General features: G+C 37.0%; 4 protein-coding genes and 2 long non-coding RNA genes across 12 annotated transcripts; 1 reads left to right on the top strand and 5 right to left on the bottom strand.

The window, feature by feature from the left end:
- Positions 1-2,215: 2,215 nt before the first annotated feature.
- Positions 2,216-5,025, bottom strand: LOC149241533 (putative boron transporter 2). Of its 2 annotated transcripts, XM_089367540.1 has the most exons (6): positions 4,973-5,025; positions 4,320-4,483; positions 3,727-3,915; positions 3,438-3,533; positions 3,203-3,340; positions 2,216-3,107 (listed from the first exon to the last, which is right to left on the bottom strand). In XM_089367540.1, the coding sequence occupies exons 4-6, from the start codon at positions 3,471-3,473 to the stop codon at positions 2,982-2,984; spliced, it is 300 nt and encodes a 99-aa protein (XP_089223666.1). In that variant the 5' UTR covers positions 3,474-3,533; positions 3,727-3,915; positions 4,320-4,483; positions 4,973-5,025; the 3' UTR covers positions 2,216-2,981. The 2 variants fall into 2 exon arrangements, with proteins under 2 accessions (XP_089223666.1, XP_089223667.1); XM_089367541.1 differs by lacking the exons at positions 3,727-3,915; positions 4,320-4,483 and having other exon boundaries at positions 4,973-5,023.
- Positions 5,026-5,112: 87 nt separating this feature from the next.
- On the bottom strand, positions 5,113-7,225 carry LOC149241532 (protein NDL2-like). Of its 2 annotated transcripts, XM_089367539.1 has the most exons (4): positions 6,843-7,225; positions 6,451-6,550; positions 5,322-5,399; positions 5,113-5,213 (listed from the first exon to the last, which is right to left on the bottom strand). In XM_089367539.1, exons 1-3 carry the CDS (start codon positions 6,861-6,863, stop codon positions 5,326-5,328), a joined length of 195 nt encoding a protein of 64 aa, XP_089223665.1. In that variant the 5' UTR covers positions 6,864-7,225; the 3' UTR covers positions 5,113-5,213; positions 5,322-5,325. The 2 variants fall into 2 exon arrangements, 1 of the variants encoding a protein (XP_089223665.1); XR_016245637.1 differs by lacking the exons at positions 5,113-5,213; positions 5,322-5,399; positions 6,843-7,225 and adding an exon at positions 5,446-5,540 and having other exon boundaries at positions 6,451-6,836.
- A 15,446-nt stretch (positions 7,226-22,671) lies between these two features.
- On the bottom strand, positions 22,672-23,164 carry LOC149241531 (uncharacterized). Its single transcript, XR_016245636.1, has 3 exons — positions 23,072-23,164; positions 22,891-22,967; positions 22,672-22,790 (listed from the first exon to the last, which is right to left on the bottom strand). It is a non-coding gene; the product is annotated as an uncharacterized LOC149241531 (long non-coding RNA).
- Positions 23,165-27,899: 4,735 nt separating this feature from the next.
- On the top strand, positions 27,900-28,553 carry LOC149241530 (uncharacterized). Its single transcript, XM_089370579.1, has 2 exons — positions 27,900-28,235; positions 28,311-28,553. Exons 1-2 carry the CDS (start codon positions 27,900-27,902, stop codon positions 28,551-28,553), a joined length of 579 nt encoding a protein of 192 aa, XP_089226705.1.
- A 1,598-nt stretch (positions 28,554-30,151) lies between these two features.
- On the bottom strand, positions 30,152-30,985 carry LOC149241529 (uncharacterized). Its single transcript, XR_016245635.1, has 3 exons — positions 30,893-30,985; positions 30,712-30,788; positions 30,152-30,612 (listed from the first exon to the last, which is right to left on the bottom strand). It is a non-coding gene; the product is annotated as an uncharacterized LOC149241529 (long non-coding RNA).
- Positions 30,986-58,941: 27,956 nt separating this feature from the next.
- On the bottom strand, positions 58,942-67,447 carry LOC149241528 (proteasome subunit beta type-3-like). 5 transcript variants are annotated; one of them, XM_089374002.1, is made up of 7 exons: positions 65,102-65,225; positions 64,894-65,018; positions 64,609-64,682; positions 62,713-62,804; positions 61,847-62,028; positions 61,419-61,526; positions 58,942-59,372 (listed from the first exon to the last, which is right to left on the bottom strand). In XM_089374002.1, exons 4-7 carry the CDS (start codon positions 62,716-62,718, stop codon positions 59,267-59,269), a joined length of 402 nt encoding a protein of 133 aa, XP_089230128.1. In that variant the 5' UTR covers positions 62,719-62,804; positions 64,609-64,682; positions 64,894-65,018; positions 65,102-65,225; the 3' UTR covers positions 58,942-59,266. The 5 variants fall into 5 exon arrangements, with proteins under 5 accessions (XP_089230128.1, XP_089230127.1, XP_089230130.1 ...); XM_089374001.1 differs by lacking the exons at positions 64,609-64,682; positions 64,894-65,018; positions 65,102-65,225 and adding exons at positions 65,245-65,322; positions 65,433-67,447; XM_089374004.1 differs by lacking the exons at positions 64,609-64,682; positions 65,102-65,225 and having other exon boundaries at positions 64,894-65,068.
- Between the last annotated feature and the right edge of the window lie 4,137 nt (positions 67,448-71,584).

Genomic DNA, 71,584 nt, shown 5'->3' with positions numbered 1-71,584 from the left:
CTATGACATTCCTGTACATTTTAATACAATATAAAAGGAAATTGATGTGATTTCCAAGCTACTTGAATCCATTGAACACAGAGAGAATCAGTTGAGAACTGATGAATGAACATGGAAATCGATGTAATTCCTAAGCTACTTGAATCCATTTTGAACACAGAGAGAATCAATTGAGAACTGATGAATGAACATGAGCTGAAGCAAAAGGACACTATCATTAAGCTAGTCGACCCTGAAATTGAAGAAAATGATCATGTCAAACAAATCTACTAGCAGTGTACTAATAACGGTAAAATCGACTTGCAAGAAGAAAGTAACTTAAATACCACATTTGTTGGAAAATGAAATCAATCAAAAAATGTTCTAACCAGAGATGAAGTTGATTCAAATGAAAGAAGTTCAAATCAGGGTGAGGTGAACCCAATAAATGAGATGTCGATAATCCCAGGAAAAATCAACTAGCAACAATGAAGGAAATCGATTGAAAATAATTAGTTAATTCCATTGTTAAGATTTCAACTTGGATATCATTTGTTGCCCAGGTACATTCTCTTGGAGAAATCGACCTGCATGTTTTTTTTCTAGTTTAGACTAACCTAAGTACCCACGGGGGATTTGAACCGATGACCTATCGCAAGGAGTGCCTTAACATCGCACCCATTCACCGTCAATCCAAAGCCCCGTGGGCAATCGACCTGCATGTTAGGATGTAAATAAGTTCCAATTAAACAGAACTTTTTTATTTGAGGGGAATTGAGGTCCAAAAGAGCAGAGTTCTTGGCAGAGGAACAATATAACTGCAAACACCCATTCAATATCTATGACTGTAGATTGAAGTTCTGCAACCTTGGAAGCACTATTGAGTACTTAACCAGAGCTGTAGAATCATTGGTAATTTATTAGATTTGATATGCAATACAATGCTTGATTCGCCTTGATTCCCATTTATTCTGTTTAATTTCTACATACTGATTCCTACTGATACCGTTCCAACTGCTTGAAACAATAACATTTTCAAAAGGTCTCTTTCACTCCCACTTCAATTAGAACAGTACCCCTTTCTCTACTACATTCATGCACATATGCTTACATTTCCAATTCTGCAGATTGGTTTTCATGAAATTAACCAATACTTGTTTTGCATCTAACGAATTCACATAACTAAACAAAGCACTGAAAATATCACCAAAACTGAGTGGCCTCTCTAGTATTACAAGAAGATTTATTCAAAAGAAACAAGAAGTTATTTTAAACTACCCTAGACATCTCATTGTCAGTACAGCATGCAGGACTTTTTCTGCCTGCCAGTTTTTGACTTCCGTGAAGTCTTACATTGAAGATCTAATCAAAAGATCGCTGCAAAACTTTAAAGGGGTGTAAAACCCCTAGCATTCAAATGCTTTGATGGCCAGAGCATGAGCCCAACTCAAAGTTTAATCTGAGATGTAATCTCTACAAATATAGAATGCAAACAAATGCACTAAAAACCAAAGAAACCTAGTTCACTGGCCCTTTCCTTCTCAAATGTCTCAAAGTACTCTCTTTCAATTCCTTAAGTGCATGCATAAATGGTTGGGACATGACAAGACAAATAAATAAAGGGAGAGGAAAATTAGATAAAATGAAACACCCAAACTCAAAAATAAGACCATTACCAAGGCAGGTGGAGGATGATAAACCATTGGGGTCTGCATTTGCTCACAGGGATGGCTTCAAGTAGGGATTTCACCAGCACTAACTTATCCCCCTTGATGATAACCATCTATTACACCATATTGACATCTCCTTTTCAACCTTAGAAACCATCCACACCCATTATATTTTTTTGCAGTCACTGAATTTAAATAAAGACATAGCGCTGCGATTACAATTGAGCTAAGGACAATTCCACTCAAATGTATCTTCTACTCTAGAAACATTAATTATATCTTTTGTTATATTTGAATCAACAATGATTGTCCAACCTGTTCATAGTTTCAGTTCCTCTGTTACACTTCTAGTGAACATCAATTTAACTATTTTAGAAATATTGAAGCGCTGTGTGAACAGTATTTGATTGCATTAATGGCTTCCAATGAGCGTAGAAATTCATTTGGGCTTACATGGGCCTAAGCAGTGGGATTATTCATACAACGACCAGGACACAGCACAGAAAAACAAGTCTGTGGTCTTGACCAGATTAGCAGATTATAACAACTAACAAGAAGATGAAATGTGCGGCGTCTGCTGGGGCCAAAATGGTGAAGGAAGGGACTTCGGCTGGTATCCGTTGGGCCAAACATCAATACCACAAAAATGCCCAGAACTGAAATGGTAGTCAGTGTCCAAAATTAGCAGAAGAAATGAGTGTGGGAAGGGCATATATGTGATCTATTTTGCTTCTGTTGTATTCTAGAGCAGACTTATATTGTATTAATTTTTGGGCTAAAGTTTTGAGTATATTAAATGACTGAACCATGTAGAACCATTGACTTGACTTTACATATATGGTTGTAAGGCCTCCTGGTTTTAGTCATCCATTAAAACAGGGGATATTTGTGCACTAAATGTTCACTCCATGCTTTATTTTTCTGCTGAAAAAATATTTGAATCAACAATAACCTCACAATCATGTTCAAAAGGCCTCTCATTGTCATGCTTATTTGAACTAAGCACTAATCCAGCATTGTAGGCTTCCTATCATTTCCTTGATTTTAGTCTCTACTTCAAAGCAAGATCATTCTAAAGCTACATTTATAAAAAGTGATCTATTATTATTTTTTTGAGTAAAGGTTCGCCTTTTCATTATGCCATCAATCATTCACAACTGATTTGACCTTGCATTATTGATTTTCCCGATGGGAAAACAGACCAATAACACAAGTTTATGAAGGCAAAGTAACCCCAAAGCACAGAAGTTGGGATCTTTCTAATCATGGGCATTACTGCAAGGCAGCCAACCGCCATCAGAGATTGCAACAAATTACTCAATTGTTGTTCTTTCACCTCAACAGGAAGCAGGCCATCCACGTCCTTGTCAACATTAAAAATTGATTCATCAACTGGGCATCCATATTCCCAGTACTTGCGGCCAACTGAATTGTGGTCTCTTTCAATTCCTTAAGTGCCTGCATAAATGGTTGGGACATGACAAGACAAATAAATAAAGGGAGAGGAAAATTAGATAAAATGAAACACCCAAACTCAAAAATAAGACCATTACCAAGGCAGGTGGAGGCTGATAAACCATTGGGGTCTGCATTTGCTCATAGGCTTCTTGCATGTTTCTGTATAATTGCCCTAAGGTTGAATTTTTCTGCATACTTTTCCAGATTGTTGTCACTAACTTGCTAAGCACCAACTGTAACAAAAGTACTTGTAAGTTACTCGTCTATAAAATGTCTGAATTGTGTCTTTTCCCTGAGAAGCTGCAATTGATAATTCCAATATATTAGTACCTGATGTTTGAGGGTAGCTAAGCCTTTCATGTGCATTGGAGATTCAGGAATAACACCATTTGAAGGAGGTATGCCAACAATACCACATAAAATAGTCTGTCACAATAAAAGGAAAATTTATGAATCCACTAGAGATTTTTTATGGAGGTGAAAACAAAGAATGAAGAGTTAGATCAAGATGTCTTCAGGAGAGCAAAAGCTCTTCCAGAATAGGGTAGCCAGTGATAGTTGAACCTAAACATGAACCCTGACAAAAATTACAACATAGTTCTAAATAATATATATTTACTGTGGTAATGGGCCTTGACACAATCTCTGCAATAATGGCCCTGCTTGATACAACATCATTTTTCAAGGGTTTTTTGTGAAGTTTCCTTTAAACTTTTCTATGCAGACTTCTTCCCTTTCTTCTTAGTGATTTCAGTGTAAGTGCTCGGTATACACTCTTTTAAGTGAATCTGTTCCAGCAATGTTCTTTCTGCAGTAACATTCCACCAAGAAAGTTAGCCACTTTATCAGTGGCATTCACACTGGTCACAAATGGCTGAAACATTTTTTTCAACCATTGGAATAGTGGCACTACGAACTTTAGGATCAATTCTATCATCAACTGCTCCAAATTGATCTTGCACATCCTGAATACGTATCGTATAAACAGTGATATACACAACCAATCATTTAAAATGCATACAGTCATTTCCTAGAATAGAGAATCCTTGTTCTGTTAGAGAATCCTAGTCCAAATCTTACAAGAACTAATCAAACTTCTAATTTGAGGACCAATATGATCTGCAATAGTAAAACTTATAATGTACTGCACATCTTCATTGTGCGCCAAAAGCTTTACTAATTCTTTAGCAACAGTTCAATTTGTCTTCTTACCCTCCACAAGTCTTTGACTTTTCACAACATTGTGTCTAGTTGAAGCCATGATTTCTTAACCGCCTCTCCTTGTGGATCTTCTCTTTGATTATGGCGTATTATCTCATTGAAACACTGGAATGCTGGATTGATACGGGCCTCAAGACTCACTTTCAGTCTTGCTCCTGCCAGCATGCGACGAGGGATTAGAACCAAGTTGCAGATTGTCTATAAAAAAACAGGTGTGATGGGCCAGGGAGCTCATGGTATCAACTTTTTGATGGAAGGTGCTACCTTGGAGACATATCTTTTACTAGTTTTATTCAGACCAATGGACAGCTTATATGATGTTGTTTTTTTATAAACTTCAGGTGAAATATATGTAATGTATATTTTTTTATTTTCAATATGAAAAAGTAGATGATTTTCTTCTAAGGCAAAAAAATATCAGTTTTCTTAGAAGAAAAATGAAAAAACAAAACACACGTTATTCACAGGGACACCTAGCATTCACTGAAGGCAAACCATCAATGAATTGACAGAAAATTCTCAAGCCTCTTCTACAGGAAGTTGGTAGAATATGGAGAAATCTCCAATGGGAATTCGATCAGCAATTTCAAACCTAAAACTGCTTCTCAAAACATAAGAAATTATTTCACAAATTTGAAACTTACCGACTCATCACTTGCATAAAGCGCATAACATTACTGCTCTGCCTCTCATCCAGTGGCTGTGTACACAACCATCGGAATTTAGAGAGTATTCCACAACAAAGGGTAAATAAGATGAAATCCACACAGTCAGATACCTTGAACCCCAATTCCATAAAGTACATATTTCAGTGCAAAGGATGCTTACCCTTCTGCAAGCCTGCACAATATCAGACTCCAAGCCTTGTATATTGCAGCGCACTTCCTGCCATACCCACAATGGTTCCAACAGTGTAAACAGAATAATCAGAATGAAAACAGGGTTGGAAACCCCATGAAAAAAGAAACGAAAGCAGTGGATTATTTAAATTACCTGGCTAAAATACCGTTGAAGTAAACTTTCTTTGACAATTCCACACATGCCATAAAAGTAAAGCAAATTCATCATCACCTGCAAAAACACGATCAGCATGAGGCTAATATCTATCATGAGGCTAATGTCCAGGTGCATCAATATGATAGATACAGAAATTGTGAAAGAATAACGAAGCAGCCTCAGGGAAGAAGAACAACCCTTGAAAGCATGACATGTCTGTTCAAGAAACAAATAGATGTCGGACCAGTTAGTAACGACAAATAATTTAGTATACAAATTACACGGTTAATCACAAGGTTCTGTCAATCAATTGATTTCATTAATTTACAAAACTTCAAAATTCTTATTCCATCAATGTAATGTATTGCTGTGGAAGAAAAAGAAGATCTTACAATAACCACAGAAATGGCATCAGCCCATCAACATATTTCCACTCATTGCTTGCCAGATTAGCAAAAACTTGTTGGTGTGAAATACTGCTTTAAAGAAGTAAGTTCAATAATTTCACTCATTAGCCCAGAATGCACATTGCATGTCTGAATGCATTAACAGTATCGTTGAAGAGAAAAGGAAACACCAAGAGGGCGGCAATCAATAAAAGCAAATGATTTCATAAATGGAAAAAAATGCAAGAGACACTTGCGAAAATGAGGTGTCATCAAGAGTTTGCTACACCAGGATGCTATCAGGGCAAACTACAAAGTGATTTTGAGCATGCTGATTGAACAAATACAATATAGTCTAAGATTCACTCCATGTCCACCATGATAGGAAATTTGAGGAATTAATCAAACCTGAAATCGGCATAGAGATGGTGGGCATGGAAATGTATCGAGATCGTAAGTTGATCACCAATATACAAATGATGATCCCTGTTTACAGAGTCATTTTTTCGAATGCAACAGAACATATGGAAATTTCATCATTGCTTCAGATTATCTCAAATAATAGAATAGAAGCTACCATGACAAATGCCCACAGTGGGCTCAATAACTTATACAGGGCTACCAGCAAAGCACAACCATCATGCAAATTGCGCAAACATTGCCTTTGCGTGAAATGACTGACGTAATCAATCTGCAAGACGCTAAGAATCATGTCAATAAGATACAGAGATGAAACTCACAGTTCAAGGCAACATCCGAATAAGTAACAAGGGCAGGCTTCTCCTGGTCTCCGCATACAAAAACAGAGATTGGCCCATGGCTAGTCTGCACAACATGCTCCTGCATTCAAAGTCACACCATTACAATAATGTAAGCCAAGACACATTTGCAGGCAAAACGGTTCAAAAGTTAAAAGAAACCCCCAAGTGGCAATGCTGGTCTGACACACAACAAAGCCAAACCCATAAAAGGCATTCACAGACAAAATTTAGGACACCCAGCACAATGTCTCGCAATTTTCCTCAATGCCTGTACATAATCTCTACAGAACCGAATATGAAGGTGAATGCAAACTGAGATCCAATTAGCAGGGCATTTTTATCTCAATGAAAAACCTGCACAGTGCATTTACCTGCCCACCCCAAGGAATCATTTCGACATCCACAGAAACAGAGCCGCTGGAGCCATATACACCAAAACAGCGGGCTGAATCCGTTACACCAAAACAGCGGGCTGAATCCGTCAAAACAGGGAGCCGCCCTCCATTTGAAAACAAATTAAGCTCCGCCCTCCATTTCAAAACAAATCTAACATCCCAGGACCAAATCGACCCTCACAAACCACTCCCGGGACCAAATCGACCCTCACAAACCACTCCCAAACCAGAAAACCCAAACTGTAAATCAAAAATGGCGATTTTGCTCTCCCAAACCAGGAGCAAATATCAAAATGGGGGCGATTTTGATCAAATACGATTCCGCAAATATCAAAATGGGGCGATTTTGATCAAATTCGATTCGGTTAGTTTATCCGCCCTGGGCTAAAATAAAAAAATAAATTAATTTTTAAATAAAATATGGGCTAATTATATAAAAAAAAAATTATTATTTTATTTAAAAATTCGCCCCATTAAAATATAAAAAGCCTTAAATTTCGCCTTTGGGCTATTATTCGCCCCTAAAATTAACCTTGAGAGAGAGAAAAGTGATAGATGGACAGGAAGAGGGAGGGAGAGAGAGAGATAGATATGGAGAGATATTTTGGCTGTTTGGGTGGTGATATAGATAAACAAAGAAGGAGAGATGGAGGGAAATAGGATATATATGGAGAGGCGAGTGAGGGAATACAAGAGAGTCTAAGAGAGCAAGGGACGGGGAGATAAATAGACATGGCTAGATAGAGAGAGAGAGTGTGTGTTTTTTGGGGTTATGAGGTAAAGAGAAAAAGGAGGAGGGATGGAGGGAGACATAACTGGCCTAGGTCCATTTCAACCATGGATCTATCAAGCGGTGAGAGGGATCAAATATCTCAAGGTGAAAACATTTCCTCAAGCTTTGCACTGAAAAAAAGAGGTTTACACCTCGAGAGATTTGGTCCCTCTTGACAATTGATAGATCCATGATGAAGATTAATCTAGGTTGGTATTAATAAAAATTTTGTTTAAATAAATTATCGTTATTTTTTATATATGTTTGTTTACATATCAAGATCTACTATAATGATTTATTGAGTGAAATATTAAACACAATTTACAAATTAAGTAAAGATATGAAGAAATTTAAATAAATATAATGGATTATGATAATTTTTTAAAAGAACATAATTAATTAAAATAGTTGTGACATCCCTCGGTGATGTAAATATTTAATTTTTTACTTTACTATTGTAAACAGAGTAATTTTCTAAGTAGAGGAAGACATGGATGCTGGAGTAATTTGAAATCTTAATTAGTTATTGGTTTTATTTCTTAAAATAAAAACACATGGTCTTGATGAGAGGTCCTAGCATTTACAGATGGGGCCTCAGTAAGTCTCTATTATTGGATAGCTAAGAGTTAGAAGCAATAATATCTTTTTGATTCTTGTCTCTTATTTTTGAAAGGAAGGAAAGGGAGAGGAAGGAGAAAAGAGGAAGGAAATATGCTATTTGAAAGAGAATTCCTTGAGTTGGATCAGAACTAGTGGGAAAGAATTCAATAGACATATTTTCCTTATGGAACGAAAGAAAAAATTCTAGGTTGGACTTGGAGGTCCTGATGCTAGTGAATTAGAACTGCTATCTAAGTCACTACTCTAGAATATGAGGACCTGAGGGGGAGAAGATTAGATGTAATAGCCAATTTCTCATTGGAAGGGTGGCATGGCCTTACCTATAAATTTTTGGTCATCGAAAAGAAGATAAGTGTTTAACTCATTAAGGGCTTGGATTTCCTATTTTGTTGTTTTTTTTTTTAAGAAAAAAAGAACCACTGTGAATATTCGGGCTAAGAGAAACTATTAAATGTTTTCATATATATATATATGTTAGGACATAGGGACTGAAAGATGTTGTTTTTATGATGTATATGAATTACAAAATTCGAAATTGAAAACCATTGTTGCTAGATTATTTTGAAGGCTGCAACTAGCATTTACTTTTCATGATTAATTAAGATTGCAAATAAAATAAATTGCAAAACAATGTACTATTCATTAACTTGTAGAAATAGAAATGGGATGGTAAATAGAAAGTTGTCATAAAAAAATGTAACAAAAAACAGTAGTGGTTGACACAGTATAGTGGAAGTTAAGTATTTATATAATAAGTTATAGTAAAATAATGCTTATTTTTCGGGTATGCCAATTGGGAAGCTAATAAGCAATTTCTAAGATAAGTTAAATACAAATCTGTAATACAAAGGGATACAAGGGTTACCAGGAATGGTTTTCCCATATTTCTCGAAGACTAAGTCAAAGAGGATTATACTTTTAACTGTGTAAATAAATTTAATATGAACTAAGGGCAGTGGCATCATCCAGATTTATTATTCACAACAAGCCTTATTGGCACAACCTAAAGAAACGGTTCTAAGGGATGTTCGATAGGGTTTAGAGTCTTGATTTCACTTATATTGAAACAACAGAAAGAGTTTACATCGACGATGGGCATCAAAAAGAAAAACAACCAAGTTAAATATAATAAACTATTAATCCGATATCCATCACTTTCAGACATTACATCTATAAAAGCATACACATGAGATCAACTACATATAAATTAACAACGGCCGAATTCAATAAATATACAGTCAAAACAAAGAAAAGATATAATTTATGTAGCTTAAATGTTCATGACAACGACGTGCAGAATCCTCTGTCGAAGAAAAAAAGCAACAACTGTGATATTAATCACTTTTTAATCTTTATCAAGGTGGTTCCCTTAATCAAGTTCTCATCTTATCAAACCAATGGAAATAAGAGGGACCGAAACCCTATGATACAGTTACAAAACCCTTAATGGTTCACAAAATGATACTAATCGAACATCAAAATCCCAGCTCGTATCTCACGACAAATTTCCCTATGACAATGAGAATGCTATGGGAGGCTAAGAGAGCTGTGAAATAAAATACCAATCAAACCTGGTATATGGCAGAGAAAAACACCAGTAGAAAGTGTCGTTTTGTTGTTACCCAAATACATCGAAAGAAGAAGGGTTTGGGCGTAACCTAACTTGCTATCAAGACAGGATGTCATTAGTCAAGATTCCATAAGGGTAGGTTAAAAATGGACGTGCACTGCAATGTTCCATAACAATTACCTGTTAGGAACCTTCCACGTCGTGCTATGCACGAATTTATGAAAATAAATAAAAGAAATTAAGGGTCAGTAATGGAGAAAATGTGTAAATTAAACTCAGCCCTAAACGGGATTGTCCAAATGAAAAACTGTAATTTATTTTTAGCAAGAAACCAGTTTTGGGTATGGCCTTTTCTGTTTGTGGGAACAAGAATACAGGGTTGGCAAAGATACCTACATAATTGGAGTGAAGAGAGTTAGGGGAAAAACATTCTGTAAATGAGCTAAAACTATACCACATTAAGATTAAAAACATGGTAGAGTAGTGAAGATACATGGAGGGGGAAAGTAGTTTATCAATGGAAACAACCCTTCCACGAGGGACATGGCTACAAAGCTCTCGAAACCCTAACGCAATCGGTAGAATGAATTCTCACCTTAGGACCCAGGATTGGATGTCGTTACCTTCATAAATTATAGTCATCAGATCTACTTTGTCTAATCACACAACAAAGGAGTACCCAGGTGTCCAGGCTGGAAGGTCCTTCCAGAGTTCCATATGGGGGTGTTAAAACTAATTAAGTAATGATTTAATTCATATCAGTGACATATCAAATTTTAATTAAATGGGATGATGACATTGCTCAGGACTCGTATGCTTGGAAGACTAATATTCATAAACCATTGTGTGACAATAATGTCCACATTAACTCCTATACTCTTAATTAACATATGTAAGAATAATACGCCGACTTTTTCCATGACCAAACTTTGGAAAACCCAAAATATTGCCTAATACTTGTAAGAAAAATTAATCCAAGGTTTCAGACCACCACTACATGCAATTATTGAGGATTTGAGTAATGTTTTTGTATTCAAGATTCAAATCCTCATGCCTTCAAAATTAAAAAAAAAAAGAATATATATGTGTAATGTTACCAAGGTGGAGAAAATATATATATATATATAGAGAGAGCAAAGATTTATGAAATGTTTAACTCTTTAGCAAAAAAAATTATAGTGGTTAAAAAGTTATAGATTTGGGGACTAGCAAACATTACAAGTTGTATTAGAGCCTTTAGTTACTATATTGAGGCCTGCATGGTTTATGTAAAATAACAAAGTGATTATGTTGCACAAAGAGGAATTTGGTTCAATATGAGATGTGGAACAGGGACTACCCCGTTACCAGGGGCAGCTGAAATATTTGGATCAACACGTGTACTAGAACATAACCCAAAAATGTGGGTGCAATTGGGCAAGGGAGCCCAAAACATAAATTCTATGTTGCTACAAACAATGCAACAATTACGATTAGAGAACATGAACTTAAGGGTTGATAATGAAAGGTTATGGTTAGAACAAGAAAAGATTATGAAAACTCTTTCAGATAGGCATAATCAAAGAAATTCGAACCCCATTCAGGATGAAGGAAACAGATAGGAGTCTCATAGAAAGTAGGAAGACCATCCAAAGTCTGAAGGAGGTCGAGCTAGCAATGAAGAAGAGTCTATTATTTTCTCTGGTGGAAAGGGAGCTAAAAGACAAAAAACCAAACTTTAATGGGAGTTCAAAAAGATCAAGCCCCCTATTTATGATGGATAATTTGAGGAAGCGGTAGAAGCTTGGTTAATTAACATGAATAAATATTTTCAAATTTACGAATACAATGATAATTTGAAAGCAAGGCTAGAAATATACCAACTGCAAGCCAAATCCACCATGTGGTGGGAAGAAATTAAAACGGTTCAAGGGACCGAGGAGTAGGAGGTGAATTGGGGAAATTTAAGAAACATGTCAAGAAAAAGTATTTGATTGAGTGATTCTATGATGAGAAGGAAAAAGGGTTCAATGACTTGAAACTGGGCCTACAACATATGGATGAATTCATAACCAAGTTTACTTGTCTTGTAGCTGTGAAGAAAATACCAAGGTACTGTTACTTTATCAGCAAGTTATTTTTCTTTATGGAAGAAGGGTTGGAATTAACAATGGATGAGGCGATTCGAAAGGCTTGAATATGTTATCATCAGATGAGGCAGAAAGGTGAAAATACCAAAAGTTGCACAAATTAGAAGGGGTTTTTTTTTCCAACCAGTAAGAACAAAAGAACTATTAATACAAGGAACCCAAGTCGAAAGGTTCCAAATGGATCCTCAGCCAGGAGTCAGCAGAAATTTAGACCGCATAGTGAAGGGAAGCAAAATGAAGCATCTAGTAAGCTAGAGCCCATTCAAACGCATAAGCCTCCATTGCAATGTCGGGGTTGTGGGGAACCCCACTACTATAAAATTTTCCCCCACCATGTAAGACTTGAACTAGCCATGAACATGCAAGAGACTTTCACTCTTGCTGACATGGAAAGGAACATACAAATTATTAATGCAACCTTAAAGGATCACTAGGTGACGTATCAACCATCAATGGTGGAACTTGAAGGTAAAATATTTAACCATCTTATTTCCATTTTGATAGACCCTGGCACAAACCTAAGTTACATCAGCCCAAATAGTTGATTTATGTCATATGAAAAGTATTAAATTAAGAAATCCTTGGCTAGTTCCATTAGCAACAGAAGCTAAAAGAGGAGTCACTGCCAAGGTAGAGAATTGCGTAATTGGTTTAGCTGGACAACAAGTCAAGACAAATTTAAAGATGCTTCCAATAGGCTCCTATGATGTGCTAATAGGAATGGACTAGCTAGAGCAACACTGGACCTTAGTAAATTGAAAATATAAGACAATTAATTTCCTTTCAGATGATGGTATTAGAATAAAATTCTAGGGTGTTAGAATGGAAGTCAAGTTACGCTTCATTACAAAACATCAATTAGGAAAATGAATTCGTAAGCACTGCCAAATTTATGTTGTTCAGGTGGGTTACACTAACTCTAAGGATAAGATATCTACATTGCAGAAGATACCAGTACTTTAAGTGTTTAAATATGTATTTTCGAAGGAGATCCCAGGGCTGCCACCCAAGAGAAACATTGATTTTACCGTAGAATTGGTTCCTAGATCCACTCAAGATTCTAAAGCCCCTTATAATATGAGTGTTCTTGAGTTGACAAAGTTAAATATGAAGCTCCACGAGATGTTGGCCAAAGGTTACATTCATCCCAATGTGTCCCCTTGGGAAGCCCACATTTTGTTTGTAAGAAAGAAAGATGACACTCTACGTCTGTGTATATACTATAGGCAATTGAGAAAATTGATAATAAAAAATAAATACCCTGAATTGATGACTTGTTTGATCAGTTAAAGGATGTTGTTGTGTTGTCAAAAATTGATCATCGATCTGAATATCACCAGATATGGATTAAAGATGAAGACATACATAAAACATCAGTTCAAACATGTTATGGACATTATGATTTTGTTGTCCTACCATTCGAGCTCGCCAATGCTCCAACAACATTTATGAGTATTATGAACAAGATTTTTCACCCTTTCTTAGACAAGTTTGTTCTTATTTTTATATATGATATCCTGGTTTATTCTAGAAGCATCGAGGAGCATAAAGGACACCTTCGGTTAGTATTGCAAACTCCAAGAGAAAATCAACTTTATGCTAAATTTAGAAAATGTGATTTCTTTAAGGATCAAATTTAGTACCTAGGGCACATTATCTCCTCTGAAGGTATAACAGTGGATCCAGAGAAAATTATAACCATTATGGAGTGGCATGTTCCAACAAGTGTAGCATATATATGCTCCTTTATGGGCATGGCCTGATATTATCGTTGCTTATAAAGGGGTTTTCTAAATTTTCTTACCCAATCACCTCCTTGCAGAAAAAAGGGAAACGTTTGAGGTGGTCGAAGGACTTCCAAGAGAGTTTTGAAAAATTGAAAGATTTACTTACCACCGCACCTATGTTGAAAGTTGTAGATCCATAAAAATAATTTAGAGTCTCTACAGATGCCTACCAAGAAGGTCTGGGGAGTTTTAATGCAATAAGATAAATTGATTGCTTACAAATCTCGTAATTTAAAAGAACACAAGCAATGTACTCTACTTTGGATTTGGAGTTAACAACTGTAGCCCACAGCTTGAAGGTGTGGCGACATTATATGTTGGGGAAAATATTTCTGCTAATGACGGATCACAACAGTTTCATGAGCTTCTTTAAGAAGCCCAATTTGAATGCATGCCAAGCGAGGTGGACTACATTTTTGAGAGGTTTGATATTGAAATCAAACATCTTAAGGGGAAGGAAAACCATGTAGTGCATGCATTAAGTAAAATATTGCATCATAGATATGGTATTTCATATACTCGAGTGGAGTTTAATTTTTCTGAGTAGTTTAAAGAAGCTTCTCTGAAAGACCTAGAATATGAATACCTTTAGCAAAAAAATAAACTTGCATGAAATTATGGAAAAACATTAGTATGGTATTAATCATGAAAAATTGTTCATGTTTAGAGGAAGGACGTATACATCCCTAACCAACTATCAATAAAAAAATTTATATTAGAAAAATTCCACAGAAGTCCTTATACCACTCATATGGGATATCATAAACTATTTTATGCAATGAAAAGAAATTATTATTGGCACGGTATGAGGAAATATATTACAAAATATTTAGCGAAGTGTCTAGAATGTTAGTAGGCTAAAGTTGAGAATCAACATCCTACTAGTTTGTTGCATCCTTTAACCATTCCTAAATGGAAGTGGGACACAATTACCTTGGATTTCATAACTGGGATACCCAAATCGAAGAGACAAAATGACTCTATCATGGTAGTGGTGGATAAATTCAGAAAAAGTATCTCATTTCGTTCTTGTTAAGTCCATACCATACGGCACAAGTGGCGGGATATTTATGAAAGAAATATTCAGGCTCGATGGAATTCCTAGAGTTATAGTTTTTTATTGGGATGTACCTTCACCTTTTGGAGGGCGCTCTTCACAAGTTTGGGTAATGAAATTCAATTTAGTACCACCTATCACCCACAGACAAATGGGAAGTCTAAGCGATTCAATCAAGTTTCTAAAGATATGCTACATATGTACATAATTCATCATCCAAGCAATCAGGAAGAATATCTTCACCTAGTGGAATTTTCTTATAATAATGGTTCCCATGAATCAGTAAAAATGAGTCGCTTTGAGGTACTTTATGGAAGGAAATGTCAAATACCTGCAAAATGGAATAGTCCTAAGAATAAATAGATGTTAGGACCTGATATGTTAAAAGATATGGAAGCAATCAGGAAGAATATCTTCACCTAGTGGAATTTTCTTATAATAATGGTTCCCATGAATCAGTAAAAATGAGTCGCTTTGAGGTACTTTATGGAAGGAAATGTCAAATACCTGCAAAATGGAATAGTCCTAAGAATAAATAGATGTTAGGACCTGATATGTTAAAAGATATGGAAAAAATAGTGAAAAAAGTTCGATAAAATCTAAAAGTTTCTCAAGATAGAGAAAAAGCTTATGCGGATAAGAAAAGAACCTACAAAGAATTCTTGGTCAATGATCATGTTTATGTGCAAGTTAAGCCAAAAAGGCATACTCTTAGGTGGGGAAAGTGTGCAAAGATAACAACCCAATTTTGTGGACCCTTTCAAATGTTAGAAAGGGTAGAACTAGTAGCATACCAACTTGCACTAACTAGCCACATTCAGTTTCATAATGTTTTCCACATCTCTCTTTTAAAGAAGTATATATATGATTCTAGGAACATTATAAATTGGTAGGATATACAAGTAAAGCGTATTGAAAATGGTAAATATGAACCTCTTCATATATACATGTATGTCAGAATAATGACTAAATTGTGATTGTGGTAGGTCGAACCAGACAAAATGTTCCCAGTAAAACATCTACGTATACTCGACTAGAGAGAAATAATGTTGCAGAAGCAAGCTATAATCCAGGTAAAGTGCAGTGGCAACACTTTAGCCCAAAGCAAGCCACTTGGGAAGACAAAGAATTAATGCATGAGGCATATCCTAAGTTGTCCCAACGGTGTTCAGAAAGATAAACATCGTGGATGGTGGTACGCTCAAGGGGGGAGAGATGTGACGTCCCTAGGTGTTGTAAATATTTATTTAGTTACTTTATTGTTTTAAACTTGGTATTTACTAAGTAGTGGAAGATACAGATTCTGAAATAATTTTAAATGGTAATTAGCTATTGATTTTATTTCCTTTTAAAAAGATCACATGGTCTCTATGAGAAGTCCTAGAATTTACCGATGGAGTCTCAACAATTCTCTCTTACCGGATAGTTAACAACTAGAAGCAGTTATCTCTTTTTGGTTGTTCTCTCTTGTTTCCAAAAGGAAGGAAAGGGAGAGGAAGGAGGAAATAGGAAGGAAGGACGCTTCCTCGAAGTGAATTTCTTGAGTTGCATCAAAACTAGTGGGAAAGAATTTAACAGATAGATTTTCCTTGTTGAAGGAATGCAAAAATTGTAGGTTTCACTTGGAAGTCTTGATGCCAGTGAATTAGAACAACTATCTAAGTTACTTCTCTAGAACCTAAGGTGCTCGAGAGGAGAAGATTGGATGTACTATCCAATTTCTCACTAGAAGGGTGGCATGGCCTCACTTGTAAATTTTTGGTCATCGAGTAATAGATAAGTGTTTAACTACTTAAGGGCTTGGGTTGCATATTCTATTGTTTCTTTTGTTTAAAAAAAAAGGAAACCACTATGAATATTCGAGCTGAGAGCCAGTGTTAAATGTTTTCATATATATATGTTATGTCACAAGGATTGAAAGTTATTGTTTGCATGATGTATATAAATTATAGAATTGGAAATTGAAGTCCATTGTTTCTAGATTGTTTTGAATACTCGAACTAACATTTACTTTTCACGATTAATTAAAATTGCAAATAAAACTTGTTGCAAACCAATGTACTATTCATTAACTTGTACAAATAGAAATGGGTTGGTAAACATAAATTTGTAATAAAAGTATGTAACAAAAAACAGTAGTGGCTGATGCAGAACTGGGGAAGTTAAGTATTTATATAATAAGTTAGAGTAAAATAATGCTTACTTTCTGGGTAGGCCAATTTCGAGGATGATAAGAATTTCCTAATAGAAGTTAAACACAAATATGTAAGTATAAATATGCAATCCCATAAGGGTTACAAGGGATGGTTTTCTAATATTTCCAAGAGACTAAGTCGAAGAGGATTATTCTTTTAACTGTGTAAAGAAATTTAATCTCAACTAAGGGTAGCAACATCATCTAGATTTATTCTTCATGCCCAACCTTATTATCACAACCTGAAGAAATGGTTTTGAGGGATATCCGCTAGGGTTTAGATTCATGGTTTCGCTTATATTAAAACAACAGGAAGAGTCTGCATCCACGATTAACATCAAAAGGAAAACTAAGCAAGGTAAAGGTAATAAACTAGTAATTTAGCATCCATCAATTTCAGATAGTTCATACATAAAAGCTTACGGAGGAGCTCAACTACATACTAATTAACAAGAGTCGAATTCAATAAATTTAGATTCGAAATGAAGAAAATATATTATGCATCTTAAATGTTTGCAACAATGAGGTACCAAGTCTTCTTTCCAAGAAAAATAAATAACAACTATGATATTGATCAATGTTTAATATTTAGCAAGGCCATGCCCTCAAACAAGTTCTCAACTTAATAAACTATACACAATAAAAGGGGTTGAAACCCTACAAAACAATTACAAATCCCTTAACAGTTCACAAAATCATATTGATAGAACATCGAAACCCCAACTCATATATCACGACGAATTTCCCTACAATAATCAGAATCCTCTGAGAGGCTAAGACAACCTTGAAAGAAAACACCATTCAAACCTGGTATGTGGCATAGAAAATGACCAATAGTAAGTGTTGTGCCAATATTACCCCAATACATCCAAACAAGAAGGGTTTGGGCATAACCTAACTTGTTGTCAATAGTCAAAATTACCCCGAGGGTATCTTAAGAATGGACGTGCGCTACAATGTTCTAGAGTAATTACCTATAAGGAACCTTCTTCGTCGCTCTATGCCTAAACTTCTACAAATAAATAAAAGAAATTAAGGGTCAATAATGGAGAAAATGTACATATTGACCTTAGGGCTAACCAAGACTGTTATTTATTTTACCTAGAAACCAATTATGGGTGTCGTCTCTTCTGTGCCTAGGAACAAGAATCCATGGTTGGCAGAGATACATGCACAATCGAAGTAGAGAGAGTTAGGGAAAAATTGTAAACGAGCTAGAACTGGGAGACATTAAGATTAACAACATGGTAGTGTAGTTAAGGTACTTGGAGGGAGAAAGGAGTTCAGCTATGGAAAAACCTCTTTCACAAGGGCCATGGTTGCAGAGCTCTCTAAACCCTAACACAACAGGGAAAATGATTTCTCATCTCAGGACTCAAGATGGGATACTCTTACCTCAAGTTACTTTCACAAATTCTAGTTATTGGATCTACTCCATCTGATCATGCAACAAAGGAATGCCCAGGTGTACAGGCTGGAAGGTCCTTCCAAAATTGCGTATGCATGTGTTAAAACTCATTAAGGAATGATTTCATTTGTACCATTGACATATCAAATTTCAATTAAAATGGATGATGACCTTGCTTAGGACTGGAATTCTTGGAAGACTAATATTAATAAACCACTATGTGACAATAAGGTCCACATTAACCGATGTAACGATATGCAAGTATTGAGGATTATTGAGGATTATAGTAACCTTGTTGTATTCAAGATTTAAATGCTCATGCCTTCATGAAAAAAAGGAATTTATATGTGTAATGTTTGAAAGTGGTGAAACTATATAGCAAAGATTTATGAAATGTTTAAGTCCTTAGTAAAAAAACTACAACAGTTAAAAGTTGTAGATTTAGGGATTAACTATCATCACCATAGTAAGAAGCACAAATCAAGTTTAAATTATAATGTGAATATTTATAAGTTTATTTTATTAATAAACCACTATGTGACAATAAGGTCCACATTAACCGATGTAACAACATGCAAGTATTGAGGATTATTGAGGATTAGAGTAACCTTGTTGTATTCAAGATTTAAATGCTCATGCCTTCATGAAAAAAAGGAATTTATATGTGTAATGTTTGAAGGTGGTGAAACTATATAGCAAAGATTTATGAAATGTTTAAGTCCTTAGTAAACAAAATTACAACAGTTAAAAGTTGTACATTTAGGGATTAACTATGGTCACCAGAGTAAGAAGCACAAGTCAAGTTTAAATTATAATGTGAATATTTATAAGTTTATTTTATTATAATAATTATTAATTATCTTATGAATATTTATAAGATTATTTTATTATAATAATTAATAATTATTATTTTAATAATATTGTTGTAAAACTCTTTAATTCTTGAAAATAACTCATTTGATGAAGTATGTTAATGTGTTAAGAAAAATGTTATAAGATCTTCGATTGGATTTCTCAATTAATTTCTCAAATTGCCAATTCAATTAATTATAAAAGATTTAAAGATAGTAAAATCAATTGTCTTGAAAACACTATTATCATTTATCATATTATAAATAAAAAACAATGATGTCCAAAAAAAAATTTAATATTAAATTATTTAAAATAAATATAAAAATATATATCATATTAATAATATATTTAAATATATTTTTAAAAAAATATTATATTAAATTTCATTTAATTTAAATTAAAAAATAAATATAAATAAAAATAACTTAAATTTATTTTTATTTAAAGAAATGAATTATAAAAAATATTATTCAGAAACAACAAAGATATTTTTTCAAATAAAAAATATCACAACCTATTACTTTATAAAATAACATCATTGATCAAATGACATGCTTGGTTTATATATTATGCTTACTTTCCTTTATTTCAAATTTGACGTATCATCTAAACCCAAAAAAATACTATATAGATGGTATCAAATTAGTAATATATTAAATTAGAAATAAAGTGGGTGAAGGTAATTTTAGTTATTTAAGTTTAAAATTTATGATTTTTTTCCATATTTGATAGATTTATGATTATGATTAAGATGAATGTAATTTTGTATTAATAAAAATTGCGTTTAAATAAATTATAATTAGTTTTGATATTATTTTAATAACATATCAAGATTTATTGTAATGATTTATTGAGTGATATATTCAACCCAATTTATGAATCGAGTTAAAATAGGAAGATATTTAAATAGATGTAATAGATTGTGGTAATTTTTTAAAATAACATAATTAATAAAAATAGTAAAAAACACAAACGAACTTTAAATTATAATATAAATATTTATAAATTAATTATTATTTTAATAATATTGTTGTAAAATTCTTTTAATTCTGGAGAGTAGCTTATTTGATAAAGTATGTAAATGTGTTAATGGAAATAGAGATCTTCCATTGGATCGGTCAATTAATTGCCCAAATGCCCAATTTAATTAATTACGGACCAAAAAAAGTTTAAAATGTTAAAAATTAAAAAAAATCAATTTTGTTTTTAAAAACTATTACCATTAATTATAGTGTAAAAATAAAAATAATAATATAAAATATATAATTGAAACAATTTTTTTTGTAAGCTGGGGCGAGACTCTCTGATTTACATGTCCATTATGTACCTCTCTACGGGGGAGGGGTAGCCCTACATGTCCATTATGTACCTCTCTACGGGGAGGGGTAGCCCAAGATGACTTCCGGTTCGGTGAGACTTCATTTCCACGACCCTTGCCGCTTGAGCTATGTAATAACCTCGGTAACTTGTAATTTCCGGTAATTGCTGTGGTAAAAACATTATGGTGACAACTTGTTTATTAAAAGACATTATTATTTTGTTAAAAGAAAATATAATGAACTATTTTGCACATGTGTTGAATGAAATGCTGGCAGCCTCCAAAAGGAGGCTTTTCTATTAAAAGAAATTAATCAGTTATGGAACTGAAAAGAAAGACAACTGCCTCTCACCCTGAAGAGGGTTTGGAAGGGAAAACCTCTGGGCTGTTTGGGAACAGGCAGAGGAGAGATTCCAAAAAGAGAGTTGCAGAGTGAAAGAAGGGGGTTAAGTCTGGTTGTGATCAGATGACCCAGCACCGTGGTGCATAAGTCTTGTTGAGGGCTGCAGGCCTGCAAGACAGCTCGGGGGGAGAATCCAGTGCAGTGGATCTCAAGGTTGGGAGGTTAAGAGCAAAAACTCTACAGGTGACTACTGAAAGTAAGAACTTCAGTGACAGAATACCAGGTACGCTTCTAACACTAGTTAGGGAAAGCTCAGGTATTGAAAGTACTCAGTTGTATCTTTTCTTTTAAAAGTTGTTGTGGTAGGATAAATAGAATAAGATTACTGTTTACTAGAAGAGATGGGATGGGAAATGTGACAGTGTCACCTGGGTGGAATACATTCACCAAGCTTACACAGTTAATCTGTGTATAGATAGTAATAGCGAGGAACTGCCTAAAGATAGTAAGCTACAGTACCTAGTAACAGTAGAAAGACTGATTGCTGAGATAACCAAGCCCATGATAGTACTCAGTGCTACAGAATAAAGACCTGAGTAGATAAGAGAAGCCGAGTTGGCTATTTAACCATAGTTTGACTCTATAAACTGATAAAGAATTCAATATAAATATCGACCTGAAGATATAAACACATTCTGTATGCATTCACTCAACAGAATAAATAAGAGTATGCTGAAGGACGAGATTATGAGAAAGGGGTTGATGCATGTTTAAATCCCGACTTACAAATGCTGTGCGAAAATGAAACAATACATGGAATTACCAACTTTAAACTTACGCTATCCTTCCAAGAACGTCTGTATAGTAAACATTAACAGATAACAGTGACGGAAAGCAAAGTGTTCTTTTTACATGAATAATGATATACAGCAAACCCTAGCTTCAGGGGGTGGAAACGATATCTACCTTAGGCTACAAATCGAGCTATGAAACATCATACCGAAATAAGAATAAACCTGAATTAGATAACAAGTATTGATACAGGCGAGTGACCACCGTAAAACTGTAGGCAGCACGTGGGCAAGTCTGTATGCAAAAGGATAGTCAATACATTCACGAGACGAATGCAAGACTACCCTCGTCGCTGCACAATATTATACAAGAACGAGAGCTGTGTCGTGGAAATCATTCGGTGAAGAAACTCATCGTTTCCATAACATTGAAACCCTGAAGTAAAAGATTGCCATAACTGTAATGCGATTGAACAATAGAAAACGACAGCATAGTATACTGAAGATCAATTTGAACTTAAAAACTCTTTGGCATAGAAATGTTATATTCTCAGATATTAACAGAATTAGAATTAGCGACGGAGAATGCATTAAATCACAAAGGTAAACGGAGTAACCCTGGTACATAACCATTGCGGTATCTATGTATGCTACCAAACAAAACAGAAGTAATAGCTGCAAACTCTGTATATTAACTGTGCATATATAAACCAGAACCAAGGATGAATGTCCATTAACCGGTGACGGCACTTGCATATACAAATAAGGGAGAAAAGAAAACATTATGAAGCGCAGATGGTAAACCATTGACCATATAGAAATCCAGGCCGAGCCAAAACAATAACAATCCGAATAAGACAAATATTGCAGTGATTTAATTAACTATGCAAACTTTACATAATTGCCGAAAGCTCAAAGGACTTTTCTAGACCAGGTAATGCTAAACAAAACAGAGTCCTTAGCCAAGTTCAATAGAGAATAGAAACTAAGGCACCGAGGCCATAACCTAGGCGCAGCTGGACAGGCCGCCCAAGTAAGGCCGCCAAGCATAAATTGCATAAGGGTTTGGTCCGGTATTTAACCTGAGACAACAGGTAGAGGACAGGCCGTCTCAGCTGTAAAACAAACCCTCAAAATGCAATCAAATTCAGTCAACAGAAAACGTAATGAAAACCGACTTACCTGGAACTGACATAGTAGCTAAACCCTCCGGCATTTGGTGCGAGCGAGCTATGGCCAGCATCAGAACCCTTCGAAAACTGTCAAGCCAACCCTGAGAAATGGTTAGAGTATATATAGCATAAACGGGAAATAATGAATCATAAACCAGCTATGAGAATGGTGTAGAGGAGCGCAGCCAAACCTGAGTGAGGCAGAGGAGCGATGAACCAGAAGAGTGCAAAGAGCCCGAGAACTTGCAGATCGAACCATCGAAGGAGCTCGGTTCTGAGAAGTGAGCAAATGAACCAAAGTCAAATCCAACTAAACTTTTATATGCAGGGTCAAACCCTAAGTGAGGAGGAACCGTCCGATTAAGGTAAGTAATCTCCATCGTTGATTTAGGCGGGAGGCCGAGCGTGAACCCCGGAGCTAGTCAACTCTCTCAGATCACATGGCCAGCACGTGAAGAAGGGCCACATGGCTACGGAGGTTGGTGAGCTGGCGTACTCACTCTGCCATTTGGCAGCAGACATTCAAACGGATATAACAATCAACATACATATGTCATGTCACATAATTAATCGATGGTCAATGCAATAAGGGTTAAGTAGATACGTGGTGTTATATATGTATAACCAAAGGTTCTAGTATCTAAAATCTTAAGACAGCCACATTATGTGTTAGGCTATATGTGTTTAGGGTAGTAGGTGAGTAACGTTGGATAAAAGTTGGTGATATTGAATTCCAACTGTAAAGGTATATATATATAATAAAAAATTATTTACTGTATTCTTTGGGTTTTAGAAAAAGATCGTGACAATGTGGTATCAGAGCAGAGGTTCCAAAACTGTGGCCTCTGGAACAGCAATGGAAACAGAAAGAGAAATTATCTTACACATATATATAGTACAATGCAATTAATTATCTTTCTTGTGTACAACCACGAGAATATCGAGACACTCACCCGCTGACAGTTATATAGTGAGATGGAGGAAATGCCGGGAGCTGGCGGCATCCCACCAGAAAATGCAGGACTGTGGGTTCAGCTTGGTGCTGAGACACGCAGTACCAATCAGGCGATACTACAAACAGTTCAGGAACTGAAGGGTGAGTTGGCACGCTTGCGAGAGGACAATGCACGATTAACCATGGAACAAGAAAGAATACTAAAAAGCCTGTCAGATAAACAAAATCCACCCTTACCCAGCCCTAGTGCAGAACAGCAAAGGGGCACTGAGGAGCGGAATTATGCTCCTGAGCTTTCAGAAGAGCAAGAAGACCATTCTGACAATGTGCAAGAGCAGCAGACTTCCAAGAGACAGAAAACATAATTACAGGGAGAATTTCGAAAAATCAAACCCCCACTTTTCGATGGAGAGCAGGAGGAAGCAGCAGAAGCCTGGCTGATTAATATTAATAAATATTTTCAACTGTATGAATATGATCAAAATCTGAAGGCACGGTTGGCTATTTTCCAGTTGCAGGGCAAAGCCACCTTGTGGTGGGAAGAGATTAAAATTGTGAAGGGAGTAAGTGAGCAAAGCATAACCTAGGAAAAGTTTCAGAAATATTTTAAGGAGAGGTATTTAACTGAGCGCTTTTATGATGAGAAGGCGCGAGAATTTCACGATTTACGACTAGGACAGCAATCCATGGACGAATTCATAAATCGTTTTACTTCTCTACTGCGTTATGTGCCCTACATAAAAGAGGAGAAGGCCAAGGTGCAGAGGTTTGTGAGTAGTTTACCAGCTTATATAAGGGAACGAATTGAGTTTGACAACCCCCGAACTATGGATGAGGCAATTCGGAAGGCTAGAATTTGCTACCAGCAGAACAAACAAAAGGGAGAAATTCCAAGCAGGAAATGGAATGAAAGAAAAGGTAGCAGAAATGATGGAAACAACAAAGGCAGCCGCGGAAATGGTGGTAAAGGAGCTGGAAAAGGGCAGTTTAACAGAAGCACAAACAAGGGTACTTTCCGGCCTAAGCCAAACGAGAGCAGGATTAGTGAACTCCCTGCTAAATCGGAGGTTGAAGGAACCAGACCTCCAGTTCAATGCTGGGTATGTGAAGGACCGCACTATGCTAGGAACTGTCCACAGCGTAAAAGAACTGATCAAATATCTCAAGTCCATGAAGCTTCAACTGTAGGGGATGTGGCGCGCAGCGTACCAAGGATCAATGCAGCATTAGAGGACCGACAGGCAGAATATCAACCTTCCATGGTGGAGTTCGAAGGTAAGATTTCAAACCTTGCTGTAGCTGTACTTATTGATCCAGGAGCTACTTTAAGTTATGTTAGTCCAAAAGTAGTGGAACACTGTAAGTTACCATCAGAAAAGTTCAAAAACCCATGGCTAGTCCAGTTAGCTACGGGAGCCAAAAGGCGGGTTCTAGCGAAAGTTAATAACTGTTCTTTCAGTATAGCTGGACAGCCTGTAACAGCAGACCTGAATGTACTTCCATTGGGCTCCTATGACATTCTTATTGGCATGGATTGGCTGGAAAAACACTGGTCATTGGTGAACTACAAAACCAAGGCCATATACTACAAAGATGATTTGGGACAGCAGCAGGAATTACAGGGAATTAAACATCCTGTTCAGATCCGGCCTATCACTGCAACTCAGTTAGCCAAATGTATAAGGAAGAAATGCTAGATTTACGCCATACAGGTTGGTTATGCGAATCAGAAAGATAAGATGTCTGCATTAAACGACATACCAGTGGTGCAGGAATTTACAGATGTCTTTCCTGAAGAGATACCGGGTCTGCCTCCAAGAAGAGACATAGATTTCACTATAGAGTTAATACCAGGGGCAGCCCCAGTATCGAGGGCACCATACCGGATGAGCATACCAGAGTTAACGGAATTGAAGATGCAGCTCCAGGAACTGCTGGATAAACAGTACATTCGACCCAGTGTGTCACCCTGGGGAGCTCCAGTATTGTTCGTGAAGAAGAAGGATGGGACCCTTCGCATGTGCATAGATTACCGACAGCTGAATAAGCTCACGGTCAAAAACAAGTACCCTCTACCCAGAATAGATGAACTTTTTGATCAGGTGAAAGGAGCAAAGGTGTTCTCCAAAATTGATCTGCGATCTGGTTATCATCAGATCAGGATCAAGGATGAGGACATTGCCAAAACTGCTTTCCGAACACGCTATGGGCACTACGAATTTGTAGTGCTACCTTTTGGTTTAACCAATGCACCTGCTACTTTTATGTGCATGATGAATAGCGTGTTTCACCAGTTTTTGGACAAGTTTGTACTAATATTCATCGATGACATATTGATATATTCTCGTTCCCAGCAGGAACATGAGGAGCACCTTAGATTGGTGTTGCAAACTCTTCGAGAGCATCAGCTATATGCTAAATTTAGCAAATGCGATTTCTTTAAAGAGGAAATTCAGTATTTGGGTCATGTGATTACAAATGAGGGAATTGCGGTTGACCCCGAGAAGATAAAATCTATTATGGAATGGCCTATACCCAAGGATGTTGCGGACATCAGGTCCTTCATGGGGTTAGCTGGCTATTACAGGAGATTTGTGGAAGGCTTTTCAAGAATAGCCTACCCTATTACCTCATTGCAAAAGAAAGGAAGGGCATTCAAGTGGACAGCAGAGTGTCAGCAGAGTTTTGACCGCTTGAAACACCTACTCACCACCGCACCCATTTTGAGAATCGCGGATCCTAATAAGGATTACGTGGTGTGCACCGATGCAAGCAAAGAGGGCGTGGGAGGAGTATTAATGCAGGAAGGAAAGGTAATAGCATATGAATCAAGGAAATTAAAAGAACATGAGCAGAGATACTCTGCTTACGATTTAGAATTAACTGCTGTAATTCATGCACTTAAGATGTGGCGACATTACCTTCTCGGAAAGAAATTTCTGCTGTTAACCGATCATCATAGTTTGACGCATTATTTCAGTCAACCCACTTTGAACGCGAGACAAGGCCGTTGGGCAGATTTTCTAAGTGGGTTTGACTTTGAAATAAAGCATTTAAAGGGCAAAGAAAATCGGGTGGCAGATGCCTTAAGTCGAAAAGTTCATTGCTTATGTGAACTTTCAGCCAGCCGGTGGCGGAGTTCGCTGGTTGAACAAATAAAAACAGCAGCAAACGACGACTCAGAATATCAGCATTTGAAACAGCAGGTACAGCAATCTGATCATGGAAAGTTACAGCAAGGGTACACATTGGATAATACTGGATTGCTGTATTTCAATAAGAAAATGTATGTACCTGACTCCGGTGACCTTAAGAAACTGATTCTAGATGAATTCCACATCAGCCATTATGCCGGTCATCCAGGGTACCAAAAGATGGTTACGGCACTCAAGAAAGAGTATTACTGGCCAGGGATGAAGAGGCAAGTGGTGGAATATTTGGCAAAGTGTTTGGAATGCCAGCAAATTAAGGCTGAACATCAACACCCAGCGGGGCTGTTACAGCCTTTGCCTATTCCGGAATGGAAATGGGAAACCATTTCCATGGATTTTATAACCGGGTTACCACGGACAAAGAAGGTTAATGATTCTATTATGGTCGTGGTTGATAAACTAAGTAAAGCAGCACACTTTATACCCGTGCAGTCTACTTACAAGGCGGTACAAATTGCGCATCTCTTTATGCAGAATGTGTTCCGCTTGCATGGAATGCCAAAGGTAATCATATCGGACCGTGATGTGAAGTTCACTTCCACTTTTTGGAAAACATTGTTTGCCGAGTTGGGCACCCAGCTGAATTTTAGTACAGCTTACCACCCACAAACCGATGGTCAAACGGAGCGAGTTAATCAGGTATTGGAAGATATGTTGAGGGCAAATGTGATGCTCAAGCCTAGTCAGTGGGAGGAGTATTTGCATCTGGTTGAATTTGCCTATAATAATGGGTATCATAACTCCACCCAGTTAAGTCCCTTTGAGGTCTTGTATGGGCGGAAGTGCCGCACACCCTCAAGTTGGAGTGGGCTAGAGGATAAACTGAGTTTGGGTCCGGAAATGTTAAAAGACATGGAAGATATGGTGAAGAGAGTGCGAGCAAATTTAAAGGCTGCACAAGACAGACAGAAAAGTTTCGCAGACAGGAAAAGAAGATTTGCAGAATACAAAGTGGGTGACCATGTGTTTGTAAGGATTCAAACCAGAAGGAGCACACTGCAGTGGAGCGGGTGCGCCAAACTGGCTCCCCGATACTTTGGACCGTTTCAGATTCTAGCTAGAGTGGGGCCGGTGGCCTACCAACTTGCTTTACCCAGTCACATTAAGATTCACAATGTGTTTCATGTTTCTGTCCTAAAGAAATATGTGTATGATCCTAGACATGTTATTCAATGGCAAGATGTACGGGTAAGATTTGATCCGATTGGTTTGATTATACAACTATACTTAATAGGGAATTGATTAAGTGCTGGTTGTTTGCAGGTCGAACCGGAAGGCGGGGTCCTAGTCGAACCACAGAGCATTCTCGACCGGAGAGAAGTGCGGCTGTGGAAACGGTCTATTACCCAAATTAAGGTGTTGTGGCAGCATTATGGCCCTGAGGAGGCTACGTGGGAGGACGAGGAACTTTTCAGAAAAGCCTACCCAAATTTATTTAATGAGAATGGACATCGGGACGATGTCCAATCCCAGGGGGGAAGATGTAATAACCTCGGTAACTTGTAATTTCCGGTAATTGCTGTGGTAAAAACATTATGGTGACAACTTGTTTATTAAAAGACATTATTATTTTGTTAAAAGAAAATATAATGAACTATTTTGCACATGTGTTGAATGAAATGCTGGCAGCCTCCAAAAGGAGGCTTTTCTATTAAAAGAAATTAATAAGTTATGGAACTGAAAAGAAAGACAACTGCCTCTCACCCTGAAGAGGGTTTGGAAGGGAAAACCTCTGGGCTGTTTGGGAACAGGCAGAGGAGAGATTCCAAAAAGAGAGTTGCAGAGTGAAAGAAGGGGGTTAAGTTTGGTTATGATCAGATGACCCAGCACCGTGGTGCATAAGTCTTGTTGAGGGCTGCAGGCCTGCAAGACGGCTCGGGGGGAGAATCCAGTGCAGTGGATCTCAAGGTTGGGAGGTTAAGAGCAAAAACTCTACAGGTGACTACTGAAAGTAAGAACTTCAGTGACAGAATACCAGGTACGCTTCTAACACTAGTTAGGGAAAGCTCAGGTATTGAAAGTACTCAGTTGTATCTTTTCTTTTAAAAGTTGTTGTGGTAGGATAAATAGAATAAGATTACTGTTTACTAGAAGAGATGGGATGGGAAATGTGACAGTGTCACCTGGGTGGAATACATTCACCAAGCTTACACAGTTAATCTGTGTATAGATAGTAATAGCGAGGAACTGCCTAAAGATAGTAAGCTACAGTACCTAGTAACAGTAGAAAGACTGATTGCTGAGATAACCAAGCCCATGATAGTACTCAGTGCTACAGAATAAAGACCTGAGTAGATAAGAGAAGCCGAGTTGGCTATTTAACCATAGTTTGACTCTGTAAACTGATAAAGAATTCAATATAAATATCGACCTGAAGATATAAACACATTTTGTATGCATTCACTCAACAGAATAAATAAGAGTATGCTGAAGGACGAGATTATGAGAAAGGGGTTGATGCATGTTTAAATCCCGACTTACAAATGCTGTGCGAAAATGAAACAATACATGGAATTACCAACTTTAAACTTACGCTATCCTTCCAAGAACGTCTGTATAGTAAACATTAACAGATAACAGTGACGGAAAGCAAAGTGTTCTTTTTACATGAATAATGATATACAGCAAACCCTAGCTTCAGGGGGTGGAAACGATATCTACCTTAGGCTACAAATCGAGCTATGAAACACCATACCGAAATAAGAATAAACCTGAATTAGATAACAAGTATTGATACAGGCGAGTGACCGCCGTAAAACTGTAGGCAGCACGTGGGCAAGTCTGTACGCAAAAGGATAGTCAATACATTCACGAGACGAATGCAAGACTACCCTCGTCGCTGCACAATATTATACAAGAACAAGAGTTGTGTCGTGGAAATCATTCGGTGAAGAAACTCATCGTTTCCATAACATTGAAACCCTGAAGTAAAAGATTGTCATAACTGTAATGCGATTGAACAATAGAAAACGGCAGCATAGTATACTGAAGATCAATTTGAACTTAAAAACTCTTTGGCATAGAAATGTTATATTCTCAGATATTAACAGAATTAGAATTAGCGACGGAGAATGCATTAAATCACAAAGGTAAACGGAGTAACCCTGGTACATAACCATTGCGGTATCTATGTATGCTACCAAACAAAACAGAAGTAATAGCTGCAAACCCGGTATATTAACTGTGCATATATAAACCAGAACCAAGGATGAATGTCCATTAACCGGTGACGGCACTTACATATACAGATAAGGGAGAAAAGAAAACATTATGAACGCAGATGGTAAACCATTGACCATATAGAAATCCAGGCCGAGCCAAAACAGTAACAGTCCGAACAAGACAAATATTGCAGTGATTTATATAACAATGCAAACTTTACATAACTGCCGAAAGCAGAGGACTTTTCTAGACCAGGTAATGCTAAGAGAAGCAGAGTCCTTAGCCAAGTCCAATAGAAAATAGAAACTAAGGCCCCGAGGCCATAACCTAGGCGCAGCTGGACAAGCCGCCAAAGTAAGGCCGCCAAGCATAAATTGCATAAGGGTTTGGTCCGGTATTTAACCTGAGACAACAGGTAAAGGACAGGCCATCTCAGCTGTAAAGCAAACCCTCAAATGCAATCAAATACAGTTAACAGAAAACGTAATGAAAACCGACTTACCTGGAACTGACATAGTAGCTAAACCCTCCGGCATTTGGTGCGAGCGAGCTATGGCCAGCATCAGAACCCTTCGAAAACTGTCAAGCCAACCCTGAGAAATGATTAGAGTATATATAGCATAAACGGGAAATAATGAATCATAAACCAGCTGTGAGAATGGTGTAGAGGAGTGCAGCCAAACCTGAGTGAGGCAGAGGAGCGATGAACCAGAAGAGTGCAAAGAGCCCGAGAACTTGCAGATCGAACCATCGAAGGAGCTCGGTTCTGAGAAGTGAGCAAATGAACCAAAGTCAAATCCAACTAAACTTTTATATGCAGGGTCAAACCCTAAGTGAGGAGGAACCGTCCGATTAAGGTAAGTAATCTCCATCGTTGATTTAGGCGGGAGGCCGAGCGTGAACCCCGGAGCTAGTCAACTCTCTCAGATCACATGGCCAGCACGTGAAGAAGGGCCACATGGCTACGGAGGTTGGTGAGCTGGCGTACTCACTCTGCCATTTGGCAGCAGACATTCAAACGGATATAACAATCAACATACATATGTCATGTCACATAATTAATCGATGGTCAATGCAATAAGGGTTAAGTAGATACGTGGTGTTATATATGTATAACCAAAGGTTCTAGTATCTAAAATCTTAAGACAGCCACATTATGTGTTAGGCTATATGTGTTTAGGGTAGTAGGTGAGTAACGTTGGATAAAAGTTGGTGATATTGAGTTCCAACTGTAAAGGTATATATATATAAAAAAAAAATATTTACTGTATTCTTTGGGTTTTAGAAAAAGATCGTGACAAGCTACCCCATATGGACATAATTGAAACAAATTTAAGAAAACACTTCGTTAAATATTTTATTTGATTTAAATTAAAAAATAAATATAAATAAAATTCATCTTAAATTATTTTTTATTTAAATAAATGGATTATAAAAATATTATTTAAAACAACAAAGAAAAAATTAATAAACCTATTACTTTATAAAAATACTTTATAAAATAGCATCCTTGGATTAAAAAAAAACAGTAATAGCATCTTTGGTTAAAAAAACAAAAAGCACTAAGAAAACCTAAATAATCAGTTATTTAGGTTTACTCTCCTTGATTTCAAACTTAACTTATTATCAACACTTAAAATATACATTTAGTAATATACTAAAAATAAAGTTGGTCAAATTAATATTAATTATTTAAGTTTAAAAATTATATATAAATAAAGTTAATAATAAATTTATTTTATTTAATTAAAAATCTAAAAAAATTATGTTTTAAAATTAAATACAAATTATGATATGGTACAAGTGAAACCCAGAAATAACCATATTATATAATAAATTTGAATTAGAGTTATTATTTATATAATATAATAAACTTAAACTTACCCAGGAAGTGTTAATGTTATTTAACCAATAGTAGCTGTAGTGGGTGAAAAATTTATATATGATAATTAAATCATTGCAAAATTTGCTGCAAATTAAACGAGCCGTTGGTTGATTACAAGAACGGCACTGTTGATTACATTAACAGGCATCCAATGTTTCCGACAGAAAACCGTTGGAGGACTCAGAGCTTTTTCCTGACACATGTTTTTATTGTCATTCGATTATCATAATTAAAGCATTAGAAGACTAGCTGCAAATTAAACCAGCCGTTGGATGATTACAAGAATGGCAGCTTAATTGCGAGGACAACATCCAAAACCGTGGGATGATTACAAGAACAGTATCCAATGTTTCGGACAGATAACCGTTGGAGGACAAAGAACTTTTTTCCTGACAGATACTTTTATTGTCATTGGATTAACTATCGAATCCATCTCTTCTGCCCCAAGCTCCATGAATGCACTGGAATTGGTTTGGATGTGAAAAATTGCAGCATCTGTTAAAAACTTCAATTACCAGGTAAACATCTTGATTCTTCTGGCTTCCTCTTTCTTTGTAGTGCCTTGTATTGTTTAGATGTGTTTTTTTTCGACGTGCGTTGGTCACTGTTAATGTGCAGAGGAGGTATGTCATGGCATTGGCAACTTCTTGGTCACTATCTTCAGTTCTTGACTACACAAATTGATCAGTTTTTGTCCAACTAAATACTATTGTTCAGCGCTGGTTACAAGAGGGAGTACATTTGTGAACTATTCGCCTCTCAACGATTTCTTTGGCTCTTCCATAAAACAAACCCTGGTCGTTGCTCTGATCAGAGAGCATTCTTCTCATGCTCTTGCGCAAATGGCTCTCTTGTCTTGATATGTGCACATGGTTTTGTGTTATTTGCGCATGATTTGAAGTTAACATTTACGTGTGTATTAATATTTAGTTTGGATGCTTTAGAATTTGATTGATATTTTTATTTTAAAACTTGCGGTTTAAACTCATTATTATTTATCTTAGTTTCGAGTTCAAACTCTGGAAAATTTATCTCTTATATATTTTTCTAAATAGTGCATATTTCAGTGCTAGTTACTTTAAATTCTAGAAAGGCTTTAAAATCTATATCTATGATAGAAAAATTGAAAGTATTTAGGTTTTTCTTCCTTATAATTTAAATTCTTGAAAATATCTATCTATTATAGAAATCTTGAAAGCATGTATAAGTAGGCTTTTCTTCCTTTTTGGTGTAAATTCTCGAAAAAAATTCTTGCCTTAACTTTTTTACTTCTACCGGTAGAAAACGAGAGACCACAGATTTTCGTCCTTTTTAATTTTAATTCTTAAACCCACGTGTATATTCAAACGGCTTTACGAGCTTTATTGATTTTGAAAAATGCCCAATGAAGGAGCTTTATTGAATAAGAGGAGGTTTCTTTAGCGAGATGATAAGTTCACAATCTCAACAGCTCTCGTGAACAATATGATGCAGGATTTCAAAATATGGTCTATTGCATCAAATAGGGCTTCAGATATGGCCATTTTCTGATGTAAATATATCTTAGTTCTCCAACTATTTAGGTTAGACATAGGGTTTTTATACCATAGAAATCGTAAATAGCACCCTTAGTCGTCAATTCATAGATATAGGTTGTCCTTCCATTCTAAATATTAAGATTTGATTATCCAGAAATTTGTCATAGAAATCCTAAATACCACCCTTAGTAGTAAATTCATAGATATAGGTTTTCCTTCCATTCTAGATATTAAGAGCTGATTATCCAGAAATTTGTCAAAAGGAATGTGCTGCATTGTAGTTCTTGACTCCTTACAATGCTCCGATTATCCAGAAATTTATCGAAAGGAAAGCGCTGCATTGTAGTTCTTGACTCCTTAGGATGAAGGTTAAGGTGGTTTGGATTAATTAGACTTGTTTTGGTGCCTTGACTGGCTTTTCTCCCTTCTCAACATGTTATTGCAGTTGTCATTAACCTTTAGTGGAGGTCTAATGACATCTTATCACAGCTACCATTAAGCTTTAATGGATGTCCGATATCCATTTTAAGTTGAATTCTTGCTAAACCTACTAGGCTTTTACCTATATCTTCGACTGCCCAACTCTTCGTATATACCTTTGCTGGCCCACTGACACTGTGAATCTTATGAAATTTTTCATTATTATTAAGCTTTAAGGGAGGTCCGATATCCATTTTAAGTTGAATTCTTGGAAAATATGAGACACGTCTTTTGAAATAGCAGCCTAAACTTGTATATTACCCGGCTAAACCTAACAGGCTTTTACCTTTATCTTCGCCTGCCCAACTCGTCGTATATAGCTTTGCCTGCCCTCTTACGAAATTTTTCATTATTTGAAATGCTACAGTCGTTCTCATATCCAGCCATAAATTCGTCTTGAGAAATTTTCAGAAGAAATTTAGTTATACAACAGCTTGTTTGAAGTTATGGAAGGATTGCGAACATAAGTTTACCGGGGCATCGTTCAATACAGGGACAGCCAGAAGTTCATGTAGGTAGTTGTTATGGAAAGATTCCTAAGCCCGGTCATGAACCGCCATAGTAGAAGGAAGATCGAATCACTATTAAATGCATCATTATTTAAAATGTTATATTTATATATGTATATATGATTGATTTTTTATGCAATGCATAATCGTCGACAATACGTAATGTACATGCATTTTTTATTTCAATTTATTATTTTGAAAGTTGTTATTTATCACCAATTGTATTTATATTAATATGTTATTTTATGTAATTATTATTATTATAAATAAATTGTAATGTTTATTTGTATTTGTGTGAACATATTATTTCTACGGTTTACTTTTGTACAAGTAGAAATATGATGAGGAAGAGAGATAGAGAAGTAGTGAGATAGGGGGAGAGGGAGTGTAAGAAAGGGAGGGTGAGAGAGCGAGGGAGAGGGAGGAAGTATGGGAGGGAGAGAGAGATAGGTAGCGTGTGAGGGCCAGAGGGAACGAGGGATAGAGAGGAATCAAGAGAGGGACATAGTAAGAGATAAAGAGGGCGGTGAGTGGGTGGGTAATGTAGGGCTAAGGTTACAAGGGAGCGATGGAGAGGGAGGGAGCAAGGGAAAGGGAGAGAAAAAGAGGGAGCGAGGAGATAATGGGGCAAAGAGAGCGAGGGAGAGGGAGTGTAAGGCCTCCGAGAGATGAACGATGGGTGCAAGGCGGGCGCGAAGTAAACGACGAGGGCATGTGTGAGAACGCACCTGCACTTGGGCGAGCCGACGTTGGAGGCAAGCTAAACGTGGGCGTTCGTGTTAATAATTGGAAGGTCGGCCGAGGATGGATTTGTGACCTCACTAGCATATATATTGAATGGACTGTGATTCATTTCAAACCATCGAACATATCTTCGCACTATTCATACGCACAAGGGGTAAAACAACGCAGGGGTAAAGAAGATTGCGCATATCTCATGCGCAGTACTTCTAAGGTGCAGTTTTGACTTTAAGTGCGGTTTGGGTAAGGCAAGCGTGCCGAGGTGGGAGTTATGTGCAGATAATTGTGTGCAGGATTTGACAAGGTGAAATAGGTGGCTCGGGTGAGCATTCCACTTTGTGCAAAGGTGCACATAATTTGTAAAAGGCTGGTTTATGAAATTATTCTAAGTATTGGCTTGGAGATTGCCAAGCATACTTGTGTTGTAATATTGAAGAAGCTATTATAATATATTGTTGGGCAGACTTTCTGGGAGTTGCCCCTCCCTTTGTACTTGCTTATTGTTGATGTTCTCGGTTTATTGTTCATGGTTAATAATTGAGAATGGTCTTCACTGAAGTATAAAGGATAGTGCTTATTTCAGTTGCAAAAACATAAGCTAAGTATGTTCATGTTGAAGTAGGCGTAGTCCACGGGTGTTAGTATTGTTAAAGAGAAAGCGCTCGGTGGTGCCGCACCTCGCTACAAGCGGTTGGAAGATCACCGCAAGTGTAGGAGCGTGACAGTTGGTATCAGAGCTCAGTCGGAGCTGGTGAGCAGGGTTGCTCATGGCGGGTGAAGCTAATGCAGATAAGGTTATGGAGAAATCATGGATGAACATTCTGGGTTTCATCGACTTGATGGTTCATGACAAGACCATTCAAGCTTTGGTAGACACAGGTGCTACACATAATTTTATGACAACATGGTTAGCAAAAGAAGCTGGACTGATGATCTCCCCATCAGATATGGAGGTCAAGGCAGTAAACCCTAGAGCTAAGGTGGCAAGTTTGGTACATGATATACCTGTGTAGATGAAAGGCTGGAAGGGTCAGTTAGACTTCACAGTAATGGAGATGAACGACTTCGATGTGATACTTGGACAAGATTTCTTGAAGGGCAACAAGGCTATTGTTGTCCCCTTTTGTGATGAAGATGTTGCAGGCATGACTACGATGGAGGATGAACTTGAGGCTGATCAAGTTGAACCAGGATCGTGCAGTTTGTCAACATGGATGGATGAGGTCACTCACATGGAGGAGCCTCATGATGATGAAGTAAGTAATGATACTTGTGTTTCATTTGGGCATTTGGGAGTTGGACCATGTGTAGTGAAGGACAAAGTCATTTTGCCAAGGCAAGGGGACATCTTACCATGGATGACTATGATGGAACCTTGTATGGAAGAGCAAGGATTGTCAACTATTGCAGGGCTTGTTGGGGCTACTTGTGACTTTGTGATGAAAGGTGCAAGGACCCGGGACAAGGGTGGAACTTGATGATCGTTGTGGAGGATTGGGTCATGCTTTAGCCACATGAAGGATTGGCTAAGTGCCCGGCATGACTCATGGACAGATTGAGGAGGGCACACACTTGTGATGTTTTGGGTGGACTTGTCATGGCCGAGACCAAGAGTAAGTCTTGATGGACACTTTGGTGGAGGAGCTATGATGAAGGGACTCATGACATGATGATGAGATGGTTGGGTGACCGAGTTCACTAAACCGAAGATCGAAGACTTGGATGAGATGGCCAGATGTTGTGATGTGTCTACTTGGTTGGACTACATGGGCAGCTTAGTCATGGACATCAGGTTGGAGACTTGAAGACATGAAGCATGGCAGACCTATGCAAGGACATTGTGTGGAAGCACTTGAAGAGATGTCAAGGGAGATCCAAAGAGGAGTGCTAAGGAAGGAATGTTATGCAGGAGGACTTGCTAGTGTGACATGGGAACTTGAGGATGGCACATTGCAAATGATGAAGAGGACTTCATGGACCTGAATGGGGCACATCGAGATGGGAACTTGAGGATGGCACATTGCAGATGATGAAGAGGACTTCATGGACCTGAATGGGGCACATCGAGAGTTGGTAAGATTGAAGACTTGGATGGACTTGTGAGCAGCTATGGAGCATTCCTACTACATGGGAATGGGTTATGGAGCTCATGAGGACATGAGATTGTTGTGACTTTTAGGGACTTCATGTATGGTGGACTTAGAGGATCTAATGCATTGAGGAGCTGAGGTCAGGTGACTTTGATGCAGTATGGGATGCATACTTTCAAAGTACATGTATGGGCATGGCCTGGAAGAGTGACTTGATGTAGAGGATTGGTATGAGGCACTCTAAAGTGATGGAGTTACAACGATGATGATGATGATGCCTTGGTGATACACTTGAGCATGGGTTGAGCCGAGACTCAACTACTTTCTACACATGGGAGCTAATTTGATTAAGGATCATGGGCAGCACATGGATAGATGAGATAAGTGCATACTTGTTTCTATGAAGACTTGAAGATGGCACATTGCAGATGATGAAGAGAGCTTCATGGACCTGAATGGGGCACATCAAGAGTCGGTTTGAGGAGATGTTCCCTTCACTTGGAGGAGACAGACATATGGGCAACATGTTGCAGATGAAATGGATGGAATTTCCATGGACCTGAGCATGGATTATGGAGATACATACGGGTAAAAGCATGTTAATGTGTATCACTTTTACCCTTTTTGTGGCAAAGAAGTTTTATAAAAATAAATGGAGTTGGAAAGTTTACTCTTAAATTTACAAAATCATCAAAAATTAGGTGGTGGTAAGAGAAGACAAAACATGTCAATTTAAATTCAGTTTCATGTCATATTTTTTTCTAAAATTTAATATATATTTTTATCTAATTTATTCATTTTCTTTAAAAGATATCATTAATATTTTACACAAATTTTTAAGTAGTGACAAAACTGCGACCCCCATTTCTGTATTGATTTATGTTTTTCAATTCCAATTAGTTTAAGAGATGTGTTGTAAACATTCTAAAGATTGCTAAACAAATTTAAAAATAAAAAGTAAGCATATTTTTTAATTATTATTAAAATACTAGTCAAAATGATCATCTTTTCGTATATATAAAACCGCGACCCAAGAAACTACCCTTTCAAGTTTATAAAATCAATTTTTTTAAATAGAAATTTGAAAATAACATATAACAAAATGTTAAAATTATTTGTTGAAAATTTTTAAAATACATTTTAAATTTTTTATAATAAAATTTTTAATTAGGATTATAATAACATATTTTATATTATTCAAAATATAATACATAAAATTATTTGTTTAGAAATTCTAATTCTATTTTTATATATTTTTAAAGAGTTTTAGCATTTCATTTAACTTTACATAAAGTTATTTATATTTTGTGAGTGATTAACCATACTTTTTACCAATATTTATTATCGGTTGACTAATTTGCAAATTTAGTATTTACTTTTTATAACATTATTTATATTTTATAAACCCATTAAATAGGTTCACCATAGCTTTTACTAAAATTTATTGTGAGTTAGCTTTGTTACAAATTTAGCATTTATTTTTTATAATTAACAAGTATGAAACTCAACTCATTTAATTGATATTTTTATATTATTTTTTTTATCTTTTTTCATTTGAGTACTTTTTTGCTTTTGCCATATAATGAGACACATTAGCATGCTTTTACCCATACTTTAGTATGGTGAGCTTGGTGGCAACGGTCACTAGGCCGAGACATAGTGGAGAAAGAGTCTCTACATATGTTGTAAGGATGTTAGCCTTATGTAGAAAGGTCGACATCGTGGATGAATGATGATCTTGGTAGAGAGCTACCAAGATGATATGTTGTCGAGGACGACAACGATTTCAGGTGGAGGAAAATGTAAGGCCTCCAAGAGATGAACGACGGGCGCAAGGCGGGCGTGAAGTAAACGATGACGGCATGTGTGAGAACGCACCCGCACTTGGGCGAGCTGACGTTGGAGGCAAGCTAAACGTGGGCGTTCGTGTTAATAATTGGAAGGTCGGCCGAGGATGGATTTGCGACCTCACTAGCATATATATTGAATGGACTGCGATTCATTTCAAACCATCGAACATATCTTCGCACTATACATATGCACAAGGGGTAAAACAGCGCAGGGGTAAAGAAGACTGTGCATATCTCATGCGCAGTACTTCTAAGGTGCAGTTTTGACTTTAAGTGCGGTTTGGGTAAGGCAAGTGTGCCGAGGTGGGAGTTATGTGCAGATAATTGTGTGCAGGATTTGACAAGGTGAAATAGGTGGCTCGGGTGAGCATTCCACTTTGTGCAAAGGTGCACATAATTTGTAAAAGGTTGGTTTATGAAATTATTCTAAGTTTTGGCTTGGAGATTGCCAAGCATACTTGTGTTGTAATATTGAAGAAGCTATTATAATATATTGTTGGGCAGACTTTCTGGGAGCTGCCCCTCCCTTTGTACTTGCTTATTGTTGATGTTCTCGGTTTATTGTTCATGGTTAATAATTGATAATGGTCTTCACTGAAGTATAAAGGATAATGCTTATTTCAGTTGCAAAAACATAAGCTAAGTATGTTCATGTTGAAGTAGGCGTAGTCCACGGGTGTTAGTATTGTTAAAAAGAAAGCGCTCGGTGGTGCCGCACCTCGCTACAAGCGGTTGGAAGATCACCGCAGGTGTAGGGGTGTGACAGGGAGGGAGCAAAGAAAGGAGCAAGTGAGGGGGAGAGGGAATGACAGAGAGAAAGGTAGTAGGAGCGTGAGAGAGGGAGTGAGGGAGAGAAAGGGAGCGAGGGAGACATAGGGAGCAGGAGAGGGAGAGAGACAGAGGAAGCCAGAGTGATGCAAGGGGAAGGGAACGAGGGAGAGGGAGGAATTAAAGAGGGATCAGAGAGGGAGAGGGAGTGGAGGAGTGAGAGGGAGAGCGGGTGCGGGAGAGAGGAAAAAGGAGTGAGGGAGGCAGAGAGAGTAAGGATAGGGAGAGGGAGTGAGGGAGGGAGAGGGTGTGGGGTAGGAAGAGGGAGTGAGGGACGGAGAGGGTGTGGGGTAGGAAGAGGGAGTGAGGGAGGGAGGGGGTGTGGGGTAGGAAGAGGGAGTGGGGTAGCGATGGAGGGAGGAAGGTAGAGATGGAGAGGTAATGATGAAGGGAGAGGGACCGAAAGAGGGGGAGCAAGAGAGGAGGGGGATGTAGGGAGGGAGAGAGAGAGAGAGGGGGGGTTTAAGAGAGGGAGAGGAGTGATAGTGAGAGAGGGAGTGAGCGAGACAAAGGAAGTAAGAGAGACAGAGAGAGAGGGAGTAGGATAGCAAGAGAGCAAGAGGGGGAGTGATGGGGGTGATGTCGAGGCTAGGGAAATGAGGGTGTGAGGTAGCAGAGGATAGGGAGAGAGGAACAGGGAGAGGGGGTGAGGGAGGAGTGAGGGAGTGAGGGAGGGATAAGGAGAGGGGGAGAGGTAGTGAGGAAGGTTGAGGGAGCTGAAGAAGTAAAGAAAGAGAGGGTAAGGGAGGGAGAAAGAGAGAGAGACAGAGAGAGACAGAGGGAGAAGGGAGAAGAGAGAGGGGGGAGTGAGGGAAGACAGAGGGGGAGGGAGAGGGAGAGAGATTGAGAAAGAGAGGGAGAGAGTGAGAGATGAAGAGAAGGGGTGAGGGGGTGATGTAGGAGGAAAGGGAGTGAGGGAGAGAAAGGGAGCAAGGGAAGCAGGGGAAGTGAGTAAGGAAGAGAAAGGGAGCAAGAGTGCCAAAGTGTGAGAGAGAAAGAGAGGGGGTGAGGGGGTGACACATGGGGTAATTGAATGAGGGAGTGACGAAGAGGAAGGGAGAAGGGGAGGAAGAGAGAGAGAGAGTGAGGTTGATAGGTAGTAGGAGAGAGAGCGACATATAGAGGGAGCATGGGAGGTGGAGAGGGAGAGAGGGAGGGAGAGAGAGTGGGGAGAGGGAAAGGGAGTGGATCTATATATACACACATACACATAGAGAGAGGGGGCAATGAGAGAGGGATAGGGGCAGAGGGGTTTAGGCATCATATTGTGCTTGTCATAGTTATAGTGGTTACTAGTTATGGTGTATTAGGGGGTTTGTGTGTTGATCGTGTTTTATTGGTTATTACATAATATGTTATAAGGAATATAAATTATTGTGCATTTAAGGTCAAAATACTTGAAGGGGGTGATTATATCAAGGATCATAAAGGTTACAAGGATAAATATAATAAAAATTATAATAATAAAAAATATTGACGATGATATGAAGTGACAACTATCTATGGGGATATTTGAAGATTTGTGAAGGGGATAGCAACACTACTACTTTACTATTCAACTATGCCTTTACTATCATTTTTTTACTACGATTATTTTTAGTACTATCTTGTTTTAAGTAATCTTCTTTCCTTTAAACTACTACCATATTACATGACATCAAAATTTTATGTCCATACAATAATAGGATACGTACATATAACCAAGACTCCATTATTTAATACATTATGCCAATATACTAGTAAATTCCAAGTGAAGTAGAAAAACCATAAATGATGTATAAAAAACATAAGTTGGTTGAAACCATCAAGAGGAAATGAAACTATCAATAAATCCTAGGATATATGGATTGATTTTAGGTATAGAATTTGATTTGTTGCATAAACTCTCCTCAATGCAAGCCAACTATTCTTCCTCCTAGAATATATGGATTGATTTTAGGTATATGATTTGATTTGTTGTATAAATGCTCCTCAATGCAAGCCAATTATTCATGATCCCTTCATGCTCTTCCACTCCCAACTATTTCTATTGATAATTGTTATTTTATCACATTTTATTATTATTTTTTTATAAGTAAGAGACGAACCTTCTATTAATCTGGACAAATTACATAATTTACAAAGAGCCCCAGACAGCAGGGGCGACAAAACCATGAACTGAAGCAATCAACAGCCTTACTGGTCAAGACAGGGTACTTACTGCATTCCACAAACTGACCCGCCTGCAAAAATATAGGAGGTCACTTAACAAAACGAGTTCGAAACCCTCAGGCAACCAGCAAGAACCAAACTACGCCTATGAATAAATAATCCCAACCCATCAGCCAGCAAGAAATAAGCCCTAATCCATCCCAGCCATTGAAAACAGAGTCCTGATCCAATGACCAACATGGATATCGAGTAGACAAGAAGCAAGGAGGTTAACCACATAATGAGAGCGGTTTTCTCTCACCTCTCCTTGCCACGTGTTACCCCCTGAATGGAATCGCATGCATCTGCCCCAAAACCTTATACCACCCATGCCCCACACAATATACCACTTGTGGTTTTTGGGTTTTGTGTTCCGGTATCGCAGTAAGTTAGGGGCCCACAGTGGGACCCATAGTGGAGCCCATTATCCCCAGCACTCGGACCCGAAATCAACTCTAGAATGGGTCCACAAGGCCAAATCAGGTCCGTGACCCTGAGAAAAATAGCCCAACCAATCCCAGTCATCGAAACCAATGTCCCAATCTAATGGCAAGTGAGGATATCACACTACCTAGAAGCTCGGGTGTTAATCACGTGATGAGAGCGGTTTCCCTCGCTTCGCATTGCCACGTGGTGTCCTCTGAGTGGAATTGCACACATTTTCCAAAATATCAAATACCATCTGAGTCCCACGCGATAAACCATTTATGGTTTTGAGTCAATGGTTTCGCGGAGAAAACAACCCGCTCATTGGCCAAACACGGAACGTCCAGCCCATTCCACCAGTCTTTCTGAGCCTTCTGTCTATAGTCGCCAACAGAAAACCGCTGAGCCAAAATCACACAGACAACCCGATCTGTGTCTGTGTCCATCTCGTGACCTTCGTCATTCATCCGAAAGTAAACATAATTGTGGAAAGTTGCCATGGACATAGATGAATTATGTTATACCATTCTCATCCCTATCTCCTAACTCCCTTTGGTCAGTTCTGTTCAACCATAGATCCCAATCATTGGTTGCCAGGCATAGACACTCTTCTCTCAGTTTACCTACAGGTACCTATTCCCAAGCATGCCGAGAATCCCTGTTCTTATTGACCACCCCTTCATTGGCCAACCGATCTGCAAGCATGTTTGCCTTCCGTCTGACATGAACAAATCTTATCGTTTTAAGAGTTTGCAGATGAGAGTGTATGCGATGAAAAATCTGCATAAGCTTCCAGTGCTTCGACACTTTATCCAGCGAAGTTCCATTGTGAATCCTCTTGGCTGCTCTGATGGTCAGTTCTAAATCTGCTTCAATTATAACATTTTGTAGATTAGCTTCCACCATGATCTCCAAGCATTGTTCCAAGGCCAGAAGTTCAACCATGTTATTGGTGCCCTTTTCCAAGTGGCCATGGAAGATAAATTTTATATGCCCCTGTTGATCTCGCATAGCGCCCCAAAGCCCGCTTCCCCTGGATTACCCTTAGAAGCTCCATCAATTTTTACTTTGAGGAAGCCCTACGGAGGGGGCTGCCAACTGCTAGCCCTTGAGCTTATTGTTCTTACTTCCTTACGAGTTCCTTGAGGAATTATGGATTGTAGACCCAAATTGAGAAGAATGATCTCCTCGTGAGGCAGAGGAGGGTTAGTGGGAATTGACCTTAAAAGGCTTTTGACTATTTCCTTGAGTTGGTTCATGATCTGATTGATTATGTGTTGTGGCTCGCTGGCTTTGTTTCTGAAGATTCTCATGTTGCGTTCTTTCCAAACATTCCAAATGACAAAGCCTAGAACTAGCATCCAAGATTTGTTGATGATTTCATTCTCTGAGAAGTTATTCCTCTAGTTTTTCAAAGTATTGGAGATATTGAGATTGTCCCTGTCAGTTTTTCAGAAATTTGAGGCCACCCAGTTCCATACCCTGGCAGAAAAAGGGTAGAGGTTGAGCAGGTGCTCAATCGTTTCCTCATGTGAGCCGCAGAGGTGACATTTGGAAGGTCCTATGAAGCCTTTCTTAAGGAGGTTTTCCCAAGTTAGTATCTTTCTTTGGTACACTAACCAGATAAATAGCTTTATTTTCATCCAGTGAGAGGTTTGCCAAAGCTTCTTCCAGACTATATCAGTATTGACAAAGTTAAAACCTGTTATTGCCTTTTTTGCCTCTTTGAGGTTAAAGTTTCCTTCATTATTCTTCCCCCATCTTAATTGGTCAGGTGAGGATGAGACCAAAATCCGTCTCTGCTCTAAGTCCATGGTGAGAGCATCTACCATATCCTTCAAAGGACTTTCATTACTGTAATTTAGATCCTTCCATTTCCTCCATTTTCCATTATTACTTCCCTGGTCCCAGAAATCTTGTACCAAGAAGAGATCTTTGTTGTCTATGTCTCTCTTGAGAGCTGCCCAGTCATTCCTATTTAAGATGGGTTCCTGTTGCCAACTATCCTCCCAGAAACGAGCCCGGTCCCCTGCTCGGATTTCCCAGAAGTAGTGTTGTTGAACAGTGCTTTTGTTCTCCCAAGCAAGGTTCCAACTATGTGACCCCCTAATTTGTCCTGACATTCTAATGTGATCCTTTTCCTGCCAGTACTTGGCATACTTTTGTTTCCAAATCTTGGCCCATGGGGCATTTGGCTCCTTAATCCATCGCCACCACAATTTAGCTCCTGAAGCTTTGCTTAGAGTCTCCGGATCATGCAACCCCAAGCCACCATGGCTTTTAGGCTTGCAGAGCTTGTCCCAAGCAACTAAAGGCCACTTTTTATTTTCTTCCCCTCTGCCCCACAGAAAGTCCCTTTGAATGTTCCTTATCTGCTGCTTGATACCTTGAGGAGCAGGGATGGCTGCAAACATGAAGATGGGAATGGCCTGCAATACTGCCTGAGTGAGCACAAGTCGCCCTGCTAAGTTTAGAGCTCTGTATGTCCATTTACTGATTTTTTCCTGAAGTTTATTCAAAATAGGTTCCCATATTTTCTTGCTTAGAGGGTTATCAGTAAGAGGAATGCCAAGATATTTGGAAGGCAGTTGTTCCCTTTGAAAACCAAGAATCCTGGTAATGTTTCTCTGTATAGCAATATTAGTGTTAAAGAAAAAAACTTTGGACTTGCTTTGGCTTACCTCTGTACCTGTGGCCATAGCAAAGTCATCCAAGATTTCTTTGATTGCCCTTGCCTCTCTAACTGTGGGTATGCCCTGGAACATAGTATCATCCACAAATTGTTGATGAGTGTTAGCCTCTCCATCCGGGGTGAGTCTGATCCCTGAATTCGACCTTCATCATTTTCCATTTTTATTACCCTACCTAGCCCTTCCATCATGAGGACAAAGAGGAAAGGTGAGAGCGGATCTCCTTGCCTGAGCCCTCTGGAAGGTGTGAAAGTTTTTGAAGGAGCTCCATTGAGCAGAATGGAAAAGCTGGTCGTGGTGACTAGTGCCATAACCCATCTTATCCAGTTTTGGTCAAATCCATAGGCTTTAAGAATAGCTCTTATATAAGACCAGCTGAGTTTATCATAGGCTTTTGCAAGGTCCAACTGAATTATCATCCCTGCTTGCTTGTTGCTTTTGAGTGAGTGTACCACCTCATATGCTTGGATGATGTTGTTGAGAATTTGTCTGCCCTCCACATAGCCTGTTTTCTCTTCCGAGATGAGGGTAGGTAGCAGGGGCTTGAGTCTATTGGCTATCACTTTGGAGATGATTTTATACACCACATTACATAAGGCTATGGGCCTGAATCCATCCAGAGTCATAGCATTTTCCTTTTTGGGGATTAAAGCTATGAAGGAAGCATTAAGTGCTTTCAAAACCTTTTTATTTCTTCTTGAGTCTTCCACAACCTCAAGGATATCCTGTTTGACTGTATTCTAGTAGGCTTTGAAGAAATCAACATTGAAACCATCCAGTCCTGGTGCTTTTCCACTTTGCATTTCCTTGATCACCTCACTGACCTCCTCTTCCGAGACCGGCTGGTTGAGATTATGGTTGTCCTCTCTAGTGACCAACTTGGGAATGTACTGTGTGAACTAAGCAATGTACCTATATCTATCCTCCATAGGCTCCTTTGCAACGTTCCTTATGAGAGACCAGTTCAATACCCTCAGAATCCTTAATTTTTGTGATTCTATTATGCGCCCTATGGGCCATAGTGGATTTGTGGAAGAACTTGGTATTTCTTTCTCCCTCTTTAATCCATTGAATCCTGGATTTCTATCTCCAGAAATTTTCCTCTTGTAGGCAACGATCCTCCCATTCTCCCTGCAAAGTGTTAGTTAGTTTTTTCCTTTCCTCATTGAAGCCCTCTAAGATATTGATCTGATTGACTTCCTCAATTTTTTGCTCAGTTTCAATTCTGGCCTTGATGATATCTCCAAATTCCTCTTTGTTCCAATTCTTGAGTTTGAATTTAATGTATTTCAGTCTTTACTGAAGCATGTACATCTTAGTACCCTGAATGTTCAAATCCTCCTTCTAGCATTTGTCAATGTTGCTGGTAAAATTGGGGTGCTAGAGCTAGGAATTTTCGAATCTGAAAGGCCTATTTCTTGAAGTGCCAATAAAGGTAGCTTCTAGTTGAAATGGCCAATGATCTAAACCTCCAAAGGGTAGAATGGATGCTATGATGGTTGGTCCTGTTAGGAGGAGATCCTCAGAAACAATAAATCTATCAAGTTTTGATGCCACTTGGGATGCCCCTCCCCTTCTGTTGTTCCAAGTGAAGGTTCCATTTATTGTCTCTATATCTACTAGTCCCATGTTCATGATGAAATCCTGGAAAGCTTCAGAATCTCTGCCTAGCTGTCTGGTGCCTCCTTTTTTTTCTGAAAGAGATCTTATCATATTGAAATCACCTGCAACTATCCAAGGAATACTGGGATGTCATGCTCTGAGACCTTCCAGGGAGGCAAGAAGCTTGAGTTTATCTGCTTGCTGTTGAGGTCCATAAACATTTGTTATCATGTAAGTCTCTTTGTCACCTAAAGGACTACACACCAAAGAAAGATAGTTCTTGGACACTTCAGCATCTAGGATTCCAAATTTCTGTGGATCCCACAACGTGAGAATCCCACCTGCAGAGTTATTGGATTTAACTTCTAAATTCCCATACTTGACTACCACTTATTATGAATTTCTCTTATTTTTTCCATTAAGAATTTGGTTTCCTGAATAAATACCATGTCTAGTTTTTCTTCTTTTATTATGTTCCTTAGATTCCTATGTTTCCTTCTACTACCTAAACCTCTAATATTGCAGGTTGTGAGCTTCATTAAGAAATGTTGGTAAAGGAATAGTTGGTAAGATCTTTCATCTTACCTGAGTTAATCAGTAGTTTCCCACATTCATTTAGCAGTTCATTCTGTCTTTTTCTTCCTCTTTTCCTCCATGGGTTCTTTGGCGATTGTGTCTGTGGGTTCTCCATCATTCTGACCCCACTTTTCTCTTGGCTTTCATGGTTTCTTTTGAGACCGGCTCCCTTCAATTGTGCCCTCCATAAATAAAGTTTTTAAACTCAATCATAGTCTTCTTTTGGAAATGATTCCACTCCTTTATTCTTTCCTTGTTCCAGAAAATGTTCTAGATCTAGATTTCCCCTGTCTAGAATCTCCTGTAGTTCTTGTTCCTCCATTCCTGCCTCACTTGGAGTCATCTCCTAGTCCTTGTTGATCTCCATGCCGCTTTGCATTTACTCTGTCTGTTGGTTATTTGCTGGGATGTCCTACATTTCAACTTCCATGTCTTGCTCCTTAAGTGTGTTCTCCATGTCCTGGACTATCTCCATGCTCTCCTCCACTTCCTCTAGGATTTTAAAACTATTGTGTTTTTTCTGTCTGTCTTCACTAGTCTTCTTGTGTGATCGTTTACCCCCTTTCCCTTTGCCCCCAACCTTGGTAAAACCCTCATGATCTCTGTCCGCAGAGGTTTTCCCATTGCCTTCCATATTGATTGTTGGGCAGTCTCTGAATAGGTGGTCGTGTTCATGAAATTTGCGGCATCTGAATGGTATGTGCTCATAGTCCATCATTTGCACCCATTCTTCATCATATACCTCTAAAATTATTGCTTCCAGAAGAGCTCCAGATAGATCCATTTCCACACATATTTGGGTGAAGGAGGTATATTTACCTTTTAGAGTTGCCTTTGATATCTTCAGAAAATGCCCCAGCTTGTTGCCTATGGTTTTCAAGGATTCTGGTTGCTAGTAGTCCAGGGGTAGTGAGTATAGTATGATCCAAACTGGTATTGATGTAAATGTTTCACGTTCCAAAACAAAATTCATCATCCATGGCTGCATGTAGAGTCCTGCCGCAGCATAGAAGTAAGGCCCCCTTCAAATACTCTATCTTTGTCCTCTAGGCTCGTGAACACCACTGTGAAGAAGCCCTTGGAACCCAGATGTAAATGTATTTCTCCCTTTGGCTTCCAATGACTCCTGATCCAGATGTATAATGCCCTCTCCGTTGGCCATAACCCCATGAACTTGCAAATGATCGCATGTTCTTTCATGTGGTCCCTGTGCACTTGAATCGCCGAATCACTCAATATGACCCGGGGGATGATGCTTGATTTGGGTTTGCAGACTCCCGTAGTTTTCATGGGAGGCATTTTCCTACTGCTACCTCCCTTCTCCTTGTCTTTACTTGTTTCCTGTTGCTTTCCTTCCTGATCCTGGATTTCATTTCTTCCCACTATTTCCTTGCCTCTTGCTTCTGAAATCTTTTCCAATGGTTTTTTGAAATACTTTCCTCTTGCTTCCTTGCCTCCCTATGTGACTGCTTGACTGTAGGAGGGAGCGGCGCCCCCCCCTACGCATCCCGCCATGGAACCCTAATGCAAAACTTGGCGCCAATGTCAAAACTCGATCAAGTTGCAAAGCTCAAAACCTCTGAAACCTTCCCTTTTTCACCATTTTATCACATTTTATTCATTATTTAATCATTAACTATTATTTATTTTGTTAATATCATTATTTTTCTCATTTATTTGGTATTTACATAACACCTAATATTGAATCAAACCACACAAAATGTGTCTTCACACTACCTTATGTTGTGTGTTACTATTGTCACGGTGTCCTTCTTATTTCTACATTGGTTAAATAATACATGTATACAATTTACAAATTAAGTTGAGGTAGGAAGAAATTTAAATAAATACCAGTATATATCCATCTTAACCATGGATAAAAATCTCTTTCCGTGCAAGCATGTTTAGATTGCAAATTTGAAAAAAAAAATTGACTCTCATCTCTTGATAGATCTCAATGAATTTTGTAGTGGTTATCTCTCTACATATATACAATGTGTATTTTTTTCATTTTTATTTTTATTTAATGCTATATAGAGTACATAACTTGAATGTGTAACTCTAAAAGGTCTTTGGTGGAATTGAGGGGAAATTAACAAAAGAAAATGTAAAATAGTAAGAGTACTTCAAACTTTTTAACCATAAAATCTAATTCTTTCAATTGATTTATATTATATATACATGATTGAGATTAAAATATTTTTCAGAGCATGTCAATAGAGACATTTTGTGTGTGTGCATTAAAATAATATTTTTAATTAGTATATTTTTAAATATAGGTGAATATTTCTTAATATTGCATATTAAAATATTTTATACATACTTATATACAATACTAGAATATTAATATTAAGTATCGAATATTAATATTAATATTTTTTTTTTTTTTTTTGTTTTTTTCTTTTTTTTTAAGCTTCGGTAGGACCCTCTCATTTTCCAATTTTTTTACAACCTCGCAGGATTCGAACTTGGGTGGGGGGTATGAAAGCCATCCGCCCCAGCCATTACATCATGCACGTCATGTGCCCTTTATTAAGTATTTACCACTGAATATTAATATTAATATTAATATTAATATTATTAGCAAGTATTTGATTTATTTATTTATTTTTTATTTTCAATTACTTTTTTCTTTGGACATTGAATATTTAATTATATACAATATTAATTTTTCTATTTATTTAAATTAGGTAACATAGATCCTCAAAAACTTTATTTAAATCTTCCTTTGATTTTTTTTTTAAGTATAGGGTTTAAACATCAACTCACACGCTTTTTCTAGTTATAATTACCTTGTCTTTCTAAAGTTGATAAGAAATTATATCAAACCATGTGATATCTAAATAATTTGTTTATCACTGAGAGTGAGTGAAATATTTTACCACATTAGGTTGTAATATCAAGAATAAATTGGCAAACCACATAAGGTTGTAATATCAAGAATAAATTGGTAAACCATAGTAAGGTTGTGGTTATAGATGTTTTATAATATTTCCAATTAAAACAAATTAAACATATGTATTCATCTTTGTCTCTTATTATAGCTTAATTTTTTTTCTATTCAGAAAATATTTTATATTTATTTTAAGATGACACATGTCAACTTTATGTTGAGCATGCACATAATGATACATTTCTCATACTGAATTATAATGGATTGTGTTAATTTAAAAAGATATACGATTAATTAAAAAATAGAATTAAACCTTTAAAATATAATATGAATATTTATAAGTTTATTTTAGTATAATAATTTCTTGCATTTTACAACTGAGTATGAGGAAGAAGTGTGATTTTGTCCATGTTCAACTTGGAGTTCACACATGTCTACTTTTTAATAAAAATGAAATATTCTTTAAATAGGAAATAAATATTGGCTATAATAAAAAAAAATATCAATAATCTCATCGTCACTAGCGTTACTTGATTTTTTGTTGATATTACAATACAATGTGATTAAAACATATTTCACTTTGATTTATGTATGACATAATATAATTTCATAGGAAATTTAAAAAGAGATAAAGTAATTAAAAGTAAAAAAAAAAGTGTGAGTAAGATATTTAATTATTACACTTTTAAAAAATATTTAAGTAAACTATTTGAAGATATATGTTAACTATTTTTTGTTTGATATCAACTTGACATATATCTATATATAGAAAAAAAATTAAAAGAAAATATTTTAATAAAAAAAAAAATGAGAGTCAAAATAAAGTAAAAATATCAAGTACTTCCTAAGTAGAGATGTGTAATTTATTCAATTCTTAAGATAAAATTAATATGACATTTATAAATAGTTATAATAATAATAAAATTCAACTTGAGTAGTAAATAAAATATTTTAATACTAAAAATTATGTAATAACAAGTTTAGGATATTTACTCTATATAACATTCAAAAATACAATCTAAACACTAAAAAATTACACACACACATATATACAGAGAGAGAATTATTAGAGAATCTTTGGAATCTATCCACAGATGAGAGGGATGAGTTAAGTAATTAGTATTATATTGTATTAATGGAGAAATGGTTACATGGTTGTAAAGTAACTCATTAAGTTAGGATTAGTTCCTAGGTTGTAAGAGTTTGTTCTCACCTCCCTATTCTTTTGAGATGTGTTTATTGTCTCATCTTTAATTAATTGAATATGAGAGTGTACGCTTGAGTTTGTATAGTCTCCAGGTGAAGCTTGGTCACCTGCAAGCTGCTAGTTAATTCAATTCATGTTTTTCTTTCGAGTTTTCTAACATGGTATCAAAGCTCAGATCTGGTGAGCCTGATTTACCTGCAGAGCCTTATTGCCTACATTAGAGCCCTAGTGGCTACAGAGCCTTCGTGACCAGAGACTTTGTGGCTATAGTGCCCCAGTGGTAACATAGGAGCCTCAGTACTCACATTTTCGTAGTCTATGTGGTCGGCAGTGACGTAGCTTACCCACATGGAGAAATTTATTTTCTCACAAGTCAGCCTATGTTCAGCTGAGCACAAAGTAGTCATCACACCTTTCGACTTGACATAAGCGATGATTATCGTGGACCTCAGGGTCAAACCCACGATGATCGACCTCTCCTTAGAGGGATTTTAAATAATCACTCTTTTTCAGTCTAAAAGAGTGATGGCGTGCTTTTTATGGTTCTGACCTTCATATTAGGCAGTTTGGTGGAATATCTGAGTTGCAGACATAGAGATCATGGTAGATTCATGGAAGATTGACTAGATCAAAGACATAACGGGAAGTTTGATGGCAAATCTGTGATCAATTCAAAGGTTCTGGTATGTTTTGAGATTAGTTTTTTTTGTAGCTTGCAATGGTAAACTTGTTGAGAATCGACTCTAGATCGAGGGATTGGGATTCCGATTAGTCAAAAATGAACAATTTCATAGAATATTATCTCAACGAGTCTAACAAACTCGATGGGACCAATTATACCAATTGGAAATTCAAGCTACAAATGTTGCTTAAGGGATCGAGAACTTGGTCAGTTGTGAATAGCAATGAGAAGAAGCCGACCATGGCAGTAGGCAGCACGACAACACTAATGCAAGATTGGGATAGAAGGGAGAATAAGGCGAAAGTCTTATTGAAGATGTGATTTAAATAAAATATTATCCCACATATTAGAGATTGTAAATCATCTAGTGACATATGGACTACACTCAAGAAACTCTACCAGACACAAAACACCAATAGCATCTTATCGCTCAAAGGCAAGTTGTTTTCCATAAGGATGGAGGAGAATGAATATGTTGTTGGATTCATTACATGGGTCAAGGACCATAAGGACATATTGGGAGACATCGGGGAGAAGGTGTCTGATTCTGATCTTGTCAAAATTACATTGAACAGGATGATGGATGAATACTAGATGTTCATCACAAGCTTGCTTGCAAGGAAGGAAACCCCTGCATTTGAAGAGCTAACCAGAATCCTAATACAGGAAGAAGAGCGGTGGCACAATTTGAGACCACATAGTATCGATCTTGCTCTGATGGCAAAAAGAAACCATAAAAATGGAAACCACCACAGGGACAGAAAGGTGGTGGCATTTTTCCAATGAAGGTCACAGTCATGATCTTCGATTATTTGTATATGGTTATGCTATTTCAGCTATTGAGGAGGATGAGTCTGAAATATGGTTCGTAGATTCAGGCACCTCTTCACAAATGACCGATAACAGGGATTGGTTCGAAATTTTTGAAGAAACTACTTATGGAGCTAACATATATCTAGGTGATGACAGAGGTTATTAGATCAAGGGGTATGATGAAATTCCAGGGATGCTTGATGGTAATATCAGATATATTAAAAATGTGATGTATACCCTGGATCAAGAATAGATTAATCTTTGTTTCAAAGATGGTAGACCATGATCTGCAAGTCGAATTATTCAGATCATATTGTCATAAAGGATAGCAAGAAGGAACCAGTTGCATTAGGAGTGTGTGTGGGAGGCCTGTATAAGTTGAACGTCAAGAGCATGCCACACCAGGCTCTGGCTTCAACAGGATTGAAAGTCGAGAACCTTTGGCATCAAAGATTCGGTCATCTCAACCTACAAGATCTCATGCTGCTGAAAAGAAAAGGTATGGTTGATGGACTACCTGCTTTTCAAACTTTTCATTTAGATTGTGATGGATGTGCATTATGGAAAATGCATGGAGAAGAGTTTCCTTTGAATGTTGATAGGAAGAAAATAGATATTCTGGAGCTTGTGCATATAGATATATGCAGACTAGGTCGCTAGGTGGTGCATATTATTTTTTACTCTTTATTGATGATTGCACTAGATTCTCTTGGGTATATTTTATTAGAAAGAAGAGTCATACATTTCAATTCTTTAAACAATTCAAGAATATGGTGGAAAAGAAAACAAGGAAATTCATTGAGATTCTCCACTCTGATCAAGGGGGAGAATACAAGTTGGTAGAGTTCATGAAATTTTGCAAGAATCATGGGATTATTCAATATTACATAGTACCTCACACTTTGAAGTAGAATGGAGTTATTGAATGATAGAACATAACCCTTGTGGAGTGCGCACAAGGCATGCTTCAAGGTAAGGGTCCATCTAATGGTTTTTGGGCTAAAGCCATCAACACTGGAATATACTTGAAAAATAAGAGTTCAACTAAATGTCTCAACTTTAAAACTCGTTTTGAACCATTTATGGGTATAAGCTTGCAGTGAATCATTTAAAGTTTTTTGCGTTAGAATCATTTCCCATATTCCCAAGGATGATAGGAAGAAGTTAGATCCTAAGGCCACAAAAGACATCTTTGTAGGATACTGCATTGAGTTTAAAGCTTATAAATTGTTTATTCCTTTGACTAATAAAATTTTTGCGAGTCAAGATGTTCTATTTCATGATAAGATTGAGGAAGGAAATAATGAGAATAGCCTTGAAGAGTGGCACGTTCCATTGTTTATGGAAGAAAGCAGTGAGGACATGTAGCAACAACAACAACAATAATAGCAGGAGAAAGAAGAGGAGGCAGGTGATGTAATCAGTAAGTCAAGCCTGCTAAGGTCTGAAGCAGACAGATTTGAGGTGATTCCATTACCGAGAAGATCAGTAGGCAGACTCAACTACTAGCCAAATTGAGAGACTATGCTTTAATGTCAAACATTTTAAATGCTATAGAGCCCACAAACTATAAAGAAGCTAGTCAATCTCATGAGTGGAGGGCCGTAATGAATGAAGAATTTGAATCTATAATCAGAAATAATACTTGGGAACTAGTTAAATTTCCTAAAGGAAAAATACCAATAGTTTGCAAATGGATTTACAAACCTAAATTTAATGCAGAGGGGAGTATAGAAAATATTAGAGCTAGACTGGTAGAAAAGGGTTATTCACATAAAGAGGGAATTGACTATGAAGAAACCTTTTCTCCCATATCCAAACTAAATACTATTAGAATGTTAATTGCCATAGCTACAAAGCATCAGTGGAAGCTACACTAGTTAGATGTTAAGTCCACATTTCTAAATGGTGATTTAAAAGAAGATGTTTATTTGATGCAACCTGAAGGGTTTGCTAAACAAGGGTAGGAGCATTTGGTTTGTAGATTGAAAAAGGCCCTTTATGGTTTAAAACAGGCACCCAGGTCTTGGTAAGAGAAGATTGATTCATATTTCTTACATAATGGTTTTCATAAGAGTAAGAATGACCCAAATATATGTACCATGTATGAGGAACAGGGGAAGATAAATGTGTTTCCTTATATGTGGATGACATGATTATAATGAGTAATGCAGATGCATTAATCAAAGAAATCAAATTGTAGATGTCACAGGTTTTTGAGATGAAAGACCTCATAAGTTTACATTATTGTCTAGGTCTGGAAGTGTGGAGAGACTTTGGGCAGACTTTCCTTACTCAAGGGGAGTATGTCATAGGGCTGCTCAAAAAGTTTAGAATCAAACAATGTAAGACAACATCAGTATTTTTTCAGCGGAACATGAAATTGTGCAGAGACGATGGCTCTAAGGAGGTGGATGCTACTTTGTATAGGCAGCTAGTTGGTAGTCTGATATATTTGACTACAACTAGACCAAACTTAGCATTCTATGTTAGTGTGTTGAGCCAGTTTATGTCTAAACCTCTTGAATTTCATTGGGCTGTAGCAAAACGTGTAATGAGGTATCCTCATGGTACTAGTTATTATGGAATTTTATACATTGATACATTTGATGTTACTTTAGCAAGATTTTTAGACTCTGATTGGGCAGGTAACCTAGATGATCGACGATCTATCACGGGTTATGCATTTAGTATTGGATCTGGGGTCATAGCATGGAGCAGTAAAAAGCAAAGCACTGTGTCTTTATCTTCAGCTGAAGCCGAGTACCAAGCAGTATGCACAGCAACATGTGAAGCTATCTGGTTGAGGAGGCTTCTCCATGATGCAGGAGAAGAGTAGAAAGAAGCAACTGTCACTAATTTTGACAACCAGAGTTCCATTAAGGTTGTGAACAATCCTGTGTTTCATAAGAACACGAAGCACGAAACACATAGATACTGAGTTTCACTTTGTAATGGAAAAAGTGTAGTCAAAAGAAATTTTTAATGAATATTGTAAAAATGTGACAATATGGCTGATATTTTTACAAAGCCTCTTGGGAAAAGTGAAGTTTGAATTCTTTCAGAGCCTCGGCGGACGTTAACCATCATCATCATCATATATATATATATATATATATATATATATATATATATAAGTGAAGAGTTAAAAGTGATATCTGTGATGAGTGTAAACATGAAAAAAATAAAAGTTAGAAGTTAAAATAGAAAAAAAATTAAAAGTGATATCGGTGATGAATGTAGACATTTAAATGCTGGTTCAATTAATAATAAAAAGGTAAAGTAATAAAAATAATAAAAAATCATTTTTTTATATTTTGATTTTGTGAATAGGCTTTGTTATAATACCATCGGCCAATACCATGTCATGCCAATACCATGTCTTATGAATACCGCATGCTCGAAAACCATAAATTATTTCACAATCAAAATATTTTATAACGATATGAAAAGATTCTTAACCATGGATATTTTCCCCCATTTTACCGTGGATATTATTAACTTGTAATTTAATTAGGCTTTGTTACAATACCATGGCTTACCAATGCCACATGCCCAAGAAAGGATAACTTATTTCACAATCAAAATATTTTAGAACAATATGAAAATATTATTAACCATGGATATTCACCCCCACCTTACCATGGATATTATAGACTTTGTTACAATACCATGGGCCAATACCATGGCTTATCAATACCACATGCCCAAAAAACACAACTTACTTCACAATAAAAATATTTTATATCAATATGACAAGATTCTTAATAACATGGGATAATACCATGGGTTATTAATACCACATGCCAAAAAATCATAACTTATTTCACAATCAAAATATTTTTCAATAATGTGACAAGAACTATGGATATTCACCCCGAATTTACCATGGATATTATTAACTTGTATATAGACTTTGTTATAATACAATGGGACAATACCATGGCTTATCAATACCACATGCCTAAAAACCATAACTTATTTCACAATAAAAATATTTTATTTTAATTTAATTTTATAACATTTTTTTAATTGAAGCTAAAAAGAAATATGTTATAATTACTTTTGAGTTATATCTAAATCCTCTATCCCCATGACTACTAAAGATATTTCCATAGAAATTAAATTAAGGTTTTAATAAAATTGAAAATGAGAATACTTTCATATTTAAAGATGTGGAATTTATAAAATATAAATAATATTAGTAAGAACCAACATAGATCCATGTTAACTAAGGATCTAATTGATGACAAAAAGCAAAGCGAAGGGGAGAGAGACGGGGTGAGAGAGCGAGAGAGTTGGAGGGGGAGAGAGAATGAGGAAAGAACAAAGAAGAGATGAAGAGAGAGTGAGGGAGAGAAGAGAGGAGGGAATATAGAGAGAGGGAGACACAACGATGGAGGGGAGAGGGAGGCAGAAATGAAGAGAGAGGACTCAAGAGAGAGAAGGTGGAAGAGAGAGAGGCACAGAGGAAGAGGGATGGAGGGAGAGAGAGAGATATTGAAAGAGAGTGTGTATGTTTGGTGGTGAGATAGAGAAAGCGAATAAGAAGAGACACATAGATACAAATATAAATATTATATAGCTTTATATAACTAGCCTAGATCCATCTTAACCCCCGATCTATGAGGGATAAAATCTCTTGAGGTGCAAGCCCTTTCAGAAGACTCAAGAGAGAGAAGGTGGAAGAGAGAGAGGCACATAGGAAGAGGGATGGAGAGAGAGAGAGAGAGATATTGAAAGAGAGTGTGTATGTTTAGTGGTGAGATAGAGAAAGTGAATAAGAAAGAGACACATAGATACAAATATAAATATTATATAGTTTTATATAACTAGCCTAAATCCATCTTAACCCCCGATCTATGAGGGATCAAATCTCTTGAGGTGCAAGCCTTTTCTAAAGTTTTACACTCAAAAAATAGGTTTGCAGCACTTGAAGGGATTAGATCCCTCTCGGCTTGATAAATCCGGAGTTAAGATAGATCTAAACTGGTGTTATTTTAATAATAATGTTATGAAATTCTTTCATTTTTTTTAGTATAATTCAGTTGGCAAAACACATAAACACTTTAAGTAAAATGTTATGAGAACTTTAATTAAAAAAAAGAAAGGGAAAGTAAAAACTAAAATGTTTTGAAAATAAAAAATGTTTGTATCTTTAAAACACTAATATCATTTATCGTAGAAATTATAAAAATAGTAACACTATTGTAAAAATAAGAAACAATAATATAATACAAATTATTTAATATTAAAATATTAAACATAAACATTAAAATAAATATTTAACATAAATATTAAAATATATCAAATTAATAATATAATAAAACAAATTTAATAAAATACTTCATTAAATTTACTTTATTTAAATTAGAAACTAAATATAAATAAAATTGACATTTTTTTAAAGTAAGTAATTTATAAAAATAAAAATATTTTATTTAAAACCAGAAAGATATTACTGAAATAAAAAATATCACAACCTATTACTTTATAAAACAAGGGGAGCTGCGACGCAGCGAGTCCCTGCGTGAAGTTAAGGCTGTCTATTACGCACTACAAAGTAGGGGAAATATGCCAATGTACTGAGTTTTTAAGAAGCAAGTTGAACCTGTCTACTGCTGCTAAGAAGTTTTATACTGTGCATCCGAAAGTGAAACTTTTAGAGTATTGGAAGGAAGTTTTATACTGTGCATCCGAAAGTGAAACTTTTAGAGTATTGGAAGGAACTTAAGTTTTTAGGAAGCAAAATGTATCACTATATAGTCTGAGCCTGTCTATTACGTACTACAAAGTAGAGGAAAACACATATCAAAGCAAAAGGCAGCTTCTGTATATAGCATCGTTGAAATCAGAGATAGCAAATTGACATTGATTTTTGCTGCATCGAGTTGCTTTCGTAAGAGCAAAAGGTAGGCAAAAGCCTTAATGGCAAAACTATTACACACTGTAGTCGATCTGATTCAAGCTGCATCGAGTTGCTTTCCTAAGAGCAAAAGGTAGGCAAAAGCCTTAATGACAAAACTATTATACACTGCAGTCGATCTGATTCAAGATCTTATCTAACTTATGAAGTTATTAGGACACGGACATTGACTGTAGGCCGAGAGATACATGCTGTCTGTAGTTGAGCAGAGCCGGTGATGGCGGACCCGAATGCATATTTGAAGCATCCGTTGTAGACCTGTAATAGAGAAAGAAGCGGGGAAATAAGACAATGCGTAAGATAATCCAAAAGAGATGTTAGTTTTTTTTTGGTTTCTTTTTCCTTTGTCTTTCGACTTTTACGATGTCAATGATCAGAAGAGTCATGAGAATAAGTGCTAAGAGAAACAATGTTGTGAGTTCAGTAAGTTGGCTTATGCTAATGGATTCCATGTTATATGAAGCGGGGAGGTGTTGGATGGGTCGTTCAGTAGAATCAGTCTAGCTTGGCAGGGGATAAAGCGGGGGTAAGGCTAAAACATCTCCTTGGCGGTAGAAGTGATGTATCTGACATCGGGCAATCTTGGTGGTAGATCTAGGTGCAGAAATAATCTTGAAGATCAGATTGGATCAGGGCAGTATTTAATGATGGGCATATCGATCTGACATGGGGTTGAAATGGCATATGGAATGATGGATGTGGCGGCAGTAGTAAATGCGAAATTAGGTGCCCCTTTGAGTGTGTGGCGGTAGATTAAATATGATCAGTATTTAATGATGGGCATATCGATCTGACATGGGGTGCAAGTGAATGTGCCACGTTTGCATAACCCGAGAGGATTATGCTTCCAACAGTATAGAAGCTGTTTGCACTACTACATAAGGCATTCCAAATTCCTTATTCAAATACACTTGAGGCTTTCTGCCTTCCACCTTATCCAAATCCCAGCAACTTTGAGGGGGCATTGCTAGATGATCCTATGAGTAGCTATGGAGCAAAAAGAACCATCTCTCATAAAATTTGAGGCAAAGGAGATGAAACTCACGATGGAAGCCTCGTTGATCAATTGGATCCAATGAGCAATGCTCTATAAGGAGTGGGACCAGCTCTAAGCTCTCATAGAGGTCGAAAATCTATCAACCTAGCGACAGGACGTCTACTGCCTCACAAACCTGCCACCAATAGGATCTAAGGCCAAGGACGTCATCTTTGTAAAACTAAAGCATTCTACCACATCTGTTGTTAGTACAGCAAAAAGAGCTCTGGGTTCTAGTTCTAACATTCATTGCTTGACGTGTGAAACGGAACAGACTGTGACAGGCATAGATTTGAGCTGTAATTTGTAAATTAAAAAACAAGGATTTGCATAAAGGAAGGGAACATTGATGCCAGAGGAACTGAAATCTTAATTGATATTCTTTTTAGTTTTCTCAGGATTCTCCTGTAAGCAACTATAACTTCCATAAAAAGCTTTAGCAAGGAAAGTTAAACGAGTATAACAGGGTGCACGCAGAAATTCATGTATTTCAATGAAGGAACTGATGTCATAAAATTGCAGCAACTCGAAACATGCAATATGATCCTCTCAAAGTGATCTGAGAAAGTAGGAGCAATAGTCCTCTTATGGCTGTCAACTCGTCACAACAATATAGATGTCATGATACAATTGAAGCCCTCTTCTGGACTTCTTGAAAACACATCTAGTGAAAAAGAAAACTATAAAAAAGATATTTAGCATTCAGCAGTCATTCTACAGCACAAGAATTCAAGAGCTATATTTTGTTAAATATAAAAAGATTATTTATTTTTCTATCCGTGTAAATATATGAGTAACTTTTTGATATGTTTGAAAAAATTATAAAGAAGTTAAGAACCTTAGCTTCACCTTTCCCTTACAATAAAATCAACATTATTCAAATTACACAGCAATTGTTTTCTCATAGATTGTAACACATTTAACAAAAGACACAGCAGACTCCCGAACTGAGGTGAACTTCTGGTAAACTTCTTTGAGCCCCATAGCATTCTGATCTGTGATTTTTTTATCTGAGGGTGATGAGAGTTCAACCTAATTGGACTAATGACTAAATATGAAAACAGTATTTTTTCATAGATTATAATACAGTTAACGAAAAACATAGAAAGCTTTCAAACTGAGGTGAGGCTGCGGTAAACTTCTTTCACACAGCATTGTGTCCTGTGCAATTTTGTGTATAGAGTGACGAGACACACCAAATTGGACTCATTACTAAATATGAGACCAGCAAATATATCATGCAGGATATTGAGCCAATCTCTACCCACCTCTTTTCATAAAGTAACGCAGAAACAAGACTTGCAAAAGTTTCTGGCCTCATATTTCTTTCCTCACGCAGCTGATAAAGCTTATGGCGAAAAGCAAATCTTTGGTACCTGTAAAGTAAACAATATACTCAAGCTGATACACGATATGAATGTCACACAATCCACTTGCAAATCTCAGCATTCATGCCTTATCATCTCAATCACCACTGTATATGGTCCAGCCAGCAAGGATGTCTTTGTGGTGAGCCAACACTCATCATGATGTGCAAGATGAAAATATGTGTATCAATTTATTTACATTTTTGAAATTTTGCCTTATCTTGAAATTTGAGGGATGCTCCTTTATAGATAAAAATTTACAAAATAATAGAGATCAGAAAGAAGTATGTGCATTTATCTAATGTGATATATATTGGCAGAAATCTTACAAAGTCTGCACATCTGTGACCAATCCAGAAAGACCCACGTATAGCTTATCATGAATCTTGAAAATGCGCTGAAAATCAGTAGCTATTGTTTGCAGTTGCACGCCTAAACGGCGATCACTGGCAATGGCAAAGCAGTTTTTCCCAACCATAGCCACCAAAGCACTTCCATTATATTCAAATATCTGTCAAAAGTTAAAACACAATTAATAATTTGCAAATCTTTTAGTGATCCATACATTGAAGTGGTTCCAAAACACACATGGAAAAAAAATTAAAAACTTACTTCTACACTTTTAAACACCCAAAAACTCTGTAAAAATTTCACCATGAGAAGAGGGGAAAATTGAAATCCATTAAAAAAGGCAAAATAAAACCCAATATGTCAAGAAAAACCACAACTATACTGAATCAGCTTAAAAGTTAAAACCCCCAGAAAGGAACAAGCAAAAGGCAAATTTTTCCTGTAGAACAATAATAAAGAACCCAAATGCGTGAATTCTTTACCTCAGTCCAGCAAAAAAAGTTCTTAACATTATGCAAAGTTGCAAACTTCAAACTCAAAGAAATTGATCTATGACACTTCAATGTCAGAGCAGAAAAAATAAACAACATTCGCATTCTCAAGCCCCCAAACTGAACCCTTAAAACCATAGATTTCTTTCTAAAACTTGACTAAACCATAAAAATTAAACCAAGAATGCATGTCCCAGAACAAAACAAGATTACTGAATTAATCTAAATTTCCAACTACAGATGGCATCAATGTTATAAACAATAATATTTTAACCGTTCAAAAATCCATGACCTCAAACATTAATAACTCCAAATTTGGTGAAAACTTTTGTTTTTCTAAGCTGATAGCTTACCGACATTGCTGAGACAGATGTTAGGAGGTGTAGAGAACTGAGTCGTCTCCCCAAGCTGCAGCTAGGTTTCTTTGTATATTAATGAAGTTATTCTGAAGAAAAAAACACAACAGATGTGAGAAAAACAAACTTTATGGAATAAGAGCCCTACAGGCATGCAACATACAAGTATAGCATGAAAACCAAGTGCCTTCCATGAGATAATAATGATTTTCTGATGTTTCGGGCTGTAAACACCCAAGCTATTCTCACAAGTCTACTAGAAAGACAGAGAATCCACCTCTATTTTACAGGACAGATAGCCGATAAGACTGAAAAAAGATTGTTGTATCCACTAAAATCTTCTGAAGTCTGTTTTCCATCACAATTTCCACACTCCAAAATGGAATAGATTTTTCTGGCTATAAAGATGTAAAGCTAAACTTGGCCATCATTGAGAACTTGATCTTATTCATCCATTTTTATCCATGGGCGTAGATTTTATTTTGCCTTAATTGACAGAACTGATGTTTGAGTTCTATATCCAAAATGATCTCATCAATGATTACATCCGCATTGTGCCTGATTAGTTTCAAGTTTCAACGATAGGCATCCAATGTGTGTGTTCTTGCAGGTGACAGTTCCTAAGTTTCTGGATCAATCCTAATGGTATTGCAGCGGCCCACAGCCCTGGATCTGGATTTCAATTGTTTAAATGTCAAGATATTACACATATTTATTCCCAGTCCATTTTCAAAGAATGGTCATGACTCCAGATATTACACATATTTATTCACAGTCCATTTTCAAAGAATGGCTACCCCAATAGATTCTGTACAAGCTAGAAAACATAACCGAAAACCAAAAATCCCGTAAAGTGCCAAAACCTAGACTCCGTTGTTTAGAATGTCAGCAAGTAGATAACAATGAAATAAATCAGGTATACAAGCAAATGGTTTTAAAGAGGGATATGAGAATGATAATATGCACCAACTTATTTTGAATTTGAAAAATAGATTGTGCTTTTCTGGACAGATGTCATCCTGTTCTGCTTATTTTTTCAAATGCCATTTTCAAAAAATCTATTTTGTGCTTGTATTGCCTTCCGGAAAGCGTTTAAGAAAAAAAAAATTAACATCAAAAACATGTAACAAAATATACCTAGGAGTGTAATAAAGCATAACTAGGAGCCCGTCGGGCTGTGGTTTAGCACAAGTTGAAAAGCTTGCAGCAATGATGAGCCAGATTCACAACCCAGCAGGTTCATTCCAAGTGCTAACACAGTCTTCTTCCATTCATATGATGCCAGGGCAAGTCCTGGGTGACTTTGACGAAATAAATACCCCTTGATAACGGCTCTGAGCCAAATTTAACCCGCTTGTAGAACAGATCTTCTCTGGAGTTTAGAAGCCTCTCAAATTGGAAACAGAAATAAAAGAGAAGTGAGGTGGGTATGTGGGTGTTTCACAGATTTCACCGGAAACAAGATTATACGTCTTAACTACAATTAGAGGTAGAGTTTAAGAAGGCCGGTCATCAAAGGCTGGTGGCAGGTTTAATTTACAGGACCAAAAGTAGAGTTCCTACGGCACCCTAAGCTCAGACTTTTGGAATACTAATGCAACGACTTACAGGTTGAAATGTGGAGGTTTTCTAGGACAAAATTCAGTGAATAAGTAGAGTTCTAAATTTTTCATCTGCTTTCAATCCAACATGGAAATACGTTCTACCCAACATTATTGTCCAGATTAAAAAACAATGCGATTCCAAAGAAATACAATGACATGTGCACATTGAGAAAGCAAACTGCAATCTAGAAGAGATCGAACGACAGGGTTTTGTCTAATTGAAAAAACCACTCTGTTTCTTCGCCATCATCATAGAAAGATGATATTTGAACCGCCCCTTCCAACTGACCTAGGGTTTTTGACCTCTGTCCCATTGCAGAACCAGGAAACCGTCGTTTCACAACCAGCGCAGTAATCATTTCTCTGAAATTGCATCATAACCCAACAAATTCCTTGAGAGATTCAACCCTCTATATTCAAAATTCCGAATTGGGTTCTTCAAAATTTACTACAGAATGCTTTAATTGACATAAAAGAAGTACTCACAAGTGGAGAAATGAGATGAAATTTCATGAAAATGGGCTAAAATTTAATGAAACGGGCAAACACAAATCGATTAGTTTCACAAAAATACCTGATTATACGCAAAAAAACGTCAAGGTTTCGAATCCCACAAGCTGCACATAATTAAAATATTAAGGAGTACCTTTCTTTTACCGGAAATGGGCAAACAAATATCGATTAGTTTCACAAAAATACCTGATTAGATGCAAAAAAATGTCAGTGTTTCGAATCCCACAAGCTACACATAATTAAAATATTAAAGAGTACCTTGCTTTTACCTCAAACGAAGAAAATTTGAGTTGCTCGAGCAACAAGTAGCGCATGTTGCAATTCATCCCTAATCTTCATAGGCAGATGGTTGGACTGCATCAGAGGATACGGGTGAATGATCGAAAAGGCGTATCCTCGTCACTTTGGATACCAAAGCCCTACTTCCTTTCAGTTCAAGACCCGGGGTGCTATACGCAGAATTCTCAGGGCAAGACACACCTCCCACAAGCTGCACATAATTAAAATTAAAATATTAAAGAGTACCTTGCTTTTAACTCAAACGAAGAAAATTTGAGTTGCTTGAGAAACAAGTAGCGCATGTTGCAGTTCATCGCTAACCTTCATAGGCAGATGGTTGGACTGTGGCAGAGGATACGGGTGAATGATCGAAAAGGCGTATCCTCGTCACTTTGGATACCAAAGCCCTACTTCCTTTCAGTTCAAGACCCGCGGTGCTATACGCAGAATTCTCAGGGCAAAACACACCAGACAAGAAACTGTGGCATATGAAACAACAGTGCACCTTGAAATTTCAAATTTAAAATAAAGATAAGAAATCAATCAATTTCAATAAGAATAAAAATGAAAATCGTAACATTTATCCTTGTGGGCCCTACATGAGGGCCTTGTGCCTAACACATCTCTCTCCATAGCATAACATGCAAGCTTACACATATCTCCTTAACATAGGATGCAAGCTCTGAAAGGAGATAACATAGGACGCAAGCTATAAAGCAGGCCACCTAGGGTTGCAGAAGCTAACATCTGTGAGCAGGCAGATTGAAACCAGAGAAGGGTTAAAATGGTAATTCAAGATATGCTTGTATACAGTTACAGATCCCCCACTACCAGAGCCCCCACTATCGTCAGAAAACATGAAAATCGCAGAAGGATGCTCTCGGGGAAGGCTGACTATCGCTCTTCAACGTTTAGATTGGGATCATAGATCATGAGTCTCTGAAGACCAACGGTGGACGCACTATTTTTCGTTTTTGGCTTCATTTCGGATCGTCTGTCTGTCTTTCTGTAAATTGATTTATTGCAATGCAATGGCATTTTTCCATGGCCATATAATTCCTCTCGGATATCCAGCCATGGCTGGTGTGTGACTGCAATAATTTGTTCTTTCTTTTTTCCTTTTCTTTTCTTTAATTTGCAGCCTAGCCTTAGTACCCCTGTTCTTCCTTCTCAACCGCATTTGCCACCCCGCTGTCAGTCCCGTCTCCGCCAAACACAGTTAATGTAGAACTGCTGGTGTCATGACCTGCAACTTCATAGAATACTTCATTCTTTCGCTTCCAAGGTTACTATATATATTCATAGAATTCTCCACGGCCTCATATTGATCCATATGCGCCTCCATAGCCCTAGCAGACCTCGGATCTGCCCTTAGCACTCTATCTCCTTGACAATACTTGTCAAATCACAGACCAAATGCCCTTGACTGTCTTCCTGTAGCAATCTGCTTCCACTGTGCAAGCCTGAGGCTGATTTGGCCTCCCTTTAGGTCACTGTGAGAACACAAAACCCCTCCACAATCTTCCTGAGGAACTCGGTCCTCAACGGCAAAGATTTCCAAGGCTAAGTCTGTGTCTTCCAGGGTCTCAGCCCTCCATCTTTATCACTGCACAGACTTGGATCACGCACAGACTTAGAGCTGCTCTCGGCCTGGACTGAACATACCTCAGCACTCAATCTCTCTCTTCCAGTATATATACGCTGTCTCTATTCTAATTCTGAGGCATATTTCGGCCTCTTCAAGGGCAGATCTGGTCACAGAAGATCCTCACTCATCCTGAGGCCCTGTGGCCCTCATATTGATCCATACGCTCCGCCTCCGCCACCGCCACCGTACGCCCCTCCGCCTCCGCCACCGCCACGCCCACATCCACACCCTGGGCCTGATCCGTATGCACCTCCTCCACCGCCGCCGACGCCTCCATTTGACCCATTCGCGCCCACAACCAGGAAACCCTAGTGAGGGCTCTCTCTGCAAAATATTTTCCTTGCACCCAGGGGGTTTCCTTGCACGTTTCTTGCTGAAATTCGGCAACCAACAGGCATTCCACCCTAGGGCTTTTGCAGTCACGAACCACCAGGTGCATTCCCAGCTGGATCCAAAGCAAAGAGGGTAGATTTTCTCTGCCATATTCCGGATTAGGGTTACAAAAATAACAGAGTGATTGTATATCAGATCTTGATGCTAGTGATTAGTTCTTCACCGGACACCTCCCGCCATGCAAACATTGACCATACGGCCGACACCTGCGAAAGAACAAGCACGTTAGCAGCGAAAGAACAAGCAAGTTAGCAGACAACGAATTGAACACTTAACATTAAACGTTAAGGAATTAATGTCAGCATTAAAACTAAACCGCACACCGTCAAGGGCACATGATTGTGGTTAAATATCAGTTTAACATATGGTCCGGCCTCTTCCGCCTCGGGAAGAGGCCAAATAAGATGGCCAACAGAAAATCAATTGCAAACTTTAGAACATAAGTGATAATACCACTGAAAAACCCTGCGAATTAATGCTATCTCCCCGCCGAACGGTTACTATAGTCCCTGCCGGATGCCAGATGGCAGGGACTAATAACATCCCAGATTTACATAAATATACATATTTTTATACCCACTCTCCTTTATTTCAAACTTTTCGCTAATGGGGTGAGAAACAACCAAGTGGGCCATTAATTTCCGGTTTCTTGTTTTCTCGGGTTCTTCTATATGTTGTTCTGTTTGTACCTGAAGGCTAATCAATGTAGTAGAGTGAGAACTGAGATTTTGAAATGGTACTATCGAGGATATAATCTTCTTATAAATTAATAGAAATTGGTTGATTCAGCAAAAAAATAAAAACTAAAATTAACATGTCATCAAAACCAAAAGAATATATTATATAAACAATATAAATTTAATTTAAAATTTATTAGATTAATTTTATTTATTTTAAGTATAAGATTACATGTAAATGAGGAATATATTATATAAACAATATAAATTTAATATAAAATTTATTAGATTAATTTTATTTATTTTAAGTATAAGATTACATGTAAATGAGGTTAAAAAATAAATTTATTTTATATAATTAAATCAGTTTATTGATTTTATATTTGAAAATTAAATACAAATTAAATTATGGCACAAGGAATAATCATATCATATAATAAATTTGAACTCGAATTATTATTTAAAATAATATAATAAATTAAAACTTAAACAACGAGTGTCATTTAACAAATCGGAGTTGTGGTGGCATAACGTTTTGTGTATTATAATTTTTCTGTATTATAATTAAATTATTACACGATTTGCTGCAAATTAAACCCACCGTGGAATGATTATATTACAAGAATGTCACGATTGATTACAAGAATGGCATCCAAGGGTTCTCACAGACAACCGTTGGAGTACAAAGAACTTTTTCCTGACACATGTTTTTATTGTCATTTGATTAAAATAATCATTAAATCCAACGATGTCTCAACGCTCTAACTGAAATGGTATGGATATATATGTGGAGTTTCGCAATACAGATAGAAAGAATTTTTGGAATCTCTCCAAGCATGAGTAGGATGTGATTTTTTTTAAATTTTGTACTTTAAAAGAGCTTTGCATTCGAAGACATTTTATCTATTTTGAAACATGCTAGATTTGTGTTAAAGATGAATCTATATTGATTTTTAATTATAGAATTGTGGGTTAGCACAATTGGTTGAGTCTACATCATTAAAATACCTTTATTCTTAAGAGGTCATAGCTTCAATTCTCCTAACACATAGCTTCAATTCTCCTAACACCCTTCAACTTAGGCTCTGTAGCTGAATTGATAGAAAAGATCATAAACCATATAAAAAAAGATAATGACTATTAATATTACTTTAATAACAATGTTGTAAAATTCTTTAAGTTTTGAGTGTAATTCATTTGATAAAACATGTAAACACTTTAAGTAAAATGTTATGAAGTCTTTCACTAAAAAAAATAGAAACTAAATGTTTTGAAGAAAGAAAATTTGTTTGTCTTTAAAACTCTATTATCATTTATCATGGAATTGTAAAAGTAATAACACTATTGTGAAAATAAGAAACAATACTATAATACAAATTATTTAATATTAAAATATATCAAATTAGTAATAATAAAGCAAACTTAATAAAATACTTCATTCATTTTGTTTTATAGAAATTAAAAATTAAATATAAATAAAATTGACTTTTTTAACCAAATAATTTAAAAATATATAAATATTATATTATTTATAACCCGAAAATATTGTTGAAATAAAAAATATCACAATCTATTACTTTATAAAATAAAATCCCAGATTTACATAAATAATAACAATAAATAGATGTTTTTACGCCCACTCTCCTTTATTTCAAACTTTTCCCTAGTGGGGTGGTGGGCCATTAATTTCCAGTTTTCTTGTTTTCTCGGGTTCTTCTTTATTTTCTTGTGTTTGTATCTAAAGGCCCATAAATATAGTACGATTGATAATTCAAAGATTTTGAAATGGTACTATTTAGGATATAATTTTTTTTATAAATTAATAAAAATTGGTTGATTTACCGAAAAAAACAAAACAATAAAATCTCATCAAAATCTAAAAATATACTATATGAACAGTATCAAATTTGTTGGACTCATGGAGGTTGAAGCCACAGGAATATTATCAAAGTCACGTAGTTGAAGCTCCGGTGGTACCCTTCCCATGGCGACCACGCTCAACTTTCTACAGAATTCTACCGAGTTACATCAACCCTCCGCCCCCCCACCCAAAAAAAGTGGAAGAAATATGAATTGATTGTTCTTCGATTATTGCAGTGTTGAATTTAAGTTTCTATTCCCCTCGCCGTGATTGGAAGGAGCGGCCAGAGTGTAGTTGTCACTGCGAGTTGGTGCTCAGGTGGGCGTATGTATATCAGCGTCTTAGTGTGTGGAGGCGTATCAGTGTGTAGAGGCGTATCAATCCGTGGAGCATGTTTCTGTTTCGTTGAATAAGATAAGGACCAGCGTACAACGCAGATATCGATCTACGTGTGGAGTCTCACCCTGGTTTTGAAGCCGAAGAACAAGACAACAATGTTGTATGGGATTCTTGTATCACAATTCGAAGATGATGATAATCCTTTGCAACTGGTGGATGGATCGATGAAGCCTTTTAAACAATTCCTTAAATATTATTTCGGTTTGTTCATCAGTTGGGGACGCTAAGGATTGATATTCCATTCCACTGTCTTGAATGACGACATTCTTCTGCTTCCTATAACTATTTAGGTAAATAGTCCTTACTAAGTCTCCGGGGATATTCGTGCGGGATCTACCCAAGGCATTTAAATTTTTTATTTTTAATACATTAAGTACACGGGCTCCCTGTATGTGTTTTGGATTTTTGGCATCACAAGGAGTGTCACAGTATTTCCCGCACGCATGAACTGCCAAATATCACCATCTATACGCTGACTCGGAAGATGAGCGGTCAATCACTCGGCCGTCGTGGTTTAAGAAGGTGAAGCGAATGAATTCTAGTGCGTATTTCGTGAAAGTGCACTCTTAAAATTGTTGACTCAAGCTCTGAAACAACGTCAAAGGCTCATTCGATCAACATGTAATAACTTATTTGGTTCGGTGCAATTACAATCAACATCGCTGCTCCTTTCTGCCTATTTCGACCTGAGTGGTGTGACTTCTATGTGCATTAATTAAGTCATGGTATGTGCATTGATCCATATGCATTGATTCACAGTGTGGGTTGGGCAGTGGGGTCGCTCTATTGTTTTGTTATATGCATATCAGTGTCTTGGTTTATATGCTCAGATTGAGGTATTGAATTTTCTTTATGAAATGCGTATGTATGATATATGATGACATTGCCATGATATACAACATATGATGAGTGGTGGCTTATATGCTCAAATTGAAGGTATAAAATTGAAAATTAAAAGAAGTGTTTTATGGAGGAGAGTTTAGTTATTTCCTACATTAAGAACTTAAGAATTATTACAAGTTGATTGTAATAATGGTCCACTTGTTATGGCTCTAATTGGTGGAGTATTAGAGTTTCTCCAAACTCATAATTTAATGTCGATGACATAGTGAAAATAAGCAAAGACTCTCTTTCAGACATTCAAAATTGTCTACAAAATGCACAAGAGAAAATTGATTTTTTTACAGCTTGAATCTCAACTACAATAGAAAGAATTACAGCGTTGGAGTCACCATTCTGAACCTTTTTTTGTTCAGAAGATTGAAACAGACTCCCATAAATAGCAAGACAATAATGTTACAGTTGATTCAGATCTAGTGCCCAATAAAGCAAAAAAATTGCATGCAGACGCAGAAATTCAGCCAACACTTCCGAGGCTAATCATCAAACCTTGGGAAGAACTTGTCCATAACAAGCACAGAACATGTCTTGGATATGAGAATGACGTGTCCTTTTATATTCCATATTACTCAAAGCCCATCCAATTTCAGAGTGT

This window comes from Pinus tabuliformis, chromosome 8 (assembly GCF_031772625.1).
Source record: "Pinus tabuliformis cultivar Carrire ecotype Pingquan chromosome 8, CPIR1, whole genome shotgun sequence".
Classification (NCBI taxonomy): domain Eukaryota; kingdom Viridiplantae; phylum Streptophyta; class Pinopsida; order Pinales; family Pinaceae; genus Pinus; species Pinus tabuliformis.
Note: the sequence above shows the minus strand (reverse complement) of the source record. Positions and strands in the feature narration are given on the sequence as shown.

What these genes read in the sequence shown, in the direction of transcription:
- LOC149241528 (XM_089374001.1), bottom strand. An exon ending in GTCACAGATGTGCAGACTTT is followed by an intron (nt 61,527 to 61,846) that starts GTAAGATTTCTG and finishes TTTACTTTACAG; the next exon opens with GTACCAAAGATTTGCTTTTC. An exon ending in GCGTTACTTTATGAAAAGAG is followed by an intron (nt 59,373 to 61,418) that starts GTGGGTAGAGAT and finishes TCTCTATTACAG; the next exon opens with GTCTACAACGGATGCTTCAA.
- LOC149241533 (XM_089367540.1), bottom strand. Translation starts at nt 3,473, where the DNA reads ATGCACATGAAAGGCTTAGCTACCCTCAAACATCAG. An exon ending in TAGCTACCCTCAAACATCAG is followed by an intron (nt 3,341 to 3,437) that starts GTACTAATATAT and finishes CTTTTGTTACAG; the next exon opens with TTGGTGCTTAGCAAGTTAGT. An exon ending in ATCAGCCTCCACCTGCCTTG is followed by an intron (nt 3,108 to 3,202) that starts GTAATGGTCTTA and finishes CCATTTATGCAG; the next exon opens with GCACTTAAGGAATTGAAAGA.
- LOC149241532 (XM_089367539.1), bottom strand. Translation starts at nt 6,863, where the DNA reads ATGATTCCTTGGGGTGGGCAG. An exon ending in TGATTCCTTGGGGTGGGCAG is followed by an intron (nt 6,551 to 6,842) that starts GTAAATGCACTG and finishes CTTTGAATGCAG; the next exon opens with GAGCATGTTGTGCAGACTAG. An exon ending in TTCGGATGTTGCCTTGAACT is followed by an intron (nt 5,400 to 6,450) that starts GTGAGTTTCATC and finishes GTGTTTTTGCAG; the next exon opens with GTGATGATGAATTTGCTTTA.
- LOC149241530 (XM_089370579.1), top strand. Translation starts at nt 27,900, where the DNA reads ATGGAAGATATGGTGAAGAGAGTGCGAGCAAATTTAAAGGCTGCACAA. An exon ending in TTCAATGGCAAGATGTACGG is followed by an intron (nt 28,236 to 28,310) that starts GTAAGATTTGAT and finishes GGTTGTTTGCAG; the next exon opens with GTCGAACCGGAAGGCGGGGT.